This window comes from Oreochromis aureus, linkage group 23, assembly GCF_013358895.1.
Source record: "Oreochromis aureus strain Israel breed Guangdong linkage group 23, ZZ_aureus, whole genome shotgun sequence".
In the NCBI taxonomy this organism is placed as follows: Eukaryota; Metazoa; Chordata; class Actinopteri; order Cichliformes; family Cichlidae; genus Oreochromis; species Oreochromis aureus.
The window spans coordinates 24,654,982-24,726,733 of record NC_052963.1 but is presented as its reverse complement, the minus strand read 5'-3'; the positions used below and the strand labels follow the sequence as shown (position 1 = coordinate 24,726,733).

General features: G+C 41.9%; 4 protein-coding genes across 6 annotated transcripts; all 4 read right to left on the bottom strand.

The window, feature by feature from the left end:
• Window positions 1-23,242: 23,242 nt before the first annotated feature.
• Window positions 23,243-30,088, bottom strand: LOC116320507 (E3 ubiquitin-protein ligase TRIM21-like). 3 transcript variants are annotated; one of them, XM_039607560.1, is made up of 3 exons: window positions 27,151-30,088; window positions 26,850-26,952; window positions 23,243-25,225 (listed from the first exon to the last, which is right to left on the bottom strand). In XM_039607560.1, exon 3 carries the CDS (start codon window positions 25,214-25,216, stop codon window positions 23,426-23,428), a length of 1,791 nt encoding a protein of 596 aa, XP_039463494.1. In that variant the 5' UTR covers window positions 25,217-25,225; window positions 26,850-26,952; window positions 27,151-30,088; the 3' UTR covers window positions 23,243-23,425. The 3 variants fall into 3 exon arrangements, with proteins under 3 accessions (XP_039463494.1, XP_039463496.1, XP_039463495.1); XM_039607562.1 differs by having other exon boundaries at window positions 26,850-26,911; XM_039607561.1 differs by having other exon boundaries at window positions 26,850-30,088.
• A 9,492-nt stretch (window positions 30,089-39,580) lies between these two features.
• LOC116320540 (E3 ubiquitin-protein ligase TRIM21-like) lies at window positions 39,581-41,071 on the bottom strand. The gene has a single exon (XM_031740163.2). It carries the CDS (start codon window positions 41,069-41,071, stop codon window positions 39,581-39,583), a length of 1,491 nt encoding a protein of 496 aa, XP_031596023.2.
• A 6,070-nt stretch (window positions 41,072-47,141) lies between these two features.
• Window positions 47,142-47,898, bottom strand: LOC116320506 (E3 ubiquitin/ISG15 ligase TRIM25-like). Its single transcript, XM_039607037.1, has one exon. It carries the CDS (start codon window positions 47,896-47,898, stop codon window positions 47,281-47,283), a length of 618 nt encoding a protein of 205 aa, XP_039462971.1. The 3' UTR covers window positions 47,142-47,280.
• A 17,364-nt stretch (window positions 47,899-65,262) lies between these two features.
• Window positions 65,263-69,013, bottom strand: LOC116320505 (E3 ubiquitin-protein ligase TRIM39-like). The gene is made up of 2 exons (XM_039607461.1): window positions 68,921-69,013; window positions 65,263-67,211 (listed from the first exon to the last, which is right to left on the bottom strand). Exon 2 carries the CDS (start codon window positions 67,200-67,202, stop codon window positions 65,535-65,537), a length of 1,668 nt encoding a protein of 555 aa, XP_039463395.1. The 5' UTR covers window positions 67,203-67,211; window positions 68,921-69,013; the 3' UTR covers window positions 65,263-65,534.
• Window positions 69,014-71,752: the final 2,739 nt, after the last annotated feature.

Below are 71,752 nucleotides of genomic sequence, written 5' to 3'. Positions count from 1 at the left end.
CATACAACTGATTCTAATTAATCTAATGTTTCCAAGTTCTTTGTTTTCTAAGCTGCATAATCTGATCACTTTTGCAAGATGATGGCTCCATTTTAAATTCGTTAAAGTCGTTATTTTGCAATCTAATACGTACAGCTGTGGTCAGAGGTTTACATCCATTTATCATGGGCACAAAGGTCAAGGCAATTTTTGGCTTTTAATGCTTTTTTTGAATTCTTTTACAGGAGTTTAATGGTCGTACAGCAAACATCTTTAATGTCTTTAATAAACAATACCTGGGTTTGAATTTATTTTGAATTTTCTCTGATCTTTTTAGGTCAAAAGGCTTTACAAAATCTTTTAACCTGACAATGCCAAAGCCTATTAACTTCTCATTAGTCATTATGATTGACCACACTTGCTAGTTTCTCTTTGCAGCATAAGAAGGATTTATTTGACGGCACTCACTGGACAGATCAATACTTAGAACAATGAGAGAGTCCAAGAAAGTCAATGAAGATCTAATGTGGATCCAGTGTGGATTTACACAAGCTGGGAAGGTTGGGAAGCCATTTCTAAACAACTGCAGATTCCAAGATCATGAGTTCAAAACAACTGTACTTAAATACAAGTTATTCTGATGTGCCGTCACTTTGCCAAGGTCTGCAAGAAGACCCAAACAGTCACCCTGAGATGAGAGGAAATTGGTTAATATGTTCAGGAACAACCCAAGAAACACCAAGACTCAAGGCTGCCATTAACTGGAAAGTGCTGGAACACCAGCATCGCTGGGCTGTACGATCATCCCATTCTGGAAAAAGAACAGTTTGAAGAAATCATTAAAAGCCCCAAATTACCATGACAATCCTATATCTAAACTTCTGTTCACAACCATTGGTGCCTTGGACATAAAGTTGTGATTTCATTGACTTGTCACATTCTGTTGGTAAAGTTTAGTCAACTGTTGGAAGGTTTTAAGCTCTTTCTGAATAAAAGGAGAAAAGTACATAAAAAGCTTACAATTAAAGACAATTTAACTAATTGAAAGCCACATTATTTATGAAATAATTGTATTAGAAATGTTCCAAAAAGCTCCATCAGCACAAACACATTCAAGAGGCCTAGTTCAGGGACTCTGATTAGCTGCTACCTGTCAGTAAGAGAGGCCACATCCCCAATTTTAAGCCTTGAAAAATCCAAATGGGTTACTTTGTTTCCTTTTACAGTTGTTATGGAGGGTACTATCTATAGAGGCTAAAACTGTTTTTATATCAGGCTATAAATATGTTTATTTCTGTAAAGTTGGACATTTTAACATGGAAGTCTATAGGGACTGACTCACTTTTGAAGCCACCACTGCATCTCTAACAAAGTCATGCAACAACAGAAGTCTATGATTGGTTAATCTGACACACACTAGATATCCTATAGATACAGTTACTACAAAATTGGTAAAGATCAGAGAAATTCTAGATAATTCTCCACAAATTCCTCCAGTATTTCGCTGCTTTGCTACATTCATTACAGTCTTTGAGTCTCAATTTTAACTTGATCAGGTGTATCTGCAGTTTTCCCAGGATGAGGTCAATCACAGACTTATTTCCCTTCATGTGTCTGTTTTTTTAATCCATCTATCTAAAATATTATACTGCAGAAACACAAAGCTCGGACAAACACAGTTTGAGATTGGACAGAATGAAGAAGATTACATGAGTCTGGCAGGTTCACTTAAATCTGCCATTCAGAACTTCAGCAAAACTGTTGGAAATTCTTGAAGTGACATCTGCTCCTCCTCCCTCATAAAGAAACCCAGAATCTATGTATATGGGAGCATTTTTCATTTTTAAACTTTGGCTGCTGCATACCAGATGTCTCCTACATCACTGGACGTCCAGGCTCATGTTTCCACTTCACTTTGTGTGTGTGTGTGTGTGTGTGTGTGTGTGTGTGGCTGCTGAAGCAGGATGGACTTCAAACTACAGCTGTGAGGTCACAAATTCTGCTTCAGGTTTGTGCCTCAAACTCATATTTTAGGTGTTAGCAGAAACATGAACTTGCATCATTCTCCAGAGTGACGTTAACACTTCCATCCAACAACCAAAGTACATTGTTGTGCTTGAAGGTGGGTTAAAAAAAAAGCCAGAATAACTTCAAATGTATCTTTCAGAGATTGTAAGTAGAGCAAAAGCTGGAAAGAGATTTTGTCCAAACTACAGTGAGCCCCAAAAGTGCCCAAGTGTCACCTCCAATCAGCACCATCAGTGGGTGGACATTTTACAGCCCGAGCTCACGGCGGGGCGACAAACAGGCCTGTCTGCAGAGAGTTTAAAGACCTTCGGAGGAATGTTTTTACAGTGTATGCTACATTCTCAGGCGTCTCTCAGGGCTCCAAGTTTGACAGGCTCTTTATGACCAACAAGCTTTTGCAAACACTCAAACCTTAGCAAAGCTGCGTGCAGCTGAAGACGGAGCTGGCATCAGTAATTCCCAACCAGGGGTACAAAACCCCCACGTGGTACTAACCAAACTGATAATATGGAGAGAGTATGTCAAGTAACCTGAAAAAAAAGCTTTAATTTAAGAAATGAGAAGACCTGAAGACTTGAGCAAAGAGTTAGCAGCTAACTAAAAGTAATGGAAGTGGAGACAGCTAAAATCAATGTTGTACGGTGCATTTCACAGCAGAGTACAGCTCATTTTGAAATCTTACACAGGGCCTCAATTCATGCACTGTCTGAAAAAAGTCATTTTTAAATTGGTCGAAGTCCATTTACAGTTTAATGGCCAGTACAAACAGAGACATCCAAACAGCTTCTAGCCAGGCAAATCTTCAGCAAACCACTTCAGGTTTTAAATCGAGGGGTTCCCATGATGCTAGCTGAAAAATAGAATCTCTCCTGTCATGACCAAAGCACCTTACCTAACAGGTATTCAGTAGGACAAATCACCCCAGTACCATTCAGACCATATATTTTAAATAAATATTTAGATATGGTATAGTTTGAGTATTTTATTAAACATTGCAGGTTATTCTTAGGTTTGGAAACTGAGTTTTATTTTAAAAAAAACACAAAAAAAACAGAAAAAAACCCCTATATGTTGTATGTCATTGGTCTGTTAGTTAGTTAATTTGCTGATTTCTAGTTATTAATTTACGTTTGCTTTACTGTTGATTAGTTTGTTTTCAGTCTATTTGTTAATTTGTTTGCTTTTTATTGCTTGTTGTTGTTTTTTTTCTGTAGGTTTTCTGGTTGGTTATTTTTTAATTTAATTTGTTGCTTTATGATTGTTGGTAAGTTTGCTTGTTGTTGGTTAATTAATTAGGTTAATTAATTTGTTAGTTTGTTTTTTGGAATTTTTGTTTTTACTTTTTTGTTTTGTTATTGCTGCTTGTGTTGCTCTGTCATATGAGTTAATGGTAAGTTCATTCATTTAGTAAATTTGTTTCATAGTTTGTAGGTTGTTTTGTATGTCGCTTAGTTTATTTGTTGGTTCTGGTTGTTTTGTTTCTAGATTCAATAGTAGGTTTATTTGTTATTTTGTTGGTCGGATGGTGGGTTGGTAATGTTGGGTAATTCAGTTAGTTTGCTGGCTCTTTTATTATTATTTTTTGGCAAGTTTGTTTGTTTTATGAGATAGCTAGTTTACTGGTTTGTTGGTTGATTAACATTTTAGTTTGTAGGTTAGTTTGTTGGTTGATTTGTTGGCGATTCTGTTGTTATGTAGGTTGGCTTGTCTGTAAATTGGTTATGTTTTGGTTTATAGATAGTTTTTTGGGGTAGTCCTTGGTTAGTTTGGTTGTTGGCTCATTGATTTGTTGTTTAGTTGGTTGATGGGTTTGTCGGTATGATTTGTTGATCGTTTATTGGTTTGTAGGTTGGTTTATCTGTAAGTTGATCAGTTTACGTGTCTATTACAATAGTTGGGCAGTTTGTTTGGTTTATTTTTGGTTTTCGGGTTAATTTGTTGTTTGGTTGGTGGGTTTGTTAGCTTACTGATTGGTTGTTTTCTTAGTTGATTAAATTGATTTCATGGTTTGTTTATTGTTGGTTGATTTTTTTATTGTTTTGTCTTTGGTATGCCGATTGGTTTTTCTTGGTTTATTTTTCATTGGCTTGTTGGCTGATTAATTCATTTAAACTAACTTTTCTTAGTTTCCTCAAATCCTGAAAATCCTGCACAGGAAATTCTTTTAGCATGCACCACCAGTGACACCACCCACCATCATAAGAATGTGAGCGCCCCCGCATTCTGTGCGGTCAAACACTGAGTCAAAGTGATGATATTGTAAATGACTACCAGCTCCATCACAGTGGTGACAGTCATTCCAGCAGACTCACTCTGATGTGAAGGAGACTGTTCTTCTGCTCTGACCTCCACCGCCCCTCTTCTTGTCTTTTTCCTTGCGATGACACCACATCACATCTCCACAGCTCTGCATTATTTCGTTATTATTACACATGTGACAGTCTAACAAGGCCGACTCCCTCCTCCTGCGCCTGGTGTCAGAGCAGATGATGGATAGTGCTCTGCACTCACTGATGCCTCATTCATTTCTATTAGACTAATATGTAAATTCCCTCCAGATTTCAGTCTCTGCCTGCTGAGGCTGGAAGACAATATTAATTTACGAATCAATTTCAGAAGCTTGTGGTCAAACTGGCAGCTGAGGAGTCTGTCTGTCTCCATTTGTATCTGCCCACAGATGATCAGACGTCAGTAAGGAGTGAGCCACAAGCAGACACTTAGTAAAGTAAACACCAAAAAAAAGAACAAGCCTAGAAATGACCTACAGAGAGCCTTTTTCGACGGAAACTGCTTGCAGCTCACATAGAGGACAATAATTAGATACGGCTAATCCTTTACACTTGCTTCAAAATAGAAAAACCACAAATTTTAATTTACTGTTTGCAAATATAATACTAAGTTTTTGTTGTTGTTGTTGTTTTATACAAACAGACAACACTATTTTGTCTAATATATGCTAATCAATTAGTTAAGAGTTTACAACAATCCATCTTCTGTTCATGGTGACTGCTTCAATGAAAACTGCCACGTTTACCCCTGAAAATGTTTAAGCTACACCTCCATAGGGCCTTTATATTCTGAACTCTCCTGAGTGCCCTCTAAGAAACTGAGGGGCTTTTTCTGTTTTCCCAGAACCTCAAATATTGCAGTTTTCTCAAAGCCAATTTCTTGTCACATTTATGCACAAGGAGTTCTTCAGTGATGGAGATTTGTTTCAATAATAAAAACAACTAATTAATAAGTAACTAATTACTAATTAATAAGACTTTTGTAGTTAATAAGACTAATAACTAATCATAAAATTATCTATAATACTACAACCGTCATCAGCATTTCAACATGCAGTGTTAATAACAAGTTTCCATCAGGGCAGGACATAATGACATTTTATCAGATGTCTCCTGTGTTTGCCCATTACATACAGGTTGCACTTCACCATAATGCACTGAAGCCAATTACAGATAATGTTCACATTCTGGAGACCTACAAGTTTTTCAGAGGCTTGAGAGGTGACTGCAGCCCAAGTAAGCAAGTAAATAGCAAGGAGATGGTAGTTTGCCTCCAGTTTGGACCTTTGTCTTTCTATTCCATAGTTCTTCTCACTTTTTTTACCCACAAAATCAACAAACCTGCAAACTACTGAGTTATTTTCCTCTCAACTCTCAGCAGTTCAGTGCTTAATTGAACAAATAACGTGTTGAGAGATTTCATTATGTCAGAGCTGTCTCTCAGCTTTAATGCGTGAGGGTCTTAATGTGTTAACATTTATGAATTTGTGTTGCAGATCTTTTAATAAATCAAGATCGCAGACTCCTGGATGATAAGCCTGCAACTTAAAGATCTGCATTAAGGGTACCTAGACCCGGGGCTTAGAGTACGCTTGGGGAGTGTGATTGTGTGTACAGTGTCTCTCTATGTCTGTCTCCACGTTGGGTGAGTGTTGAGTAATTGTATATGAGAGCATGAGGGTGGGAATAGATGTTTGTATCTGTGTGTGCCTGTTTGTCTGTGTCTATATGTCAGGTTGGGTATCAGACGCCACCTCTCTGGGGACATCTCAGGCCCTCCAAGGTTTGGAGGCCCATCTCCCCCCACCACTTCCCCTGCCGGTGGCAGACGCCCTCAGACATCGGTGCGTTGGTGGTTCTTTGTGACCGGGGTGGCGCCCAGGTACCCACCGCTCACTCCTTGGCGGCTGCTTATCGGGGCCTGGAGCCTGGGGCTTGCTCGGGCCACTTCGGGATGGGATGCCCTTGGCCTCTCGGCCCGGGCTCGGTCACTCAGGCACAGCTGGCTGCCGGCGGAGCTCACGGGCACGTCACTGCAACCCCCGGCTTCTGCTCCGCGGCTGCTGAGTGACCCCTCATCTGGGACTCTCCTCAGCTCTTTCTGGGATAGCATGCTGGCTGCCCTCTGTTGGTCTTCCTTGGTCTCTTGTGTTCTGGGGGCCTCTGGATGTCTGGAGTTTTGATCTCCTCCATACCTGCTTCATGCCCTGGAGGACGGGCAGTGGCCCCCCACACCCTCTAGCAGATCATTACATGAAGGAACCTTTTAAAAACAAGCGCGTTCATGCTCACAGGTGCACACACGGGTGATCACACACACAAACTACACCCTTTTGGCTCCTACCTCAAAGCACACTGTGCGCTGTCGATCTCACGTGCTGCACAATAATGTTTAATATTTAGTATTTACTGTCATATTCCCATAGATCATTGTGATGTTGTTTATTACTCTCGCTTTTCTTCTGCTTGCTTTCTTTTTCTTTCTCAACAGGTGATCCAGGTGATCGATATATGTATTTTTTGTCTGCTTATTCTGTTGGTTTTGGTTTTGCCCTTTTCCCCGTCCCTCTTCTCAGCTGTTTTTCTTTCCTCTTTCTTTCTCCCTTTCTTTCCACCAGTCAAGTCTGTCCCGTATTCAGCAAGTGAAAATAAAATAAACAATAAAGGTGAATCAAATGGACCATTACGGCAAGGCTGGGATGGTCCATTTGGTAAAAAGTAAATCCGTTGGGCATCTTTCTTCACCTTTAGACAATAATTCTGATGGCAAAAGAACCAAACGGGACAGGTTAAAAAAAAAAAAAAAAAAAAAGAAAAAAAAAAGATCTGCATTAAAATGTAAGGGCTTCATTCTCGGGGAGAATGATATCTACCTTTTGTTTTATTGCTACTTGGACCATATTTGTTGTTGTCATGATATCCGTCTCTGGGCCAATGACTGGGAAGATCGATGATGCTAACAACTATGATAACAAAAAATTACTTTATAATTGCATCAAGCTATTTAGTTAGGCATCACCATTAGCAATTAACAGAACAATGGAATAATAAATTTGCCTTGCAATTTTTCATTTTTATTTGTCCTAAATTAAAGACTATTAAATAAAGATCACTTTGTTTTTAAATCTTGATTTTAAATACATTAAATTTTATTAGATGCTGGAAACTGGCTCAAATCAAGTAGCTCTTGTAAGTCAAATACTAAGTAAATATGAAAAAAAATCAAATCTGACTCTTGGACGGGGAATGAGCAATGTAAGTTCTGCCAGGTTGACTGGGTTTATGAAAAGACAGGAAAAGCACGGATGTATCCAGAGCAGCAGAGGCTCTCTCTGGTATCCCCACAAAGCTTCACCATAAACCAAGTCTAGGCGATTAAGAGTCAAGAGATGACCTTCCAGCCTCAGACCTGAACGTGTTGAGATTTGAAGCACCTTGCAGTTCCAGAAATGTCTTAGCATGGGTGGCCCCTGTGGGACAAATGTATTATTAAGGCGCGGCTCCTCATTTCAATAGGGCCACCTCCCTGCCGAGAGCGAGCACAGGGGCCCCCCGTGTCATCGCCTGCTTAATATTAACCAAGGCTGCGTGAATAATCCTCAGAAACTGAGGTCAGTGCCGCAATAAAGTCTGAAAGGACAAAAACACCGGTATGGTCCTTTAACGAGGCCTGTCTTAAAATTTTTATAGAGAAAGTGAAAGAATCTGCAGAACCAAACCAGCTCTGTGAGGGTTTCAGACACTTTTCTGGGTTTTCCTGATTGAAGTGACACGCTGACCTGCTGGAGCGCAGCGCTGTCTGGGAATGTTGCTGAGGTGTTTCCAAAGTAAAAGCCCCTTGAGCTTTTTTCTAAACTGAAAGCATTGAAACCCAACAGGAAAATTATAGTTGGTAATTTATGCAGCATTCCTGAGCTTGTTTTATTCCTTGGACTTCTTTCCAAGATTAAAGGTCAAATGTAAGAAATGGGATTTTGCTTCCAACAGTTCTAGACTTGAAAAGTCTCAGTGGCCCAACATGATTTTTGGTGATATCACAAAAATCACTTATTTGATATCTTTAACTTGAATGAAATCTGGAAAACAGAGCTTAAAGCAAGCAAAGAGATTAAAAAGAAACCCTGGTTATTACAAAAAGAGGCCAAAGTACTCTCAAATTAATTTGTCATAAATCAAAACATTGTACTGTCATTACAAACTGCCTGTATGGTCCAATAAAACAACTCTGGGTCGATAGACACCCTGATATTACTGTGAATGACTTCTTTTGAGTGTTGTGTGGAGTGTCCAAACTGCAAAGTCTGAGGCAGGCAGAGGTGAACTTAGTAGATAGTTTGCAATAGTAAAAAAAAGGTCAAACATAAGTCCAAAAAGGGGGAACACTGAAAACTGTGAAAAAATAAATCCTCTGCAGCCAAGAGAAAATCCACATTGACAATTAGAAACACTAGACCACTAGACACTCTAACAAAGGACCAGAGGTGACAGCACCTGTTTAGAAGGGCAATAAGGGAAAGTGGAGACAGTTGAGGAGAATGGCACAAAGCTGAACTAAATCACAGAAGACAAGAAAAGGGAAGCAAAACTAAAAGCAAAGCACAAGGAACTCTCAAAATAAGGCAGGAAGTGAGATAACTGAATGGGGACACATGAATAAACTTAACACAGGAGACTTGACCCAAGAGGGCAGAACACTTAGGGAAGAACTAAACTCTTAAACAACTGTACACTAAGAGGACAAATATACACGAAACAACAAAAACACTAAGGAAACCACAAAACACAAATAAAAAATTTAAGTAAACAAAATTTTAAGTCCAAAAAAAAAAATCAAAAAGGCTGAGCAAACTGACCCAGGATCATGATCCCAGCTGGCTTAGGGTAGTGTCTTAGGGTACTCCCTAACACACTGAAACAGACAACCGTTTGTACTCACATTCATACCCGCATTCACACCTATGGGCAATTTAGGGTTTCCAAATACCCTATCCCCACTAACTCCATTTAAATATTGCAACTGTAAGCTTTAAAATACCAGAATCAGGTAAGGAGAACCAGACGTCTTCGTGTTTTTACTCCACACCTTCTTCCTTCTGGCTCTAAAACACGATCGTAGCGCCATTATTCAACACTGTCATCAGAATGTGAGCTGATAAAAGTCAGGTAGGAACTGCTAACTTTTTAAATATGTGCAAACTTTGGAGCAGAATCTGTTGAAGACGTTTATCAAACTTCCAGATTTCTTTATACACAGACTGAACACCTGCAAAATCATCGGTCCTGTCTGGCACTCAGGTTGGTATTGCATATGGCTGCAGTGATGAGGTTACAACAAACCATGACCATTGTCAGTTTTTTTTAATCTCCCATGTCAGAGGTCAAAAGATGCTACAGTTAAAAGATTTCCTTTACTGCTAAGGAACAAAGAGCGGGCCAATCATCGGCGAGGCCTTCGGTGTCATGAACTAATACAGTATGCATATTCATGATATGTTGCTATGCAAAATAACATCTGTTTTCCAACAACGTGCCATCTGTCTGAGGCGCTCTGTGATATTAACGGCTCATCCTGACAACGAGAGCTTTCACACAAACAATTGTGGTGGTCATTACCTGGGGTACCTCATGCAGGCAGAGTCTCCACTGTCATTTACATGTAATGACACACACACACACACACACACACACACACACACACACACACACACACACACACACACACACACACTGCTGTGAGGACATCCGGCAGGAAGTTGGTGTTTCTGTACAGCTTAGGGTTTTGTTCAAGGACACTCTGCAACAGGAAGTCGGGTTTACTCGTCAATCATTATCGATCATCACACCTTTTTAGAAAAAACTTGCAAAACTTCCAGAATCATCAGCTGGCATGAGATTTGTCTCTGACTTAAATAAAAAGAAAATTAGTCATGAGGAACACTCCAGGTATTTACATTTACTTTAAACACAAAGGTTTGAAGTAACCAGAGAGCCCCAGATAAGGGTTGAGCGCCTTCTTTGCATTGGGAATGAGTTGATGCCTCAAGTGGATGACTTTAAGGATCCCAGGTTCTTGAGACTAAGGGCAAAATGTACTAACACGCTGTGCCAGTATAAACTGAGTTTGGCTTGAAAACCGTACTGGTGTGTAGTGTAGTGATTGCTTGTAAGAGGTGGGAATGCTTGTGAGTGATGCTTTTGAGTCCTTATATGTCTTATATGCATTTCTGGGAGTTCATTTTTCAAGGAGCAATATAGGGTGGGAGATGCTGGGTGGCAGACCCAGAATATGCTGGACAGATGAAGTATCTCAGCTTATTTTTTGGAACTGCTGATATAAATGATGAATAGAAAACCAGTAAATGCTAAATATTATATTTTATAATGAGAGATAATGTTTTTATTTACCATTTTTCAGCCTCTCATTTCACACCATTAATGACTGTGAATGAAATCTATGACGACCTGATGTATTGCCATAACATGAGACGCAAGGTTTAAAAATGCACATTTTGTTGTGTAAAGTTGCTCAACTTTTCTGTGAATGGATGGCTCAAACTCTCCAGGAAGTGGTGGATGGCAGAGGCAGCTGAGGGAGGTCAGCGCCGCCACCTCACAGCCAGCGGGGCCCTTCAGGTCTTGGCTCTCTGGAGGTTTAAGGATGGAGGTCCTCATTAAAACCTCCTATCACTGTGCCCTCTCCCCCTCCTCCTCACCCAGTCCACCCACTCTGAGGATTCACAGCGCTAAACGTATGCTGGGCCCATCCAGGTGTCATCCAGCAGGTGTGTGCTGACAGCTGGAGGATCCTGATGAGAACACACAGAAAGATTGAAAAGCTCAGTGCTTGCTGGAAAGTCCCAAAAGTCCTAAAGGTTATTTAACATTCGCCTAATATCAAAATGTTTCCCACTTTAGTCAGGTTTGAAGAAACTTTGGTAACACTTTATAAACAGGGCCCATGACTAAAGGTGTTATTCCCCTGTAATTACATTGAATTTCATGAAATTTATTTGAAATTACAAAGTAATTATGTTTACTTACAAATACTTAATGGCAACCAAACTAGAATAAAGGGGTAACAAGTCAGGTTTTTACAGGGAAGAAACAATATTCCCCTATCTTACATCATAAGCATGCTGTACTTTAAAAGGCACAGGCCATATTATGGAGTGGCTTAAGCTAATTATTTCTTTGTCTCCTAAATGGTTGAAAGGTGGGCTGAACGAAACGGACAGTGGAGTTCAACCAGGAATGAGAGAACTGCAAGAAAATCAGCAAATATCTAAAATACAGCATGAAAAGCACAGACAGTGGCTTCAGTGGACAATCAGTTTCACTTCAGCGCTTTTTATGTCAGAACTTCGCTCTTCTCCACAGCTGATAATCCAACAACAACAGCACAAACAAGAATGGTCCACAGACCAGTTACACCACTTGTTTTGCATGCCTCCTCTATCAGCAGCGGACACTGTCTGCAGGTAGACACACTGCTAGTGCACAACCACTGCTGAATCATAATTTCAGCTTAACACTGAGAAATATCCCAGTTTGAGACTGGAAGGAGGCACAGATCCCTGGTAGGGCTGCTGCAGGAAGAGCATGTGGCAATAAAATCTTTCAGATCAAATATTTGGATCCATCTCCTGTTGTGGATGGTTGTAAATAAGGGAGCAGCTGAAAGAACCTTATGGACGTTACTCTCATGTCCACCTGAGTTTGACTCCAAAGTTAAAATGTGCAGCTTTAAAGCAGTAATAAAGACATTTAGACCTGGACATAAAAAACTGTTTTGGTCTCTAATGCTAATTTCCTCCTTCATAACAACCGTACGGTGGGTGAAGTGCAACTTTTGGCACTTCCTGGCAGTTCTGGAGGCCAACTGAGCCACTCCCAAACTGCATATTTTGCTTGCTTGCTCATTGTAGCCGGTCATATTCTCTCGCAGAAAGGCCGAACTTACCTGTAGGTCATAGGTGTGCAAGGAAGCAACTCTCAGGTCAGACGAGTGGAGAGAAAAGAAAATTGTGAATCTGTCCTAAAAAACAAACCAACTTTAGCTCAAATCAGCTCTCACGCCCACTAAAGTTTGCCTCGTTCACTTTTGTTGTGCCTCTCAGCTGTCCCCCTGTCATATGACATGTGTGTCATCATGACATGACGGCACGCTGAGGATCCGTGGGGGGGGGTGCCAAGGGCAGAGGGAGCTTTTGAAGGTGGACTCTCTAACAAGCTAGAGCTGGGCTTCTGTCAAACATCCCAACCCCATCACCACCACCACCACCACCACCCCTCTGCATCCCTGCGGCCGGCATTAATGCAAATTATAGTCTGATAATTTAATAACTCTGCCGGCTTGATCTGTCCTTTTTATTACAATTATCATCAGGCAGGGGGTTGCGTTCCATCATCAGAAAATAAACACCATCGATCATCCTTGTAATGATTAGCCGCTGACAGGCCGAGCTACGCTTTGCATAAATGGGCTCTAATGTGGAGCTGGAAGAAGAGGAAGAGGTCGTTTTTAGATGTTCTCCGCTAACTTTGGCCTGGCGTCGGGGTTATTAACCGCGCTGATAGTCACAGCAAGCCTCCCTTTTATGCGAGGAGAGCCGTTTCTTAAAGGATTACGTCAGGGAAGGCCGACTCCAGCTCAAATCTCCGAGCCAAGACATGCAGCCGGGGCCTGTTAAGTCTTTCCAGAAAAAGGCTGGAAGGTGCCAGAGCCATACACAGAGCTGGCACCTCAGCATCAGGGCCTCCCTGTTAATTGCAGTGGAAAATGATGCTGCATTTCCCGCCGGTTGAAGCAGCTTGTAAAGAAAACAAGGCCCCTACCCCCTCCGTCCGAGGAGAAAAGCTTGATTTATAAACTCAGAGTCTTAAATACAAGAAAGAATAATCAGGCTTTGGAGGGTTCTTGGCACCAAGTGAGCTCATTTTCACCACGGGGAGAAAAACATTAACCAACTTAAATCACCGTTGCATCAGGTGCTGAATGTTTTATGCCGCCTGTGTTCTCTTTGTGTGCTCTTCTTGGCAAAGCCCCGCAGCGTGAAAATAATAAAGAATAAGCCTTTCTGAACAAGGTGTATCACATTGCTCCTGCTCTGATTACTCTTCTGACAGGTCTGAGGAGAAATCAGGTATTTATGATTTGTGGTTAAAATTTACGCGCGCTTCGTTTCTCCGTTTTCACGGGCTATGAAATAATAGCTCCCCGCCAAAGCCTCGTCTTTGCCAGCGATGAAGGAGGAGGAGGAGGAGGAAGAGGTGGGGGTAAAAATTGAGACACAAACACTCGATGAGCAGCCGGCCTAAACACACAGAGCTGCTTTGTTCTCTGCCTTTTGCTGTTTTGGCTTTGAAACGGCGAGAAAGGATGAACTCCCCTCTAGGATAACGTGTTTTTTTTTACTGCCTGACCACAACGGGATAACATCCTACAAAAAAAAAAAAAAAAAAAATCCCCCCCAAAAAACAACACCTTTCATGTGAAGACTCAGAGAAGAAATTTTCAAAATACACTCCACCGTTACACTGTCGACCGGATCAAACGTGGCTGTGCCTCAGGTCGGGGACTCCAGAGTGAGGGTAACACGGCGTCGCGGGGGCTCGAGGGCCACGAAACATTCGTGTTGGCAGGATCTCATCTCCCCATGTGGGGCTTTAGTTGTCTCTGGAGCGCAAGACAATATTTAAAAGTTTTAAAACCTTCAGCAAGCACAAAACCAAAGGTCACTGTGTTAATGCAAGTGAAACAAAGCAACTTTATTTAGAGCTGCAGCCTGAAAGTTTGAGCAGATTTAACAGTTTTTATTTAAATTTCTGTTTTTCTACAGATTGCATATCAAATATGGCTGCAGCCACCTTTTCAAAGTTATGACATTAGTGTTTTGCATACCGCCATTTGTTTAAGCCAGACGTTACCACATTTGGATGACAGGAGACGTTATCAGCTAATGCTAGCTATCTTAGTTGTGCAAACTGCTAAATAATGCTAGGCAACAGCCATAAAGTTATATTATAAAATTGCGCCACAACTAGTGCAGAGATTTCTTGGGTTGGCTGCAATTAACCACACAGCAACCATATCCGGCTGATAATGTCATTAAAGATGCTTCACAAGGCAGCAACACCACAAACTCAGTCCAGAGGTTCACTTCAGAGACCCCCAACTAGCTGAGGTGAAGCCTAGTAGACTGCTAGCATCTACACCTGCCTGTGGGGTGTAAGAAGCCTGCCTGTCAGTGAAAGAAGTCAAGCCACTAATAATGCAAACTTTAAGGCTTCAAAAGGTTTAAACAGGTGAGTTGTAAATCAATTTCCCTCCTGTTAAAGTTGTTTTGTGAAAATTAAAAATGTGTATTCTTCAACCAAAAACCTTGACCCTTTAGTTGCTAGCATATTCTTGTGGTTGTGAGTGCAAGTGACAGATTTGTCTTCAAACAATATCCTTCTACTCTCCAAACTGTAGATAAACTGTGCAAAGTGTCACTTTCTGAAGCGTGCTGAGACACAACTTTTGCTTTTAAGGTGAACCTTCTCCATTTCTGGTTTGTGCAGCACTATTTAAGTTTTACTATCAAAAACCTGCAGGCAACCATTGAAGTCTGCTATAGCAACCAAAGCAATTACTGGAGCTTTTTGATGCAGCACTAAACATGATTTCACCCAGTGAGAGCTAGAAACATCCAGAAAATGCTTGCCAACCAGTTGGAGAATACACTTGGTTGTATCATGTCCAATATGGCGGACAACTCTTGAGCAATGTGTCCATAACGTAACATGAGAAACCTCAATAGAGAAAAGAGCTGTTTGTGTACCAGGCTGTAAACCTGTTTGCTTCAGCTGTAAAGCTGGACAGTTGTACATGGAGTCTATGGGCACTGACTGACTTTTGGAGCCACCTGACATAGAGGAAGTGTGGAGTTGGCTATTTTTTTTATTTTGCAGGCCTTGTTGTTTCTGTTTCCTACACATTTATACCAAAAAGCTTGCATCATCACAAATTGCTGGGCATAAGGTTTGAACCACTGTCACTGGTTGTGGGAGGGGCAAAAATTCACCAGTAACTGGAAAATTCATCCTAAACATTTGGTCAGCTAGGACTTTCGTTCTCACTGAAAAGCAGTGCACCATAATCCATGGCCATCAAACCTGTCAAAAGAGGGCATTATTTTTGAATCTATTTCAGTTACAAAGTTAAATCCTCAAGATCCACATATTTTTTTTTCTCACAGATGTGTAGAACTGTCTGATTTCCCTCAGTGACCAACACTAGTACTTACATTTCATTCATTTTTCTGTTATTTGTTTTTTCTTTGAAAATAAGATGTTGTTTTTGGTCATACAGAAATTTCTTGCAGATGTATTTGCGCAAATATATGGACTTGAGTGAACAGACTGAAAATCCAAACCGAGGACAATTTAATATGCACCTTTTTCCTCCACAGTCTTTGTACACATTGGGATCTCCACATGGCTTTCTTGGTATCCAGATGATGTTCAAGAAGAGGATGTTGAGTTAAAGTCACGTGTTGTGCTCGAACACGCTCCTCTGCCACTCGCTCACACATGTAAGTCACCGTCTGAAGCCTCTCTGTGTTGTTTGGTTTTGAAGTCCTTCTGCTGTGATTTGGGGGGAAACGGGGAATTCTCTACATTCATCTATTCCTCTGGCACGTTGCACTTAAAAGCAGCAGAGCCCCATTAGCTGCTGCCCTCTTTTCTTTATTTTCCTTTCCCCCCTCTGCTGGATCTTTTCCGTCCAGCTGGCTCCCAACCAGAAGCTCCCGTTCCCTCCGAGACCTGTTTCAAACACTTTAAAAAAACAAAGATAGAAAGAGGGAAAGGACAACAGACAGAACAGAATTGAAGTCCTCAGCCTGCTTAATGATCACTCGCCTGTGATGGTTCAAGGGCCCGTCTGGACTCGACTTCTGGTCTAAGAGTGTTTTTCAGTCAGATGCTGGAGTGTATTTGGGTAATCGGCCCTTTATGTTTCATTCACATTTTATCTTTGCATAGATTCTGATCGAGATATATGACTTTTCTTGAGGATGGATTTTGGCTGTTTCTGCAGTTCTTACTGATGTTCCTGCTGAAATTACATGTAATTGATTTATTTGGATACTTTGATGTGAAATTCTTCAAAACTATTTGAACTTTTTTTTTTTAAATTTTGTGCATTACAAAAACCTCTCAGAAGTTATGTTGCCTCTGAAATCAGAAATGTAGTTCTTTGACTAGTTAAATTGCTAGTTAATTACTGAATAAAGCAACAAATACAGTTTGTGCACATCTGACATTTTTTACTTAATGATTATAGTTTGAACAACAAAAGCAATGAGAGAAAGAATGAGGAGTCTTCTTTTAGGTTTAGTTGAATTTAGTGTTTTGTGGACTCAGTGGCTGTGTATATCAACAAACACAACATTTTTTAAATAATTCATCCGTGGCAGCATAGGGGCATGGAGGCTAGCAGAGTCCTGGGTTAGAATCCATCATCTAGGTGGGGCCTTTCTGTGTGGAGTTCACATGTTCTCCTCGTATTTGCGTGGGTTCTATCTGGGTCCTTGACTTCCCCCACAGTCCAAAATCAGGCACTTAGTGAGGTTAGATTTATTGGTGTTTCTAAATTGACCTAGGCGTGAATGTGAGTGTGAATGGTTCTGCATCTTTCTGTGTTGGCACAGTGACAGGCTGGCGACCTGTCCAGGGAGTAAGCCCTTAGTAGCTGGGATAGCCCCCTTGTGACCCTGAACTGGATAAATGGAAGAAAATGGATAATTCACCTGTTTAGATTGTATTGAAGCTTTGCTCTATTAGGAGTCTTTTGACTGTCAGGTGGATGGTGACACAGGCAACTCTAGCTGTTTGCATTGATTTGTAATGAATTTAAACACATCATCATCATAGAGTAATTGTGTATAATCTATCAATTTTAATATTTTTATCAATTTTGATGCAAGTTATAAATGCGTCACACTGTGATATGATTCCTAGAACAACAACTTATGCTTTGTGCACTGGATATAATGCTATTAATGTTACTACTATTGAACTATAATGTTGCTGCTTTGAATAGATTCAAACGTTTGAATTAGGAAGTGTGTCATCAATCACAGCAGCTAATTGGAAAAAGAAGGATAGAAGAAGAAAAATCAAGAAAATGCCCTTTTACAAACATTGATAAAGTGTTGTTAAGTTTTTTTTTCTATATTGCCGTAACTATCCATCCATAAACTCTGGACAGTTCACCAGACTGTCATGTCATAAATATTATCACAAATTTTCTTGAAATACTGTGATATAATTTGGAGGCTCTATCGGTCACATTGTTGGTCTGTTTTTGTTTGTTTTGTTTTGTGTGTGTGTGTGTGTGTGTGTGTGTGTGTGTGTGTGTGTGTGTGTGTTTGTTTTAACAAGAATCTGTCAGAATCTGACCTTTAAAACAGATTGTTGACAAAGTGAATCATGGTGTCAGACATCGGAGGACTCTGGAAAAAGACTAATATGTGTTTCAGACTGGAAAAGTTTCCAGCGTCTGGACTTTAATTTTTTCAATATTCACAAGTTTTCTAACTTGTGCATTTACAATGACAAGTGAATTTACTGTTAAGTAGGTCTGTTAAGTTTTGACTTGGACATTTGTATTTTCAGTGAAATCTTTCTAAAGTGTTTTCTTTTTTATTGTTTATAACAAGTAACACTCGACATGCCAACTGTTTTTGTGTGCCTCTCAGCAACATCACACACACTATAACCAGTTAATGTAACAAAGTGATCTCTATATAAAATCCTGTAGTCATGACTGAATCTCATAATCTGAGAGCTTGCTGCTATATCAGTGGTACAAACCCACCCACCAGAAAAACAGTGGCAGGTTGCTTGAAGTGCTTCTGACTCCCCTCACAGTCCCTGAAAAAAGCTTCAAAACTTACGCAAACCTAAACCATCCATTTCAGAATGGGTCAGGACATAAACCTGCAAAATGCATGTTTTTATCGAGCTTTGAGCTTCATATTATATATCCAGAAGAAAGATCCAAACTGTAGGTTACTTTAATGAGCATGAAGTTGTTGATAAAAAGCAAAAACACACCTCTGGTGTGCCTTTGTATAAAGTCAGAAACCCTTAAATCGTGCAGAAAAGCCTAACAAGCCATTCCCCTCCTGTCTTTGAGAAAACACTGAGATTCAGAAAAACAAACTCCCCAAACACACAGGCAGAAAAAATACCAAGATCACGCCCTCAATTATCGCATGAAGAAATTCAGACCAGATGCACGCTGGGATTTGATCCACATCCAAACAACACGGCTGCTTTGGGTTGCAGAATCCTACAGGGGCCCATCAGAGGTCTCTGAAGACCCTAAGGTCTGACCTGAGGGCCGACTGAGACAACCCCATAAATTCCAAACTCACATCTCAGAGGAACTGATCAGACTGAGTGGAGATCAAACTGCTTCCTGCACAGAGAAGAAACACTGCAGTATCGACTAAGTTCAGGGGCCACATACAACCTAGTTTGACCTCAAGGAGACAGCTCCAGTAAAAGCAGTGAAATATACCCCATTAACTCTGATTTTCATTCACCCCAGCTCTATGATTTTATTTCTGGGCTCTACTTTAGGAGCTTCCAAATATTCAGCTCATACTAGGCCTTTGGTTGCAGCTATTTAGTTCAATTCATTTCAGTTCAGTTCTTTGTTTTAGCTCCTTTAGCTCCTCCCTCTTCAAGGCAGCTTTCTTTTCTTATTGGCAGCCCCTCATGAGCTTTGTGGAGCATAATTGGATTTCAACATCAGTAACTTGATGTAACTTTGGTTTTAAAGGTTTAAATGTTTTAAAGTTTAAAAAACACAAAAACTTTTAAAAGTCTTAAATACACATTTGTTAATATAATGTCTTAAAAAGCATTAAAATGTCTTAAATTCAATTTTGATGAGTATTAAGTCACCAGTAATGATAGCTTTGCTCCATGTCTGTGCTCTGTTTTCTTTTTCTAACTTGAAAGGCAACTTCTAATTCATATTTCAGTGTATTCATTCAAATAAATTGACTGATTAAATGTTGAGCTAACGTTAGCTTGAATAATGTTGGATGCGACGGTGACTCACTACTCCATCTGGTGGTTCAAAGTGATATTACATGATAGTGCATCACAGCTCTGTTTGAACAAAACAAGTGTCCACACATAAAATTCGCTTGTTTCACGATGGTTGATTTCACTGATGGTCAGTCGCTATTGGACATTCTGGTTGCCTAGGTAATCCTATATTATATTTACCATATGTTATATGTTAGTCATCACTATCCTTCACTTTCATTGGTACTGGCTTCAGTCACTTGCCTCATAGTTGGAAAGATACTTTGTTTTGCCAAAAGTTATTTCGCCTATTGTTATTTCACCAAGTATCTTTCACTTTTCACGATCTGCTGCTGTGATTTACTTCTTGCGTGGACGCCCCTTTTGCTGACATAACTAAATTAACACTTCAGAATTAACAACTTACCTCAGGGGGGTCAAAAATGTGGCCCAGGGTCCTGCTAAACAGTCCAACTTTGCTCGTGGGATGCCATTTCTACAACATTTATTGTTAGTCTTTTTTTGTGTGCATTTTAGTAAATTAACACAAAAATTCAGTTTTTTAATTTGATGACAAAGCCCAGATATTGAGCTGCCAGAGTTTTTTCTGTAAATTTACACAGTTATTTCTTGAAGTTTAGGCCTGAACAGCCATCCTAATAGGCTTCTTTCATTTACTGCAACAGTATTTCTGTATACTGTAGAAATAAAATGTGAAGTTTGATATCTTTGCACTGAAAAAAAGGAGAATTGTAAGGAGTTCATCTGTTTCTTTGCATGTGTTATACAGGCTAAATTTACTTGTTAAGGTCAAATTGGGCTGCATGTGCCCCACAGTGTGAATGTCACAGCTGTTGTTGTTTCACACTCTGTTGACAGTTTTAAATTGTTCGCTAGAAGCAGAAAAAGTAGACTTTCCTACTCTTGCGTATGAACACGTGAAATGTAGAAGGTGCTAAAGGCGAGTGTTGCAGCAGAGTCGGGCTGCAGTGGATCCTGCTCTGTTAAATAATCATGATGAATAATGAAGGTGTGAGTCGGCCCTCCTGGGCGGACATTTAGTGTCAACTTGACAGCTCTCTGAGCAGCTCGGGGACGAGGGGGAGATGAAGTTGTCTCCATATTAAGCAGGCAGATTAGACCCGTTAAATGGAGGGCAGCGTGATGAGGGGCGGGACCAAGACCTCCGGGGTCTGCATCTCATCAGGTGAGACAGGGTGGTGGGGGGAGGCTCTGGCCCGCCTCCACCGCACCTCACGTCTTCCGCAAACTGGAACTGACCCCGCGCTTCTGCTAGCCTCCGCCGCAGCTCGGCCCGGCCCTTCCCATCATGCACAGGGGCTGCGTCGAGCTCCCATGAGCCTCGGCTCGCTCCCTGCCATCTGCCGTGATTTATAGAAAACGGCCGATGATTTATGGGCCAGTCATCTCACAATGAAGTTGTTCTCTTTCATTTGCACGACCTCCCGACCCAGCCGCCACTCCCAGCCAGGTTGGGGAAATGTGCGCTAATCATACACTATGAGGGCTTTTAAACAGGAGGAGCCGGGCGGGTGGAGGTGCAAACAGAGGGCCTTTAATCAAATTAATTTCCAGCAGCATGTGCATACTGATGAAACAGGCGGGCCTGAGAGATGCCAGCGCAGCCGCTTCAAGGTCTGATGGCGGAAAGAAGACTCGGGTAGTCTCATCCCCACGCCTCGCTTTGATCCGTGTATGAAATGCTCCGTTAGGAGCCAGTGATCCACGGGATCTGTTTAAACATTTATGCTGTGTCACCGTGGAGCTTGTAAACTAAAGAGTAAGGCCCCATAGATCAGCTGTAACCACCAATATGACCCATTAGATCCAAAAACATCCACCTCAGAGGGGTTTCCATCTAAAGAAGGAGCTCAGATGCAAAAAATCTGTCTGTTTCTTTACCACTCTGACTTTTCAGTGCTCGAGGAGATGCCACATACGGTGACTACACAACAAGCTGTGCTGGAGGGAATCTAGAGGCAGGTACCTTCTTAAACCCACTGGAGGAAAGGCTTAAAAAATCTTTACCAGACAGATCAAATTTAGAAACAGGAGTATTGAAAGTTTAGCCTGGCACTGACAGGAGGAGTCACTGGAGTAGGATATGTTGGCTACCTCCTCAAAGTTGATGGTAGCCTCAGGTCTGTACTCTGAAAACTTAGGATTAAACCTAAAGTTAGCTCACTAAGGCTCAAATCCTGCTTCAGAGCTATGAAGACACAGACCTAACCTGCTGCAGAGCAGAAGAGCACACCTATTGACAAATCAGATCACTGGAAAATAGCATCACTGTCACTGGAAGATCCTTCAGAGTACAGGAGACCATTTGAAGCAGAAGTGTGAAACATGTTTTACCTTGAAGGCTACAAACAACAATGAGAAGTTCATTCTAAACATGATTTTAAAAAGTTGAAGCACAAAGTCAAAGCAAACCTTTAAAAATATACCTCACAGTACAAAGTCTTATTTAATGATCATGTCACAAAACAGATGAAGAACAGCCTGAGATATCTTCAGATGAACAGTACATCTTACTTTTTACACACCTGAGTCTGCTGCCATTACATGTTTTTTTTTTTACAGTTCATAACTACAATATTTTTATGTTTTCATGATTCCAACTGCTCATTGACATCTAGAAATATCTAAAACCTCCCAAACATTTTCAGTGCAAAAGGAACAGAGATCGATTTCATTGAAATATTGGATGGATTTGATGAATTCCTCTGATCTTTCTCTGATGAGCATCAATAAGAAATAAAGATCCATGGGAGCAATTTTATTTTTGTTTTTATTTCTTCTGGCTGCAAAATAATTTCCAAACATTTTCATTGTTCTGTGAGCTTTAAAGCAGACTTCAGTCTAAAACAGCACCTGAGCCTTGAACGTGTTATAAAACCAGCATGTAGGCCTCCTTGAATTTGACTGTTTAGTTCTGCAGGATTTGGAGCTAGAAGAACACGACTCAAACTGTGTAGCACGCCATAAGAAAACATCGCAGCAACACCTGAATTTAACTGAATAAAAAATTATTTCATCTGAACACACTCAGAGTTATTATAGATTTGAGAAGCTTTGACACCATGAGGGAGGTGGTTTGCTGGACTCACGAGGATCCTGCCTCATTTCACAAACACCTTACTGAAACAGAGAGCTGCTAAACTCACCACTCCTTATACCAATCATGCTTCACACAACTTCCAACGCAGAATAAAACCAGATAGACAACAAGGTGAGTATCAGCTGATCTCAATGAAGCTGTCAGTCCCTAACAATACAGACTAACAAAAGTGAAAAGTCTGAAACCTGAGCTGAGGGATCCTCAGGGGATTAATCCTGTGACTCCTACTGTGGGAGAAAATGAAGCTGAGCTCCACAGTGGCCTCACAAACAGCAACATGGGGATTTTTATTTAAAGAGTGAGAAAAGGGGAGCAAAGAAAATAATTCCAAAATGAAGCCAACATGTGCTGCACAGTGAAGCTGAAATAAACTCTTAGAGTGAAACACTGAAGCAGCTCTGATGAGCTGAATAATCAGTAATCAAAGACACACACGAGTTTAATGGTTCAAATAAAGCACAGCAGCAGAGACTGAGCTGTCCTGGCTCAGAGCGCCCTCTGTTGGATTTTCACTCAAAGTGCTGTATTTACATTTACAGCTGTCTTAATGCAGGCTGAACATCAGAGAGGAAAAATAATGAAAAATAATGAATCAAAACTTAAGTACCAAACTTTACATGTGCACCATGAACGAGTCACAGAGATGAGAAGGAAAAAGGACGAGTCAAAGGTGTTAGTGGGATAGAAACGATCAAACAAGATGATGAAAGTTCCAATCTTTATTCATTTCATTGTGAACAAGTGTGTTGTACATGTTAGAACAACAGAACAGTTTCTCCATCCTGTTTTTGATATTTCACACCAGGTGAATGAAAATGATTAAATTTTAACATTTGTACTCATGTCCATGGACGGTAAATTTTCTGAAACTTGGGAATAGTTTAAAAACAGGAATCAACTAAAGGTCAGCTTGTTCTGCAGCTTCTGACTGAATCTCATGGTCTTCATCAGGTGCATTTTGCTGGGTTCTATTTTTAGGACTTCTTCTCTGGCTTGGCTTAAACTTTGATTGATCCACATTCTCCATGGAAAAAGATTGGACTGACTGATTGACAGGACAGATGATCAGAGGTGCAGAGTTATCATCGTCATCATTGACCCCGGGACAGAAGAATGGGTAGAGTTTCCCGGTGAAGGAGCAGCCAGTAAAGGAGTAGATAAGAACTGCACAATCTACATCATAAAAGGAGACCAGACCCTCCTCATAATCCACAAACACCCCCACCTTCTCAGGATAAGACTGAAGCAGGAGACGGACTTCAGGATCCTCAAGAGCCACACAAATGTTTTCATATACTCCTACAGTCCAGTAACCTTTCTCGGGACTCGGTGTGATTTCTTGTTTCCTGTTGACTGACTCTCTGACTACTCCTAAAGCCCATTCAGTCTTTTCTTTAACCTGAACTTCAAAATAAAATCTGCCTGAAGAGAAACTCTGCTTTCCTAAAGCGACAAGCTCTTCAGAAAATCTCTTTGGGTTGTCTGGAAGATCATTCTCCTCTTCACCACAGTGTACTTGCTTTCCATCATCAGACAAGATGAGATGATGATTTACTGTATCAGGATCAAGAGTCACATCCACTGCATACTGCTGGACCCTCTTCAACTCAGCATCAAACAGATTCTTCATGTCTTTACTGAGTGTCTCCTTCAGCTGATCCACAGCTCTCACCACAGCTCTCACCACAGTCCCCTCATATGATGGTGGATGGATACTGACCTCTGTCCAGTCTTTGGTGGTTGGAGCAGCTTTCAGAGAGGAGAATCTTTGGAGGAGGTGGAGGTGGTCTTTAGAGCGTGAGAGCTGCTCCACCTCAGAGCTTCTCTTCATCAGCTCAGAGATTTCCTGTTCCAGATCTTTGATGAAACCTTCAGCCTGTTTCTCTGTTGTTTCCTGTTTGTCTTCAATCTCCTTTATGAGCTCGTTCAGACGTCTGTCAACAGACTCCTTCAGAGCAGTGAAGACCTGAACACCTTCTGCTTTCTCTCTGTCTGCAGCATCTTTACTCGTCTTCACTGACTCTTTGATCTCCTGAATCTTCAGTCGTCTCTTCTGGATCATCTGTTGAATTTCAGTCTCAGTCTTCCCCAGTTCTGCCTTATTTCCTTCATATTCTTCTCTCAGAGGAACAAACTCATGAGTCTTGTGGTCTATGACAGAGCAGAGCACGCAGACACATGTCTGATCGGTCTTACAGAACAGCTCCAGAGGTTTATTGTGCTTCATACACATCCTGCTTTCCAGGTTCTCCTCAGGATCGATCAGCTGATGTCTTTTCAGACGTGAAGCTGTCAGATGAGGCTGCAGGTGAGTCTGACAGTAGGAGGCCAGACACACCAGGCAGGACTTCAGGGCCTTCAGTTTGGTTCCAGTGCAGATGTCACAGGGAACTTCTCCTGGTTTGGCAGCTTGTTGCTCTGAGCTGCTGCTGTTGACTTTATGCTGAGCTTCATGTCTGAACTGAGAAACCATCTCAGACATTAAAGTCTTGATATGCGGTTCAGGTCTGGTCTCAAACACCTTTTTACACATGGGACACTGACACCTGTCACTGATATCCCAGTGATGACTGATGCAGTTTTTGCAGAAGTTGTGTCCACATGGTGTGGAGACTGGATCAGTGAAGACATCCAGACAGATGGAGCACAGAAACTGATCTTCAGATAGAAGACAGCTGGCAGCAGACATGTCTGCACTCTGAGTGAGGAAGAAGAGAAAATTTGTTTATTTTAAAATTTATTAATTCATCTTATTTTCTGTTTACATAGGATCTAGACTTTAATATGGCTGGTAATCCACAACACACACACACACACACACACACACACACACACACACACACACACACACACACACACACACACACACACACACACACACTGTTGTCAGGGTGTTTTTGTTCAGCTCCAGCCTTGAGACCACAGCTGCGATGGTGGTTTTTACTTTAGTGTGAACAACTCATGTGAATTTCAAAGCTGCTCTAGCAGTCCAACACTGGTCTCTCAATCTCCCGTTGGAGAGCCGTGAGCTTCTCCATGATGTTATCAATCTTGTGCTCAAAGAGCAAATTCTGAGAACTCACGACTCGTCCCATCGTTTCAATCCCAGCGGGCAGCCTTGTGGGGTTTTGAACAGCCGATTCCGCTTTCTTTAATCTTTGATAAGCCAGGGCAAAGCCAGCTCCGATCTGCAAGAACCCTGTTATTATGGTTCAGAAAAGGTAGATATCTTCAATGTCCTCAATCGACAGTCCCGCCAGGCACACAACCCTCCAGTTATGCCACCCGTCCATCGTGTATCCGGCAGGGAAAGTAGCTCCAGGACACTCAGGCTCACCCGAGCCCAGGCTTCTCGTTGAGAAGAGGGTGTCAATTGCATTCAGGGACCAGTTGATCAAATCCATAATTCCTCTTTTAGGTTTTAGAGAACAGACTGTGAGAGAGTGTTCCAGGGAAAGAGTAAAAAAATAGACGAGACTAGACAAGGACACAAGAAGCTAAGCAGGGAAGATAAGGGAAGGGAGAGGAGTAAAGTGCGACCGCCTTCACCAAGAGCCAGAAGAGAAGAGCCTAGAGTAACATTGCATCTCGGTCAATCACAGTGGAGTTTGGGTCAGGTTAGTGTTTGGGGACTACAATCTGATCATCGTTAGGGTCTGGCACGTGGTGTGATGCTGTTTCCACATCTCAAAACTATGACATTACAAATTTAAGCCCAGATCAAATAAAGGATCATTTTAAACTGTGAATCATGCAGAGCTACTCTAGGTGACTCCAAGAATAAAAATATGGAGCTGGATCATAAGTCCACGTTAACAAGAAAAACGTGATTATCAGTTATTTGGAATCCTACGTGCTATCATGGGGGTTGGATTCTAGTAAAAAGCAGAGTGAGGAGCAGGTGAAACAGGTTCAACTTCTGCTGATAAAATAACACAAATGGTTGTTGTTGTTGAAAATGTTCTGTTCTGTAGATTTGTACTGAAGAAGAGCTCTGCTAAAAAAGCTCTGCTCACTGAGTAGCAAACACACTGTACTTCCTCTCACTCCTTCACAATAAAAGGAATCCGCTGCTTTGCTTTTATTGCGAAACAGCTAAAGCAAATAGAAACAATGAGTACAGGAAGTGATGAGTACGCAGTAATAAAGCAGGCAGACTGAAGTCCAAATGTAATTCACTTCCAAAGTCCAAAGAAGTGACAGAGCTAAATGTTTGCACAGTCGATCTGCGGATGAATGATCACGTTTCTATTGGAACCAGTGTGGCTGTGACGAGTCAGCATGAATTGAACAGAGCGTTGAATGTGATCAGCTATACTCACTGCTGTTTGTAGAGACTCTGCTGTGTTGTTGAGGAAAATCTGATAGACTCAGTTGAATCTCCCTGCAGGGGTGTCAGGCACAAAGTGGGGAGCTTATCAGACCCTGAAATTAGAGATTTTAACTCTAAACGTCTTTTCTCTGTCCAACAAATGTAATCTGATCAGTGCTGCTATTAAATCAACTCTTATTTCATCATTTAGAAAAATGTGAAAACACCATCTTCAGCAGCGTTGCAGTCATATTTCCTGACACAGAGAGAGTTTAAGTTTTAAACAGCGTGATCATGATATCTGTACTCACCAGTGCTGGACAGAAGCTCTGCTGTGCTGTTGAAAAAGGCTGGATGAGCTTAGTTTAAGGTTCCTTTGAGGAGAAACAGATTTGCTGAGGTGCAGCTCTCGCTTTAACTTTCAGGTCTCGCCTCTGACACTGAAGCCCTCGTCTTTCAGGTGTTGCTCCACCTCTGACAGGTGGTGGGTAAGGGAACACTTTATAATACGCTCAATGACAAAGGGTTTAATTTCCCTAGAATCAAGTGGAATTTCCATGTATTTTACTTGAAACTACAATGTACTTGTTTGTACCTAGAAAAACTTAGTGGTTTATACACTGAAAATAGGGGCTAATAATTACTTAAACTGTATAATCCTGACTCTCTGTGTTCTGTCCATTAGAAGGAGTGAATAAGCAATTTGAAGTTGTACGTAACTTCTGAGTATTTTACAGGAAAGCAAACAGAAATGATACTATTAGTCATTTTATGTAGGGCCTGAGTAATTTTTAAGTAGTGTTTAAATAATTTATTAATTAATTTTAAGTTTCAGTGGAAACAACAACAACAACAACAAACAAACAGAAATTCTCCATCTTATGTTGTAAATACACTGTAATTGTACGGGAACAGGTTATATTGTGTAATGTGTTTTTATATTTGTGTTATGGGCTGTATTGGTGTGCATCAGGAATGTTACACTATTCAGTTTCCTCTTACATACATAAAAACGTGATTTGAACTGTGTCCCTTTTTCCAACTTAGAAAAGCAAACAAACACTAGAAAATATTACTTTTCAATTCAGTTTCAAATATACAGCGCCAAATCACAACAAACGTTGCCTCAGCGTGCTTTATGTCGTAATATAAAGACCCTACAATAAAACAAAGAAAACAGGGAAAACCCCAACAATCATATGACCCCCTATGAGCAAGTGTTTTGGCAACAAGGGGATGGAAAAACTCCCTTTCAACAGGAAGAAACCTCCAGCAGAACCAGGCTGAGGGTGGTGCGGTCATGTGCCGTGACCAGTTGAGGGTGAGGGGAGGAAGACTGGACAAAGACATGCTGAGGAAGAGAGCCAGAGATTTATAATAACTAAAAGGTGACTGAAGAAGAAACCTTTCACACATCATGGGAATCCCCCAGCAGCATAGACCTATTACAGCGTAATTAAGGGATTCAGGGTCACCTGGTCCAGCCGTAACTATATGCTTTATCAAAAAGGAAAGTTTTAAGCCTAATCTTAAAAGTAGAGATAGTGTCTGTCTCCTGACTTCAAACTGGAAGCTGGTTCCATATAAGAAATCAGACTTTTGAGTTTTCTAGATAGGGTGGTCAAGGCTGGGTGTCAGGCTTTCAAATAAATTTAAACTCTGTCTGGGTCTCGTGGTTGATTAATATGTTAGAGTGGAAGATTGCTGCCACACCCCCTCCTCGGCCTGCACTTCGAGGATTCTGAGAATTAGTATGACTCAGGGGTACTGATTCATTTAAGCTAACATAATTATCCTGCTGTACCCAGGTTTCTGTCAGGCAGAGTAAATCACTTTGTTAATTACTTATTAATTCATGTACTAACAGACACTTAGAAGAGGGAGACCTAATGTTTACTGTTTTAGTCTTTGGTGCAAATATATTGTTTTTTTTGAGATTTTTATGTTTAAATCATTTATTGATGATTTTTGTTTTTTTTCTTTTTCTTTTTTGAGCATACATAGTCTCTAAGGGGATGAGTGGATAACAGGAGGAGACAAGCTGCAGTGAGGCATGTAAAACTGCAACTCTGCTTCCTGGTCCCAACTCTGGATAGTCACATTTTGGGGGGTTTAATAAATACGAACTGCTGCACCCAAAGTGGGACAGATACTGTCTCTCCTAACAAGACCAGGTTTCCTCCAGAAAGTTTGCTAATTATCTATAAAGCCCACACAGTTTTCTGGACACCACTTAGACAGCCAGCAAGGAGACCATGTCACTCTGGGAAGGGGACCAGGAAAACCAACCAAATCCAACATTGTTTTGGCAAAATTACACACGATTCAATATTAATTTTTAGCGATTGTTGTAACCAGGTGTCGTTACTGCTGATGTGAACCGTCATTTCAGAGTGAACCACTGCAACAGCTCTGATGACCTGAATAATCGTTAATCAAACACAGGCATGAGTTTAATGGTTTAAATAAAGCACAGCAGCAGCGACACTGCTGCCCTGGCTCAGAGCGCCCTCTGCTGGATTTTCACTCCAACTGCTGCATTTACATTTACATTAAGGCTGAACACCAGAGAGGAAGAATGATTTAAGACTTAGCTAGCTAAATGTTTAAGTACCAATACCACAACTTTACATCTGCACCATGAACGAATGACAGGTTTGAGAAGGTAAAAGGACGAGTTGAAGGTGTTAGTGGGCCGTGTGTCATTATGTTCTGATCAAGTATCTCAGTCTTGAAACTAAACATAAAAATCATGGTACAAATGCATTTATGACTTGTATGATAGTTAAAATAATATTATTGATTCAAAACAGCAGCTCATTCTCCTGTCACTCCAGAGGTAAGATGACTAAAGTTCAGCAGCTGATGATCATCAAAGGAGGATAAAAGTTCAGATTTATATTTATGTGATTATGAACAAGTGTGTTGCAGTAGAACAGGAGAACAGTGTCTCCATCCTGACTTTGATAATGATATAAAACCAGGTGAATTAAAATAATAAAATGTTAATATTTGTACTCATATGTGTGCCTTTAAATATTGAAAGAAAAGAAAAGGAGAGTTTCTATTTACTCACACTGGACTTCCTCAAATGGATCATTTTCTTCAACTTGTAAACAGATTAAAAAATAAAGAGAAATCAACTAACGTTCAGCAGTTTGCCAAGTTCTGTTTATAGGACTTCTTCTTTGTGTTAGTTAAAATAATGAGCTTAACCTATAATTGATCCAATTTCCTCATGTAAAAAGATCAGACTGGCTGATAGACAGGACAGATGATCAGCGGTGCAAAGTTTTTACCGTCATCATTATTACCGGGACAGAAGAATGGGTAGAGTTTCTCGGTAAAGGAGCAGCCAGTAAAGGAGTAGATAAGAGCTGCATGATCTATGTCATAAAAAGAGACCAGACCCTCCTCATAATCCACAAACACCCCCACCTTCTCAGGGTCTGACTGAAGCAGGAGACAGACTGGAGGGTTGTCAAGAGCTATAAAGTTATTTTGACCTAAAATTACTGTCCAGTAACCATTCGCAGGACTCGGATTGGGGTCTTCCTTCCTGTTGACTGACTCTCTGACCACTCCTAAAAACCATTTGGTCTTTTCTTTAACCTGAATTTCAAAGTAAAATCTGCCTGAAGAGAGACTCTGCTTTGCTAAAACACAAACACCTTTAGAAAATCTCTGTGGGTTGTCTGGATGTTGCTTCCTTCTATCACCACAGTGTACTTGTTTCCCATCATCAGACAGGATGAGTTTAGGATGTGCTGTATCAGGATCAAGAGTCATATCCACTGCATACTGCTGGACCCTCTTCAGCTCAGCCTCAAACAGCTCATATGATAGTGGATGGATACTGACCTCTCTCCAGTCATTGCTGGTTGGAGCAACTTTTAGGCATGAGAAGCTTTGAATGAGGTGGAGGTGATCTTTAGAGCGTGAGATCTGCTCCACCTCAGAGCTTCTCTTCATCAGCTCAGAGATTTCCCCCAGCTCATGTCTGGTCTCAAACATGTTTTTACACACAGGACACTGACACCTGTAGCTGATATCCCAGTGATGACTGATGCAGTTTTTGCAGAAGTTGTGTCCACATGGTGTGGAGACTGGATCAGTGAAGACATCCAGACAGATGGAGCACAGAAACTGCGCTTCAGATAGGAGACAGCTGGCAGCAGACATGTCTGAAAGAAAGAAAAGGAAATGATTTCATGCATAATTCAGTCTTACTCATATTTAAAGAGGACTTGTTCTGCTTTTACTTCCTTCTGTCTCATGTCTCCTCTTCCAGTGGTGAATTTTTTTACTCTTAGATCCATTTGAGGACAATACCAGCCATTTGTGTTAGACAGGATCATGAGTTTGAAACAAGAAATCAAATGGGTGATGTTGAATGTTGTCAGCGCGAGTGCCCCGCAGGTTCAATGTCAGTTAGAGACATTCTGGAGTAACTTGGATGAAGTGGCAGAGAGTCCTCAGTGGGGAGGAGAGTGGTGTTTAGAGCAGACTTTAATTGACATGTAGGTGAAGGAGGCAGAGGTTATCAGGAGGTGTTGGGCAGGTATGGTGTTAATGAGAGAAACGAAGAAGGACAGATGGTGGAGGATTTTGCCAAAAGGATGGAAATGGCTGTGGTGACCATGTACAAGAAGAAGTTTGGAGAAGATGGCTCTAACAAAAAGAGTCAGCATGACATGAACAGAGCATTGAAACATGAATGTGATCAGCTGCACTCACTGCTGTTTATTGTGTTGTTGAGGAAAACCTGATAGACTCAGTTGAATCTCCGCCTCTCCCTGCAGGTGTGTCAGGCACAAAGCAGCGAGCTCTTCAGACCCTGAAATTAGAGACGAAAGGTTTTAAATGTAAACTTCTTTTTCTCTGTACAACAAATGTAATCTGATCAGTGCTGCTATTAAATCAGCTCTTATGTCATCCTTTTGAAAATGTGAAACACACCAGCTGCAGCAGTGTTACACTTATTTTTCTTGACACAGAGAGCGTTTAAGTTTAAAACAGTGTGATCGTGATCGTCTGTACTCACCAGTGTTGGACAGAAGCTCTGCTGTGCTGCTCAGAAAGGCTGGATGAGCTCAGTTTAAGGTTCCTTTGAGGAGAAACAGATTTTCCGCACTGAAACTGCTGTGAAACAAAAATTTACTTTCATTTACTGTCTTTATATTTGTTTGTTTTTACTCCTTGTCTGTGATCCAGTGTTGATGCAGAAGTATTCTAAGTCATAAAGAGATGAGACCGAACATCTGGATTTTAAACCAGTGTGATCGTGATTGTCTGTACTCACCAATGTTGGACAGAATCTCTACTGTGCTGCTGAGAACGGCTGGATGAGCTCAGTTTGATTCTTGTTTAAAGAGAAACAGATTTTAAAGTTCTTTCAGTTTCACTTTTCGAATTCTGATCCTGAAGTTCTGGTTTTTCAGGTGATGTTCCACCTCTGTCAGCAGGTGAGAGCTGGTGGCCAAGCAGAGATTTTTTTAAGTGATTATCAGCCAGGAAACATTCAGATGTATTCTTAAGCATGTGAGTTTCTGTTGTTCTGCTCTTCTCAAATGTTGTTCTGCTCTAAAGCTGCACCATCGTGTCAAGAAACCAAACAGATTCTCTCATGATTTGTGCAACTAATCATTTCCTCAAATCTTTACACAAGATGTTGGAGAGCACAAAGACCTTAGAAGCACTAAACCTGGAATTTTTTTTATAGCAAAATTTGTCTCAAAAGTGTTACAAATAAGTATGAGTGTAGACTAAGACAAATGAGTGCAGTGAACTTTAGAAGACTCTCAAACATGCTTAAATCCACACATAAATGCAGAGCAATTTGAGCACATGCAAAGCTTTTACAAATGTGTACATCCAAACCCAAATAAACACTGATCAGTTACACACAATTTATTAAGTTCATCTTCACGAATCTGATAATTGTCTCTTTCAATAAACTTTGTGTACCAATGTCTAAAACTACACATAACATCCCTTCTGCACACTTACAGACAACTTTTCAAATGTTTGTGTCACTACTGCCTCAAATGTAAGAAGACCAAACGTACACAGAGCATCCTCACAGAGAAGCAGCACTGCCTGCATAGCATAAGTTGACCATATGTTACTGCTAGATGTCTTAAGTTATACATGTTTGGTTTTTTTTGCAATAACAGGATTCAATGATGGAGACATTTCGGCCTTTATTTAAAAAGTCAGAGCCTTTAAATACTGCTAAAGAGGTTTGATGAAGTCATGTCCCTGTGATAGCTCAGAAGCACCTCAGATATATATGCTGACTCTTTGTAATATATTTTTACAGGAAAGCAAAACAGAAATTATACTATTAGTCATTTTATGTAAGACCTGAGTAATTTTAAGTAGTGTTTAAATAATTTATTAATTAATTTTAAGTTTTATCAAAAAGGAAAATTTTAAGCCTAATCTTAAAAGTAGAGATAGTGTCTGTCTCCTGATTTCAAACTGGAAGCTGGTTCCATATAAGAAATCAGACTTTTGAGTTTTCTAGATAGGGTGGTCAAGGCTGGGTGTCAGGCTTTCAAATAAATTTAAACTCTGTCTGGGTCTCGTGGTTGATTAATACCTTAATAAGTAATTAACAAAGTGATTTACTCTGCCTGACAGAAACCTGGGTACAGCAGGATAATTATGTTAGCTTAAATGAATCAATACCCCTGAGTCATACTAATTCTCAGAATCCTTGAAGTGCAGGCCGAGGAGGGGGTGTGGCAGCAATCTTCCACTTTAATTCATGCACTAACGGACACTTAGAAGAGGGAGACCTAATGTTTAATAATCCCATTTCACTGTTTTAGTCTTTGGTGCAAATATATTGTTCTTTGAGATTTTTATGTTTAAATCATTTATTGATGATTTTTTTTTTTTTTCTTTTTTGAGCATACATAGTCTCTAAGGGGATGAGTGGATAACAGGAGGAGACAAGCTGCAGTGAGGCGTGTAAAACTGCAACTCTGCTTCCTGGTCCCAACTCTGGATAGTAATCAAAGACACACACGAGTTTAATGGTTCAAATAAAGCGCAGCAGCAGCGACACTGCTGCCCTGGCTCAGAGCGCCCTCTGCTGGATTTTCACTCAAAGTGCTGCATTTACATTTACAACTGTGATCTTAATGCAGGCTGAACATCTGAGAAGAAAAATAATGAATCAAGACTTAGCTAGCTAAATGCTTAAGTACCAGAAACACAACTTTTCATTTCCACCATGAACGAGTCACAGGGATGAGAAGGTAAAAGGACGAGTTGAAGGTGTTAGTGGGCTGTGGGGTGTCATTATTTTCTGGTCAAATATCTCAGTGTTGAAACTAAACATAAAAATCATCGTACTAATGTATTTATGACTTGTATGATAGTTAAAATAATATTATTGATGCAAAAGGGGGTCTTTACAGCAGCCCATTCTCCTATCAGCTCAGAGGTAACATGACTAAAGTGTCACGGTTCTGGGTCCGTTGGACCCAGTATTTTGAGTTTATTATGTTTTGGTTTACTTTTGCGTCATGGATTATTCTTTATGGTTCTCTGGTACGGTGTTTCAGTTATCTTGGTGTGATGGTGATGATGATTATTGTTATTAGAGTTCCATGTTTCTGTTTAGGATTGTGTTCTCATGTTTTGTGTGAGTTCAGGTTCCATGTGTCATTCTGTCTGTCTCTCGGTGTCAGGTCTGCGTCTGGGTGTAGTGTGCTGGTTTCCTGTTTTATTGTGAAAGTCTGCGTCTCATGTGAGTGTGTTCAGGTTTACCTCTTGTCTCGTCTCTTGATTACTCCCAGCTGTGTCCACCACCTGTGTGCAATCTCCTTGTGTTTCTCTGTGTATTTAAGTCATGTCTTTAGTCATGGTAGTTGCTGGTCCGTCTGTGTATCTCTGTGAATCCTCCATGTCCTACTTGTGTGTTCTCCCTGCTGTCACCATCTTGTACCGTCGTCCACCTTGCTTTATGTTCAGGTTCGTGTTCTTGTTCATGCTCCGTAGTTTAGTTTACCCAGTATAGGTCAGTTCTCCGGTTGCTGTTTTGTCCATCCCTTGTTTTGTGTTTAATAAACCGCCCTCTCACCTGTACGAGTGCCTGCGTTTGGATCCTCCTTTAATTTCCACACGGCCCCTCTCACTCGCCGTGACAGTACGGACCAGCCACAAATGGATCCAGCGGCATTCGCCCCTCCCAAGGAGCTCCAGGAGGCAATAATTGACGCAGCCTCCAGGTTAGTTAACCTATGGCTGGAGCATGAGGGAGAGGGATTTCTCAGCTCTGTGGAGGCTAAGCTACAGCACCTTATTTCCGGTCACCCCTGGCTATTGGACTCACTACACCCGCTCGTTCAAAACTTCATTCTCCATGAACTACACCTTCACCCCCCCGCCGTCACTGCTCGCCCACTCGCTTCAACGGAGGACGTGCCATCCGTACCGCCGGATGAGGAGTTACCCGGCCCGTCGGAGCCGTCTCCACGGAGGAAGCGACGTTCACGCCGCCGGCGCGGCACCCCACAGCCGGAGTTCAGAATGACAGAGCAGCCGGCTGTGGTGAGTGAAAGGGACACCTTTTCTGCTGTGTCAGATTCAGAGACTGTGTTTTCTGGAGCTATTTTTTGTGTGCCTTCTGAAATCAACAGTGATTTTTCTGTCTCACCCATGGCCAGTGCGCCACAGACTGCCTTTGTTGAGCCCACATTCAGGGTTAATGACTGTGTTCACACTGTTTCTGAGCCTGGAGTTACTGAGTTTAGCATTATGAGTTTAGAGAATGAAGATGTTAGGGACTCTTTCTCATCTGCACTGGTCAATTCAGGGGAAGCTGTAGACCTCACTGGAACAGTGCTTCCTGACCATATTTCCCCATCCACACCTTCACCACAATTCAATGTGGGGTCTGTAACACAGTTAACAGTACAGTTAGCAGTTCAGTCAGCAGGCCAGCTGCCCTCAGTTCAGTCAGCAGGCCAGCTGCCCTCAGTTCAGTCAGCAGGCCAGCTGCCCTCAGTTCAGTCAGCAGGCCAGCTGCCCTCAGTTCAGTCAGCAGGCCAGCTGCCCTCAGTTCAGTCAGCAGGCCAGCTGCCCTCAGTTCAGTCAGCAGGCCAGCTGCCCTCAGTTCAGTTAGCCTCTCCACCACCTATTACGCCTCCACTACAGTCGTCTCCACTACCTGTAGGTCAGTCTGCAGCCGCTCCGCTGCCTATAGCTCAGCTGCCACTTGTTCATCTGTCTGCTCACTCACCCATTCAGCCACTATCCTCACTGTTTCATTCTAAGCAGGGAACACACTTCACCACAACATCTGCTGGTTCTCTTAAGCTGGTCACCTCAGAGACAGTAACTCCCTCTAGGGCCTCCCCAGAGGCTGGGTGTCAGTCACCAGCCAACTCTGGACCCCTAGAGGTCAAGACGCCAGCGCCAGCAGTTTCACCGGGGAACTCACCAGAACAGTCTCAGCCCTCAGCACCCCCTGAGAGCTCAAGTGAGTTCACCCGTCCGCCTCCGTCCTCTGCTGAGTGGATTGGGGAACACTTTCAGCCCTCTGAGGACTGCATCCCACTGTTGCTGCCTGAGCTTAGCCACTGTGCTGCTCAGTCCCAGCCAGTGTCCACACTGACAGAGGTCGGCGTACCTGCTGTTTCAGTGTCTGTTTCCACTGGAGGGCCCGAGGAGCCCGTCCAGTCTCAAGCCACGTTAGCTGGGGGTTCAGGTGAACCCAGCCAGCATCCTGCCTCGTCGGCTGGAGGGCCTGAGGAGCCCAGCCAGCCTCAAGTCACGTCTGCTGGAGGGCCCGAGTCGCCCATCCAGCTTCAAGTGTCGTCTGCTGGGGGTTCAGGAGAACCCAGCCAGCATCCTGCCTCGTCTGCTGGAGGGCCCGAGTCGCCCGTCCAGCCTCAAGCCACGTCTGCTGGTGGGTCCGAGGAGCCCGTCCAGCCTCAAGCCACGTCTGCTGGTGGGTCCGAGGAGCCCGTCCAGCCTCAAGCCACGTCTGCTGGTGGGTCCGAGGAGCCCACCCAGCACCACACCTCGTTAGCTGAGGGTCCTGGAGGACCCAGCCAGCACCTCCTCACATCTGCTGACGGTCCTGGAGGACCCAGCCAGCACCTCCTCACATCTGCTGACGGTTCTGGGAGGACCGTTCAGCCACCACCTGTTTCGCCGCCTGCAGCTTCATCCCCTGCAGCATCTGCATCGCCCCCTGCAGCATCCGCATCGCCGCCTGCAGCTTCATCTCCTGCAGCACCCGCATCGCCGCCTGCAGCTTCATCTCCTGCAGCACCCGCATCGCCGCCTGCAGCTTCATCTCCTGCAGCACCCGCGCCGCCGCCTGCAGCTTCATCTCCTGCAGCACCCGCGCCGCCGCCTGCAGCTTCATCTCCTGCAGCACCCGCGCCGCCGCCTGCAGCTTCATCTCCTGCAGCACCCGCGCGCCGCCTGCAGCTTCATCTCCTGCAGCACCCGCACGCCGCCTGCAGCTTCATCTCCTGCAGCACCCGCCGCCGCCTGCAGCTTCATCTCCTGCAGCACCCGCATCGCCGCCTGCAGCTTCATCTCCTGCAGCACCCGCATCGCCGCCTGCAGCTTCATCTCCTGCAGCACCCGCATCGCCGCCTGCAGCTTCATCTCCTGCAGCACCCGCATCGCCGCCTGCAGCTTCATCTCCTGCAGCACCCGCATCGCCGCCTGCAGCTTCATCTCCTGCAGCACCCGCATCGCCGCCTGCAGCCGTCTCGCTGCCGTCAGGTTCCGCAGCCGTCTCGCTGCCGTCAGGTCCGGCCCCCGTGTCTTCATCCACGCCTGCAGCGTCATCCACGCCTGCAGCGTCATCCACGCCTGCAGCGTCATCCACGCCTGCAGGTTCGGCCCCCGTGTCTTCAGCCACGCCTGGTCCGGCTTCTGCTCCGCCTTCGCCTGGTCCAGCTTCTGCTTCGCCTGGCCCTGCCTCGTCAGCGCCTGGCCCTGCCTCGTCTGGTCCCGCCTGGTCCTCATCTGGTCCCGCCTCGTCCACGCCTGGCCCGGCCTCTGTGTCTTCGTCCACGCCTGATCCTGCGGTTGCCACGCCGTCATGGAACCCGACCCGTCCTGTTCCGCCTCGCCTCTGCCGGCCGCTTTCCAGGCCTCTACTTGGGCATCATGGCCGTCGAGGCCGGCCTCCTGAGAGGGATCGTCGCCGCTGCTGGCATCGCAGCCGACCTCCAGATCTGCTCAGTGGCCGCCACTGTCTTCCACGTGGCCGGCCTCCCGAATGGTTTCACCTGCACCACCGCCGCTGCCGTGTGCACGGTCGGCCCCCTGAACCGTTTGCCCGTCGCCGCCGCTGCCGTGTGCACGGTCGGCCTCCGGAAGTGTTTGCCCGTCGCCGCCGTTGCTGTGTGCATGGCCGGCCCCCTGACCTGTTTTGGCCCCTGTATGGCCGACCTCCGGGTCGACCCCCTGAACTGTTTGTGGACTCTTATTGAGCTCTGGTTTGGTTTTGGTTTTGATGTATTTTCCTGTGTTCCTGAACTGTTTTCTTGTATTGTTTGGACTCTCGTGCTCCTTGGTTTTTTTTTTTTTTTTTTTTTGTTTCGGACCCTCCGTCCTTGACCCCCTCCGCCCGCCCTGGTCTGGTGCTCTGTTTTTGTTGTTTGTTTGGGGCTGTCAGGGGCCAGCCCTTGGAGGGGGGGTACTGTCACGGTTCTGGGTCCGTTGGACCCAGTATTTTGAGTTTATTATGTTTTGGTTTACTTTTGCGTCATGGATTATTCTTTATGGTTCTCTGGTACGGTGTTTCAGTTATCTTGGTGTGATGGTGATGATGATTATTGTTATTAGAGTTCCATGTTTCTGTTTAGGATTGTGTTCTCATGTTTTGTGTGAGTTCAGGTTCCATGTGTCATTCTGTCTGTCTCTCGGTGTCAGGTCTGCGTCTGGGTGTAGTGTGCTGGTTTCCTGTTTTATTGTGAAAGTCTGCGTCTCATGTGAGTGTGTTCAGGTTTACCTCTTGTCTCGTCTCTTGATTACTCCCAGCTGTGTCCACCACCTGTGTGCAATCTCCTTGTGTTTCTCTGTGTATTTAAGTCATGTCTTTAGTCATGGTAGTTGCTGGTCCGTCTGTGTATCTCTGTGAATCCTCCATGTCCTACTTGTGTGTTCTCCCTGCTGTCACCATCTTGTACCGTCATCCACCTTGCTTTATGTTCAGGTTCTTGTTCATGCTCCGTAGTTTAGTTTACCCAGTATAGGTCAGTTCTCCGGTTGCTGTTTTGTCCATCCCTTGTTTTGTGTTTAATAAACCGCCCTCTCACCTGTACGAGTGCCTGCGTTTGGATCCTCCTTTAATTTCCACACGGCCCCTCTCACTCGCCGTGACATAAAGTTCAGCAGCTGATTAACATCAAAAGACAGGATAAAAGTTCAGATTTATTTATACACCAGGTCGATTAAAATAACAAAATGTTAACATTTTTACCCATATCCGTGCCTTTAAACATTCGAAGAAAAGAAGAGTTTTTATTTACTCACACTGGACTCCTGCAAATGGATGATTTTCTTCAACTTGTAAACAGATTAATAAAGAAGAAGAAAGAAAGAAATCAACTAAAGTTCAACTGCAGCTTCTGAGTGACTCTCATAATCTTCAGCAGGTGCAGTTTGCTCAGTTCTGTTTATTGGACTTTTTCTTTGTGTTAAAACAATTAGATTATCCTGTAATTGATCCAATTTCCTCATGGAAAAAGATGAGACTCATTGGTTGACAGGACAAATGATCAGAGGTGCTGAGTTTACACCACTATCATCATTATCACAGGGACAGAAGAATGGGTAGAGTTTCTCAGTGAAGGAGCAGCCAGTAAAGGAGTAGATAAGAGCTGCATCATCTACATCATGAAAGGAGACCAGACCCTCCTCATAATCCACAAACACCCCCACCTTCTCAGGGTCTGACTGAAGCAGGAGACGGACTGGAAAATCCTGAAGCGCTACATAAATATTTTTATCTAGTTCTGCTACAGTCCAGTAACCTTTCTCAGGACTCAGTGTGATTTCTTCCTTTCTGTTGACTGACTCTCTGCACACTCCTAAAAACCATTTAGTCTTATCTGTAAGTTGAACCTCAAAGTAAAATCTGCCTGAAGAGAAACTCTGCTTTCCTAAAACACAAAGAAACAGAGAAAATCTCTCTGGGTTGTCTGGAAGATCATTCTCCTCTTCACCACAGTGTACTTGTTTTCCATCATCAGACAGGATGAGATAAGGATGTGCTGTATCAGGATCAAGAGTCACATCCACTGCATACTGCTGGACCCTCTTCAACTCAGCCTCAAACAGCTTCTTCATGTCTTTACTGAGTGTTGCCTTCAGCTGATCCACAGCTCTCACCACAGTCCCCTCATATGATGGTGGATGGATACTGACCTCTGTCCAGTCTTTGGTGGTTGGAGCAGCTTTCAGAGAGGAGAAGCTTTGTAGGAGGTGGAGGTGATCTTTAGCGTGTGAGAGCTGCTCCACCTCAGAGCTTCTCTTCATCAGCTCAGAGATTTCCTGTTCCAGATCTTTGATGAAACCTTCAGCCTGTTTCTCTGTTGATTCTTGTTTGTCTTCAATCTCCTTTATGAGCTCATTCAGGCGTCTGTCAACAGACTCCTTCAGAGCAGTGAAGACCTGAACACCTTCTGCTTTCTCTCTGTCTGCAGCATCTTTACTCATCTTCACTGACTTTTTGATCTCCTGAATCTTCAGTCGTCTCTTCTGGATCATTTGTTGAATTTCAGCCTCAGTCTTCCCCAGTTCTGCCTTCTTTCCTTCATATTCTTCTCTCATAGGAACAAACTCATGAGTCTTGTGGTCAACAACAGAGCAGAGCACGTAGACACATGTCTGATCGGTCTTACAGAACAGCTCCAGAGGTTTATTGTGCTTCATACACATCCTGCCTTCCAGGTTCTCCTCAGGATCAATCAGCTGATGTCTTTTCTGGCTGACTTTCTGCTGAGCTTTACGTCTGAACTGAGAAACCATCTCAGAAAATAAAGTGTTGATGTGCAGCTCAGGTCTGGTCTCAAACAACTTATTACACATGGGACACTGACACCTCTCACTGATATCCCAGTGATGACTGATGCAGTTTTTGCAGAAGTTGTGTCCACATGGTGTGGAGACTGGATCAGTGAAGACATCCAGACAGATGGAGCACAGAAACTGATCTTCAGATAGAAGACAGCTGGCAGCAGACATGTCTGCACTCTGAGTGAGGAAACAGAGAAACAGATTCAATTCATAATTCTGTTTTAATCATGTTTAAAAAGGATCTATTCTGGTCTTTCAATTTTTTTTTTAGCCTTTTTATAGCTATTACTGCAAGAGGTGGTAAGAAATCCAGAGAATCACTGAAGCAGGCAGTAGAACGGTAGGGATGGGACGCTCTATACCACAGGTGTTGAACTCCAGGCCCCGTGGGCCGGTGTCCTGCAGGTTTTAGATGTGTCCTTGATCCAACACAGCTGACTTAAATGGCTAAATTACCTCCTCAACATGTCTTGGGGTTCTCTAGAAGCCTGTTAATGAACTAATCATTTGATTCAGGTGTGTTGACACCCCTGCTCTATACTGATGTGTCTACACTGTGCCAAGCTTCCGAAGCACATATGTTTTGAAAGACTGCTCCGAAGCGTGGTTTAAAACAGCCAGGTCATGTGATCATGACAATACCGAGGTTTTGGCTTGCTTCACCCCAGTTTCGACTGTGTAAATAATATATAATTATCTCATTTGAATAATTAATAACATATAGATGAGAGTCAGTGAGCAAGACAGAGACTGGTGGGTGTGCTCCATTCACTCATATCAGCAGAGACAGAGAGAGGCACACTGTGCATTAACTTCATTAAAGTATCTCAAAAAGAAGCAAACAAAAAACGTCTTTGCTTTCAAGGAGACAAATTAAAGAGGCTCTGACTCAGTCTGTTCTCTACTTTTTTCTCCATTCAATAAAAAACTTTATTTGCATTGTGCATCAGGAGATTCATCCTCACTATAAGCCATTACTCACATACTGCGCTGCCATAAGGAATATAATTATACTGTGAAAAGAAATGTTGGAAAAACATATTCACAGATAAACTATTTCTCAACAATTTTGATGACAGATGAGTTTTTTCCTTTTTTTCTTCTCATGAGAATATGTCATAAACAACAAGATGCAGGTTCATTACCAAAACTCCAGACTCAGACTCAATTAAACATCAAGCCCGTGTTAGAAGATACACAGCATTCACAGCACTATAAAGTTAAGGAAAGTTTCTTCATGGTTCAGTACGAATCTGTACAAAAGTATAAAAATGGACTATTGGGATTGTTGGTCAGAATTGGCCTTTGACAATATAATGAATGTTATCATTTTATGAAAAAGAAAAACAGATTTAATTGCTTTTCATTTAAATATATTTTTAAATGAATTAAGAATAAAAGCTAATGCTATGCCAGCTTCAGAAGGAACCTGATGATATTAACACTTAGAAAGCTTAAAAAGGAAAAAACGCAAAGCTGTCTGTGTCACTGTTTCACAGAACAGCATCCTTTAGTTGTAGTGATAGACAAATTGGCCAGCAGATGTCACTGGGGAGACTGTTTCAAAGTGCACAAAATGCTTCATGAGGCCTCGCTTCGCCCTCCAAAGACAGACAATATAACGATGTAAGTGAAGACACCTGAGTCAGCACAGGTGTAGACAATCAACACAATGATTACAAGGAGGAAATAAAGCTAAACACAATAAACAAGAAACAAACTGGTACTAGGATGAAACAGGAAATGAAATGCAACAATTAAACAGGGAAACAGAGAGGGTCTATCTAATATCTTCTTGTTGGTGTTGTTCCTGAATCAACATGATCATCTTTGTCAAGGATCAACATTGCATCTGACCAGTCACGCTGTTATGATGTCATATCTTTGTGAAATGAAAAAAACAAAACAAATCAAAACAAAAAAACGCAACAAAAAACAAAAACATGCCAACATCCACTCAGGAAAAGATTTTAAAAAATCAATCATGTTTAGGGTTATGGGGCAATCGTTAGGGATGGGGTTAGGGCAGGAGTCTCCAACTCCAGTCTTTGAGAGCTACTGTCCTGCAGCTTTTAGATGCATTCTTGTTCCAACACACCTGAATCAAATGAATGGCTTGTTACCAGGCCTTTAATGGCCTGTGTCGATAGCATGGTGAAGAGGTAATTCAACCATTTGATTCAGCTGTGTTGGAGTAGGGATGCATCTAAAAGCTGCAGGAAAGTAGCTCTCGAGGACTGGAGTTGGAGACCCCTGGGTTAGGGTTAGGATTTCGTGTGTGGTGTGATGCTGTTTTCACATCTCAGAACTATAACATCACTACAGTGTGATTGGTCACTTGCAGTGTTGAACCTAGACCAACATTAACTGATCCAGGAACAACACCAACACAACAATATCAGTTTGAGCAATGCAGAAACAGAATTAAACTAAATGCAGTGGAACAGACACAGCAGGAAAAGGCTGTGAAAATGAAGGAATACACAAAGGTGAAACCTGAACCTTAAGCAAGCTGAGAAGAAAAGAGAAAATATTTAGCAATGAACAGAACTTTATAGTTCAAAACATAAAACACTGTGTCAAAGACATGGGACCATGACAAGGCTGAGGTGGTTTGGACATGTGCAGAGGAGGAATAGTGAAAATAGGACAATGTATGTTGAATATTACGCTGCCAGACAGGAGGAAGAGAAAGACCTCAAAAAGGATTCATGGATGTAGTGAAGGAGGACATGCAGAGGCTTGGTGAGACTGAATCCTCTCTTTAAGATGTCTTAAAGCTGGTTTCAGACAGACGATGAACTGAGGAGCCGCAGTTCAGATTAAAGCCCAGATCAGATAAAGAATCATTTTAAACTATGACTCACACAAAGCTACTCTAGGAGAGTTCAAGAATCAATCCTCTGTGTTGCTTTTATTATGAAGAGCTAAAGGAAATAGCAACAGTGAGTACAGGAAGTGATGGGTAAACAGTAATAAAAGCAAGCAGACTGAAGTCCAAACCATGTCATCTACTTCCAAAGTCCAAAGATGTGACAGAGCTAAATGTTTAGGCAGTGGATCTGTGGATGAATGACCATATTTCCATTGGATCCAGTGTGACTGTGACGAGTCAGCAGGAAATGAACAGTGTTGAAACATGAATGTGATCAGCTGCACTCACTGATCTTTGTAGAGACTCTGCTGTGTTGTTGGGGCAAACCTGATAGACTCAGTTGAATCTCAGCCTCTCCCTGCAGGTGTGTCAGGCACAAGGCAGTGAGCTCTTCAGACCCTGACATAAGAGATGAAAGATTTTAACTCTAAACTTATTTTTCTCTGTCCAACAAATGTAGTCTGCTGCTATTAAATAAAAAAAATGTTACAATCATATTTCCTGACACAACGAGAGTTTAAGTTTAAAACAGTGTGATCGTGATCATCTGTACTCACCAGTGTTGGACAGAAGCTCTGCTCTGCTGTTGAGAAAGGCTGGATGAGCTCAGTTTAAGGTACCAGAGAAACAGATTTGCTGAGCAGCAGCTGTCATTTGAAGTTTAACTTCTGGACTCTGACACTGAAGCCCTCGTCTGTCAGGTGCTCATCCACCTCTGACAGGCGGTGGCTAAGGTGAGCAGGCTGTATTGTGTAATGTGTTTTTATATATTTGTTATGCTCTATATTCATGTCCATCATGAATGATTTACTATTCAACTGTCCTCTTATGTTACATAAACATTTGATAAGGAGCGTTCTCCCTTTCCTACTTAGAAGAAGAAACAAACACTAGAAAACATTACAGGCATAGAACCAGGTGGTCTTAAAATGATGGAGGCAAATCAAGCTTGATGTTAATTTTCACAAAAGTTTCAAAAGGACCGTGAAAAAACTGAGGAGGAAGAGGAAATTTTTATGGCCCTTTAACTTGAGCCTTTTTCAAAATGTTCATGCATAAAATTAGTTTCAGGATTTTAACTCTTTAAATTCCAGATTAAACAGTGGAATTATTAATTATTTATTGAGAAAACTCACAAAAAAACTAAATATTTTCTATATAACTGACCTCCCAGCCCACTGTTCATTCAGTGGGCTGGTTTCAGTCATAATGCAAATGTACTCTTTATAAGGTTGGGGAAACCTGCAGCCAGCTGAGACTGAAGAAGTCACTTTGGATGAGTGATGAAATGTTTCTTCCACTGAAAATGCTACGTCCAGATAAACAGAATCAACCTTTTGGCATTTTCCATATAATAAACAGTATAAGGATGGGACATTGGTGGTGACTGGAGTCTTGGAAATGTCAAAGATCAGCAAAAAACTGATTTGACTGCTTTTTTTTGTGTAGTGCCTCTCAACAGCTTAGTGGACAAAAATGCACCATTCAGTTCCACTGAAACCACATTCTTTAATCTCTATGCCATTGCAATATAAAACCATGCGATCTGTAATGTCAGCATTTCATTTTAAAGAGAAAAGTAGTGCAATTTACCTGATTTCTACCTGATTAAGCCATTTTGCCATTGTAGGCCAATGCATGAAATTCTTGTATTTTTCAGTTATATTAATTAAATAATTTGTATGGATATGTGTATGAAACAATTTCCAAATCAACTTCTGATCATTGCAAACATTTATTATGCAAACTACACCAACACTGAAAACTTCAATTGTGTTTGTGTTTGTGTGTGTGTGTGTGTGCCCATTTGGTCTGGGCTCATTTTTAACTATTTAAATAGCAGAAATTGTGATAAATTATTTGCAAAAATAAAGCACAGCAGCAGAGACAGAGCTGGCCTTATTTTGAGCGCCCTCTGCTGTGTTTTCACTCAAACTGCTGCATTTACATTTACAGCTGTCATCTTAAATCAGGCTGAACATCAAAGAGGAAAAATAATGAATTAAAAATTAGCTAGCTAATGTTTAAGTACCATGACCACAACTTTACATTTGCACCATGAACAAATCATAGGAATGAGAAGGAAAAAGAACAAGATGAGATGAAGGTGTTAGTGGGCCATGTGGTATCATTATTTTCAGTATTTCAGTGTTCCAAATAATCCAAAACCTTCATCTTGCAGACATATTTCTAACTTTCATGAGGGAAAAACACTCAAGCTCACCAGAAACCACCAAAGGTGACGATATAAATTCAGATTTTTATTCATGTCATTCTTAACACGGGTAATAAACATGTTTTTAACAGCAGGTGATTGAAAATAATTCAAATTTAACATTATACTCATATCTTTGTACATTATATCCTTTAATGTCTATGCCTTTAAACACTGAAAGAAGGAGAGTTTTTTCTTTCCCAGGCTGGACTTCCTCAAATGAATAATTTTCTTCAAATTCATAAAACTTAAAAAAAATCATTGCTTGTTCTGCAGCTTCTGGGCGTATATCATGATCTTCATCAGCAGCTGCAGTTTGCTCAGTTCTGTGTTTTAGTGTATGATCTCAAATGTTGAGATTAATCTGTATTTGATCAAATTTCCCCATGGAAAAAGATCAGACTGACTGATGGACAGGACAGATGATCAGCGGTTTAACTTTTTTACCACCACGTTCATGATCTTTATCATTAGTAACGTTAACTTTAGGACAGAACAATGGGTAGAGTTTCTCAGTGAAGGAGCAGCCAGTAAAGGAGTAGATAAGAGCTGCATCATCTACATCATGAAAGGACACCAGACCCTCCTCATAATCCAGAAACACCCCCACCTTCTGAAGGGAGAGATGGACTGCAGGATCCTCAAGACCTATACGAATATTTTCATATACTCCTAAAGTGCAGAGACCTTTTTCAGGACTCGGTGTGATGAGTTCCTTCCTGTTGACTGACTCTCTGGCCACTCCTAAAACCCACCCAGTCTTTCCTTTGACCTGTAACTCAAAGTAAAATCTGCCTGAAGAGAAACTCTGCTTTCCTAAAACAAGGAGCTCTTCAGAAAATCTCTCTGGGTTGTCTGGAAGATCCTTCTCCTCTTCACCACAGTGTACTTGTTTTCCATCATCAGACAGGATGAGATGAGGATGTGCTGTATCAGGATCAAGAGTCACATCCACTGCATACTGCTGGACCCTCTTCAACTCAGCCTCAAACAGCTTCTTCATGTCTTTACTGAGTGTCTCCTTCAGCCGACATACAGTTCTCACCACAGTCCCCTCATATGATGGTGGATGGATACTGACCTCTGTCCAGTCTTTGATGGTTGCAGCAGGTTTCAGGGATGAGAAGCTTTGGAGGAGGTGGAGGTGATCTTTAGAGCGTGAGAGCTGCTCCACCTCAGAGCTTCTCTTCATCAGCTCAGAGATTTCCTGTTTCAGATCTTTGATGAAACCTTCAGCCTGTTTCTCTGCTGATTCCTGTTTGTCTTCAATCTCCTTTATGAGCTCGTTCAGACGTCAGTCTTCCCCAGTTCTGCCTTCTTTCCTTCACATTCTTCTCTCAGAGGAACAAACTCATGAGTCTTGTGGTCTATAACAGAGCAGAGCACGCAGACACATGTCTGATCGGTCTTACAGAACAGCTCCAGAGGATTATCATGCTTCATACACATCCTGCCTTCCAGGTTCTCCTCAGGATCGATCAGCTGATGTCTTTTCAGACCTTTCATTGTCAGATGAGGCTCCAGGTGAGTCTGACAGTAGGAGGCCAGACACACCAGGCAGGACTTCAGGGCCTTCAGTTTGGTTCCAGTGCAGATGTCACAGGGAACTTCTCCTGGTTTGGCAGCTTGTTGCTCTGCGCTGCTGCTGCTGACTTTCTGCTGAGCTTCATGTCTGAACTGAGAAACCATCTCAGAGATGAAAGTGTTGATGTGCAGCTCAGGTGTGGTCTCAAACACCTTTTTACACAAAGGACATTGACACCTGTAGCTGATATCCCAGTGATGACTGATGCAGTTTTTGCAGAAGTTGTGTCCACATGGTGTGGAGACTGGATCAGTGAAGACATCCAGACAGATGGAGCACAGAAACTGATCTTTCGATAGAAGACAGCTGGCAGCAGACATGTCTGCACTCTGAGTGAGGAAGAAAAGAAACTGAGTTTGTTAATTCCACTGGTGGATGTTCATGTTTAGTTTTAAATACTGAGGTCAAAGTTCAGACAGCTCTAAACACAGTTTATGACCATTTTTCCCAAATGACATTAGGCTGTAAAGACTTTTTTAAAATACTAACTTTTTAAATTAATCCTTTTTTATTATTAGTCAGCCTTATCTTGCCTGCGAGAAAAAAATTAGCACAAGCAAATAATTTCATTTCATGGGTGAAGGTATTTTGGCCAAAAGTATAATTGACAAGTCCTGATGCACACTTCCTTTCCTGATCCTCGTTAGTGGATTGAAGTTTTTGATTCGTTGCTCTTTTTAATTGAATGATTGAATGCACCTGCTGTGGATAGTGGAACCACACAATGTGCGTGGACTTCCCTTGTGCAGAAGGCGATTACAGATGTTACACATTTTAAATAAACAGAAATAAATGATCCTTGTTGTTGTTGTTTGCTTAATGACTGATTTTAGTCTTGAAAATCCATCTTTGAACATGATGTTTGTGGGTCGACTTAAATGCTTCAGGTGTGAATGCAGCCACTCAGCTTCTACTCAATGTGCTGATAGAGCCAGGTGCAGATGTGTCACAAGTTAATCTGGTTGTAGGCTATGGCACTTGGACACATGTGGCAGTAGTGGACTGGACTCTGTTTGAGTGCAGACAGGCAACAACGAAGCAATCACATGGGATTAATAAAATATGGTAAGAATTATAAAGAAAACAACAAGATTCTTGTTAACTTTCGGGGTATCTTGAACAGCATCTGTGTGGTTTTTGTTTGCAGTTTTCACAGTCACCTCGTACATGGGAATATCACCAGATAAACTTGAGAAAATTTTAAATATTTTTTTTGGTCAAGAGCAACAAGAATGACAGACTATAGCTGTATCCCAATTCAGAGTCTGCAGCCTTAAAGGCCGCATTTTAAGGCCGATTACATCACAGCGACGCGACGAAGGCGAAGGTCCCAATTTGAAGGCTGCGGCCCACAAATGCGGCCTTTATTTCCACAAATTTTAAGGATGGGTCTGTGTATCCTTCGTGGCCCAACATATCCCAGAATGCATAGCGCGGCAGTGGGTGTGGATAATTTTGCAGAAAAAAAATGGTGAATGGCTGAAGCGGGGCGGCCAAAGAGTAAACTTTTAAAAGTAAGTACTGAATATTATGTCACTTATTTATGTGCGAATGTTTAATAATGAAGAACATTAAAACATGACTGTTGGCCACATGTTGGCAAAGTTACTAACATTAGTGATGTTTGTACTTTCAGCGTTAACTTGGTGGTAAAGCCGTTACTTTAAAATATACGCCGTTTAATAGTTGACCTTAATCTTACAGAGAATGTGATGATATTATTGATAATTAAAGTCAGTCATATATCCACAAACACAAAAGCTGAAAGTCAGTGAATGCTGCTCGGTTTGCAGTCCTGAATATGATGGCACAAGCAGGATTCACTGCACTGTTAATGTTAGCTATGTTATATTGCTACCTCTGTTTGGTGGTGTCGAGCCAAACGGACTTTAACGTGTGTTTGAACGAGCTGACGGTTCACTCGTTAAGCTGAAAGAAAGATGCTTTAATCACAGGAGTTAGTGATGGGATTTCCGGCTCTTTTTAGAGAACCAGCTCTTTCGGCTCGGCTCCCTAAAAAGAGCCGGCTCTTTCGGCTCCCAACCGGCTCTTCAGGTTGTTTTGTCGCTTTAATTAATTTATTATTAACAATAATATAAAATTATGCAGAAAAGGAATTACTAATGTAAAAAAAACGTGAGATCGACAGACGGATTGGTGCTGCGGTGTAAAAGCGAGTGTAAAAGCGAAGCTCTCAATTTACCGGTCGATCTACGTCCCTACCCTCACCTATGGCCACGAGCTGTGGGTAGTGACCGAAAGAACGAGATCGCGGATACAAGCGGCAGAAATGAGCTTCCTCCGAAGGGTGGCTGGCCTCTCCCTTAGAGATAGGGTGAGAAGTTCGGCCATCCGGGAGGGGCTCAGAGTAGAGCCGCTGCTCCTCCACATCGAAAGGAGCCAGTTGAGGTGGTTCGGGCATCTGACAAGGATGCCTCCTGGGCGCCTCCTGGGTGAGGTGTTCCGGGCATGTCCCACCGGGAGGAGGCCCAGGGCAGACCCAGGACACGCTGGAGAGATTATATCTCTCGGCTGGCCTGGGAACGCATGGTGTGTTCCCCGGATAAGCTGGAGGAGGTGGCTGGGGAGAGAGAGGTCTGGGCTTCTCTGCTTAGGCTGCTGCCCCCGTGACCCGGCCTCGGATAAAGCGGATGAAGATGGATGGATGGATGGATGGAAAAAAAACGTGGTTTTATTTATATATGTTTATATATAAATATATACATTGGTCCCTAGAGACAAAGCACGTACAAACTCCAAAACACGTACAAACTCCAAAACACATTTCTAGCGACAGTGGCGGTCCTAGCCTGTTTGGCGCCTGGGCAACACCCCTCTTGCGCCCCCACACACACACACACACATACACACACGAAGAGAGAGAGAAAGTATGCATTGTATGCAAACGGCTACTAAACAGACATCATTATTCGTCATAAAATGAGAACAGGTCAAATCAACAATTGACACTGACTAATTAATATTATATTATTGTATATATTGTTTGGAGTTTAGTCTGTTACTGTTACTATTTTTACCATTTCTTCTTGGAGGAACTGTAACCCACATAATTTCCTTAGGGATTAAGAAAGTATTCTGATTCTTAATGTTTTAGGATACATGACCTGCCATTATCCAATGACACATCTGCTTACCTGTATCTTTCTCCTTGTAGGAGCCATAATTAAATGTATTGAATTTTAATGATCACTGGGTTCATTTGTTTGGTTGCTATGGTGATGTGTAACGGGAGTCACGTGGGTGCTAGCGGCGACATTAAGAGGGCGTTGTCAGTCTGTCATTCACTGGTTTGATTTTGACAGAGCAGGGCTGGGTAGCCATAGTTTTTGTTGACCGCAGCACAACGAGTTTCCCCTTGTTTCATTAGAGCCTGTGATGTTTTAAGAGTTTGAATCGCGAGCCGATCACATTGCTCTGTAAACTTTTCAAGCACTTTAATAAACAAGCAAGCAATTCCACCTCTCGCATTATTGCCTAAAGTTGACAGCGCGTCAGGCAAATAGGCAGGCTCAGTCCCCGGCCTCTAGCGACTGTGGAAGTCGCTACACTCCTCCTCTTCTTTCTCTTTTTTTAAACTTTAAAAACGGGTTGTGTGTGAGACTTTAAATCAACAAAATATAAAATATAAATTTTAAATTGTTTTTGATCCCTTTACCCCGAGTCCTAAAGTGTATATTTATTTTTTTTAATCTTAAATATTTATTGTTCGTTTACTTGCACTGCTGTAACTGGAGCTTTGTCGTCTCGTCTCTCTATATACTGGACTGTATGTAGCGGAGATGACAATAAAGTTTACTTTGACTTCAGCAGCGAGCAGGCGCACTGAGGGCTCTCGCGCTCACTTTTAGCGTATAGAATTTTGAAAAAACATCGGTGCGAATTATAAGTCTGTATCATAATGTCTGATGTTTTTGTGTTTGTTGGTTTGCTTTTATTTTGTTTTATTTTGCGAGTTGGATATTAGATGCTGCTCCAGCCAGCCACAGAATCCCCCACCGCCCCGCCCTCTCCTCCCTGTGCCACAAGCAGCAGGCGCACCTTGCAAACGGAGGGCGCCCTTACTCCCAGCAGATGGGCGATAGAAAACCGATCGGTGCCTATGCCATTCCCAATATGCGCTGGCATGATGTCGGGGCAGCATGAGTACGAGCATTTTTTTTTTGCCGATGCCCGATCTCCAGATATCACTTGGTGTGCTCCAGACATTTTCATTCCGGTAAGTTCTAAATACGTTCATATCACACTTTATAGCTGAATAATATTATCGTTGGTGGTCTCGGAAGTTATAGAAAATGCGATCAAACATCGAATGGAGTGACTTTGCAGACATATGTGCCATGTGAAGATTCGCTAATTCTTTCGCACAACTGTAGGGAAGCCTGCCTATGAAATGGATCAAACAAATCCAGACTGGGTACCAACGCTACACATGGGGTACTCCGAAATCCGAACATCACATTCAGACCGTCACAGGAGGCGAACACAACGGCAACAAAAAAAAGCACTAGTAGGAGGTAAACAACAACCGCACCCCCAACCTCAATCTCTTATTTTAAAAGTTGATCTTAGTGTCCGTCAATCAACACATACAATTTTGAGTATTCATACGGCCTTAATGTATAAACCACTTAAAAATTCCCTTGTGTATTTGCACTCTTTGTATTGGACAGGCTTTCACAATGGAGCAGCAGAGTGTGAAGGTGAAGCCTCAGCAGAAGTTACCACAGAAGAGCAGCCAGAGATGGACACCACAGAAGAGCAACACCATAACAACCTTGTTATTTTGGCTGAGGGCCAGATTTGTGTTGGACAAGTAGAAGCAGAGGTAACGGGTGCAGATGCAGAAAACGGTGATCTCAGAGAGAGACAGACAGATCAAAGACCGACAAATGATTGTGTGCGCTGTGTACAGAGCAGAGCAGAAATAAACCGGCTGCTGGAGGAGAACAGAAAGCTTAAATCACTGTTGGACAAGACAGAGCTGAATGAAAACTTTTTAAAGGGTGACATGGAAAAAGTGAAATATTACACTGGTCTTACTTGTTTTGCTATTTTTATGTCCGTGCTAGACAATGTAAAAGCTTTCCTACCAACATCAAAGAAACTGTCGCATTTCCAAATGCTTTTACTCACACTTATGCGACTTAGACTTGATCTTCCTGTTCAGCATCTTAGTTATCTATTCAATGTCTCCCACAAAACTCTTTCTTCTGTCTTTGCTGATACAATTGACGTTTTGTATGCCCGCTTAGGAATACTTGTACACTGGCCAGAGAGGCACTGTCTGCAAGCAACAATGCCTCCACAATTTACGGAAACTTTTGGAAATCAGGTAGCCATCATTGTTGACTGTTTTGAAATTCGTACAGAACGACCATCTAATTTAAAGGCTCGTGCTCAAACGTACTCGCACTACAAGGGTACACACACCATGAAATACCTGATTGGGATTACTCCACAAGGTGCAATTTCATTCATTTCTAAGGGGTGGGGGGGCCGTGCATCAGATAAACACATCACAGAGCAATGTGGCATACTTAACAAGCTGTTACCAGGGGATGTAGTTTTGGCTGACAGAGACTTTGACATCAGCGATGCGGTGGGAATGATGTGTGCGGAGGTTAAGATCCCAGCATTTACAAGGGGCTTCTGTCAACTAGATGCCAAGGACATTGAAAATACACGAGCCATTGCACACCTAAGAATCCATGTCGAGCGAGTAATCGTTTTGCGCAATAAGTTCAAAATGCTACATACCACCATGCCAATCCGTTCTCTTCTTCCATGTGAGGGTGAAGACGTTACCTTTCTTGATAAAATTATGCGGATGTGTTGTGTTTTGGTTAACATGTGCCCCAGTGTGGTAGTGAAACCAGACACACATGAGACTTGTTCTTGTTAATTAATGATTGTGAAAACTTTGAGTATGTCTCTGAAGACATAGTACTAGGAAAACCTTTTTTTTAATGTGTAATTGTATGAACACACTGACATTACGTTATGTAACCATTTCTGTATCTGTATACTATAATCGACAGTTTATCATCGCTTTGAACTCTTTGTTTCACTAAAATGACGTTATAATAATAGCCAGATAACGACAAAGAACTGCATTTGACTCTTTATTTTACACTTTGACAATTGTTACATGGTAAGTGCTGCAGTGTTGAAATCAAGTTATACATATTTCAATGCACTTCTGACAAAAAACTAGACACCAGAAAGAAAAACGTTGTGACCACTCGGGGCTGCATTTCGCATAGAGAAATGTTTTCCTACTAGTTCAGGAAGGCACACCTTCTGAAAGAACTCCTGAGCTTTCTTTAAACGCGATTCCCAGAAGTGCACATCAGGGAAGATGCGTACAACTGCCATGTCTTTTTGTGTCCATACCACGAGGTCACAGTGCTTTGCGTTGGCCACAAAGACCTGTGTTTGCACTTGTGAGTAAAAGTGGTGTGTCTTCTTCAAGTTAAGTCCATCTGCTGTCAACTCGAGGCAGAAGTCTTTGTCATGCGCATCCAATGCTTGCTGAATGCTGTCAGATCTGTATTTAAATGGACATTTAATTTCCAGGCACCCCTTCCCACAACATTCACACGACCGTCAGGAGATGCACCTACTTCAGGAAAAGCCGTGTTAACAAGAAAACCACACATACGGACCTGTAGGTTTTTGTGACACGCTGACATTCTCTGGGTGTAGGCGTGTCGAGCGTCCTGTTCGTGCTCCAGTCCCCAAGTTGTTTGCACATTATAGACAGAGTTAACAGGGTAGCAAACACGATTAACCACAGTAATGGCGGGTTTTTCTACAGTGGTGGCAAACACAGCGTGCATCATTGAAGCTGTGATTCTCCCAGCATGCCAAACATACCATTCTGGGCTCTTGTGTTGTAGTCTTGTGCGTACCTCAATAGCTTCTGCCTGTTCTTCAGTAACTTTTGCTTTTACGTACTTTACACAGTGCAGTTGTAGCTCGGTAAGGCCAAGGGACTGTGCTCCTGTGTTGTGCAAACACGCCAGAGACAGTGGTAATGTGGATGACTTGACAGTGTGTGATGTGTAGTATTTCTCCAATCCAGACAAACACACTGCTTTATTGTGTTTTTGAAGTGTGTCTTTCTTTTTGAAGGACGGCTTCTTCTGGCTTTCACCACAGACGGTCTGTTTATATTTTCATCAAGAGTCTTTTTTTGTGCTGCTGAAGATGTAAAGTCAATGTTATGGCCAATCTCTGCCAGTATCTTCGTTGTGTTCCCAGGCAAAACCCAGTAGGCTGGTTCATCTGTGACAGTCTTTGTGCCACAGATCCTCACTGTTGCCTCCACTTTAAACAGAGGTGCAACGACATGGGTGCAGGTCTCTGCAACTCCGGCCATACAGGTGCAGTGTGCGGCTTCGACCTTCCCCGTGGTGCTTACAATTACCCATGGCCGTAATGCAGGTTCATTCAATCTTTGGGAGTGCAGTACCTGGAACATACAAGGGCAAGGTTGATGTAAAGACAATAAATGAAATGAGACAGGGAGGACACAAATTGGCGTTAAGTAATAATTTGCCCGATTATCAATGTGTTTGTTTGCATCTACTTTACAATTATGGGCACATAATATGATAACGATATTTTAGCAGTTCAATGATAAATGTATAATATTAATTATGGTCGGGGGTGGACAATGGCTATTTCACTCGATGCACTCCAGCTGACTTACCTTGGTATGAATGACGACGTACTCAGAGTTTGGCGGCTTGAAAATAGCCAAATCTTGCACCCAGCCGTTTGTAAATTGGATGTGCACCTCCAGTGACTTGTAATTACGAAACTGGTTTGCAGTGTAAGCGCTTACTCCACAAACAAGATACGTGAAGATATCGGGGTAGGACGGTGGCGGTAAGTCGTCTGGGTCTTTACTCCACTGCCGTATTTCATATGGGTCCAGATTTGCGATGCACTCTATTTTTTTCAACTACCGCTGCTTCGCCTCTGGACGCTATCGGTCTCTATACCGTCCGTTTTCTTTTGAGCGGCTTTTAAGCATGTTTCTTGTTGTCGTCGTTCCAACACAGTGTGTCTGTTTTGATTCGTAGACCCCGAAAATGGCGCCGCGCTCCCACAATGCATTGCGGCGTGACGTCAACTCCAAAGCCCTATGTGCTCAAATTGTGTTCATAAATATTTTGTACTTGTAAATCAGGATTTGTATGTGTAAAAAGAATTTGTGTGTGCATAAAAAAGATTTGTGTGTGGACTTAGCCAAAAAATACGTGTGAAACTCTGCACTCAAGTTTCAAGTTACAAGTACGAATTTTGACCCTATTTTTCTTCCTTTCATCTGATTGGCCAATGTCATGTCAATCACAAATTTAACTATCCAATCAGAGAACAGATGGGTTTGGTTATTGGAGGGGTGCTTTATGGAGCTTGAGGTCCTGAGGGAATAAATGCCCTTTTACATGCCAGACCAGCGTTTTCCTTCATCACCACGAAGGAAAACAGTCTGTGCTGGTCCGAGTTTGGTGATTTTTGTGTCACAGGTTTACATGCTTAATACAGGGACCTCCAGAGCCTTTTCAACAGCGCTGCAGACCTCGGGGGGGGGGGGCAGTGTTGTGGAAATGACACAGTCTTCACTAGTGGGGATAGTTACAAAGGTTTCTTCGTTATGAATTAGCGTACATGTTTTTATTGAACATTTGAAGATAAAAAAACAGAAACTCTTGTAGAGGACATAAAGTCAGAGATAGAAACGACAAGGAGCAGGTGCATCTAGTACAGGTAGAGCTGCTGCAAAAACCCACAGAGCTCAGCAGCCAGCGCAACAAATTCTGGATCCTTGGCTTTTAGTTAGCATTAGCAGCACATGCTGCATCCAGTGTGAAAGGACCTTTATGCTGCGCACTGTGACTCACAGCCATGGTCCCGGGTCAGCCCTGACTTTGTGTTAAACTAATCATAAAGTAATAATGGTATTTCTAACCACTGATATACCACAACTTTATCCTTTCAACAGCTACTGAAAATTAGGGGACCTAGCTTCTATCGGATATTTATATAGAGATCCTCCAGCTTCAAACTGTATTACCCTTCAACAGTGTTGGGACTAACGCGTTATTAAGTAACGCGTTACAGTAACTACGTTATTATTGTGGTAACGAGCACGGTAACTAGTTATTATGCCAAAATCAGGAACGCGTTAGCCGTTACTGGGATTTAGATAGGGTCGTTACTCGTTACTTCGTGTGGTGGCTATCGCGGAGCTTCCACAGATTCAGTAACATTAGCAAGTGGTGGAGGCCAGCAGGTGGATGAGAGAAAGGGGACGCAGAAGGAAGAGAGAGCTGAGGCGGCCGCCGGTCCGAGTGTGAACTGAAATTCAGGTAAGAAGTTATGACCTGCAGTCTATCTGCGTCAGATATAAACCAAGTTTAGGTGGAGTTTATTTTTGTTATGCTGACTTTTTCGTACTGCGTACTAGCTAGCATGACGGAGTTTCTATACAGCTGGGTGGGTGCTATGATGTTAATGATGTTTAACTTTATTTTGTTCATAAGGTTAATTATTAGAGTTGCCAACCATCCCGTAAAAAACGGAGTCGTCTGGTATTCAGAGAAAATATCACGCATTTCGTATTGAGCTGAAAAGGAACGCAGTTTGTCCGGTACTTCAGCTACAATGAAAAAGACACAAAGCTGGAGCTGCACAGCTGCCTCTTCTTCTCTCATTCTTTCCCCCTCCCTCTCCTGTTTCTACTTCAGTCATGAAAACTGATCAATGATCAGCTGATCGGCTTTTCTCTCTTGTTTGTTTATTGCTCACTTTGCGCCAGAAAGAGGAAACCAGCGGATGTCGCGTTAAACAACAGCAGCACGTTTAAGCTTGATAAGCTGTTGTTAGAATTTATTTAATATTAATTTCTAGTATCAGCTGATGTTTGCTGGAGCCACAGCTGTAAAGCTGCTGGTCATGATGTCGGTTTGGATACGTGGTGAGAGGGAAACATGAAGCTGAAACCAGGAGATGTCCTTACTGAATCATCAGAGCTGAACAGGTGATGGAGAAACAAGTTTACCTTTTAGGTGACATGGATGAGTTGAAGGGAAGTTATGAACTGTTTCTGAGAGACAAATAACACCAGGATCCTTTTTTACTTAGCTGACAGCTGGTAACTGTGCAGGGGTGGATCTAGCAAAGTTTTGCCAGGGGGGCCAGGTAGGGCATTAACAGGGAGAGGGGGGCATAAGGAAATACTTTTCTTTCTTATTCTCATTTAAAATGTCTCGCTTTTAAAAAAATAATTATCTGAATCTTACAACAAACGATTGATAGATTGATACATATATACCATCAAAACAGTGTACATCACTGTCACAACAGCGTTTGTTTTCATTCAACGGCTTTATGATTTTTCCTATAATGGTGGGCCGGTCTCTAGTCAAAATGCCTGGGCCGATTTTTTGTCCCAAACCAGCCCTGTATACAGCTCATCTGCAGTCTGGTGTTACCTACATCTTCCTATTCGGAAGGCAGAATTTCCGAGTTCTGAGTACAATCGAAAGCACCACGACTGCAGTTTTTGTGTTGGATGTAAAAAGCACACATGACGCTGTGACGTAGGCTAGAATCATGGCAGCGGTCAATGACGGTCCAGGCGTGGGATTTCTCTCGTGGAAATATGCACATTATTTTTTTCTTTCTATTGGTAGGTGGCACAGTGCACTTGTGGCAAGCAGTAGCGGTTTTAGATACGGGCGACACGGGCGGTTGCCCGGGGCGGCATCGTGATGGGGGGCGGCATCACGGGCATCGGCAAAAAAGAAAAAAAAAGCCGTACTCATGCTGCCCCTCGGCAGCCAGTGCATATTGGGAATGGCACAGGCATCGATCGGTTTTCTATCGCCCATTTGCTGGAAGTAAGGCGCCCTCCGTTCGCGTGGTGCGCCTGCTGCTGCGGCGCAGAGAGGAGAGGGCGGGCGGTGGGGGGATTCTCTGGCTGACTGGAGCGGCATCTAATAACCAACTAGCAAAATAAACAAAATAACAAACACGAAAACACCAGACATCATGATACAGACTTATAATTTGCACCGATGTTTTTTCAAAATTCTATACACGAAAAGTGAGCGCGAGAGCCCTCGGTGCGCCTGCTCGCTGCTGAAGTCAAAGTAAACTTTATTGTCATCTCCGCTACATACAGTCCAGTATATAGAGAGAGGAGACGAGGGCTCCAGTTACAGCAGTGCAAGTAAACAAACAATAAATATAAGAAGAGTAAGAAAATAAATATACACTTTAGGACTCGGGGTAAAGGGATCAATGACAATTCAAAATTTACAGTCTGATGATTTAAAGTCTCACACACAACCAGTCGAAAGGGAGGAGCCCGGCTGCTTCCAAATCGAGCACATTTCATTCCTAATGTTGTAAATCCAAGTCTGTTATGTATTCATGATTTGAATCCTGGGTTGTGTGAAATCTCAGAAATGCACCCTAGGCAAAGTGAATCTGTGAACTAAGGTGTAGGTCTGTTAGGATATGTTGTGGTGATCCTCGGGTTGAAGGATGGGTGTTCATTCTGGAGTGCAAAATTAAAACCAATGGAAGATGGACAAGAAAAGTTCAAAGCCATCAGGTGCTCAGTTTAGAAAAAATAGAAAAGAAGAGGAGGAGAAACGAGCAAAAGATACAGGTAAGCAGATGTGTCATTGGATAATGGCAGGTCATCCTGAAACAGTCAGAATCAGAATACTTTATTAATTCCTAAGGAAATTACGTGTGTTACAGCTGCTCCAAGAAGAAATGGTAAAAATAGTAACACTAACAAATTAAACTCCAAACAATACATTATGTTACAGATTTTAATATTAATTAGTCATTGTCAGTTGTTGATTTGTCCTGTTCTCATTGTATGAAGAATTATGATGGCTGTTTGGTAGCCGTTTGCATACTATGCATACTCACTCTGTCTTCATATGTGTATGTGGACAACAGTTTTATGTTAATGTACGATCCTTAATATGTTTTGTGTGTGTGTGTGTGTGTGTGTGTGTGTGCGTGTGTGTGTGTGTGTGTGTGTGGTGGAGGGGGGGCGCCAGAGGGAGTGTTCGCCCAGGGCGCCAAACAGGCTAGGACCGCCACTGGTGGCAAGTAAGCAAGCTAGAAGACTGGCAAAGTAATGGAAGCAACACATTAACAAGAGAATTCTGAGTAAAAACAAAGTTACTTTCCCTAGTAACTAGTTACTTTGAAAGTAACGAGTAACTTGAAGTAACTGAGTTACTTTTGATAGAAGTAACTAGTAATGTAACTAAGTTACTAATTTAAAGTAACTTACCCAACACTGCCCTTCAAGGACCTGCAGTTCAAAAAAGCGCCCCTCCGACAGCCAAACCCATCTGTTCTCTGATTGGATAGTTAAATTTGTGATTGACATGACATTGACCAATCAGATGAAAGGAAGAAAAATAGGGTCAAAATTCGTACTTGTAACTTGAAACTTGAGTTCAGAGTCCACACAAAAATCTTTTTTATGCACACACAAATTCTTTTTACACATACAAATCTTTTTTACACACACAAATTCTTTTTACACATACAAATCCTGATTTACAAAATATTTATGACCACAATTTGAACCCATACACGTCGACGGGATTTCTTTTTAAAATGAAAACGGAAAATCTCAGTTTTCAAAAATACCCTGTGGACATAGCCTTAAATAACAGAAAAACAAACCATCTGTGTAATTATAATTAGGTGTGGTTGTCTTTTTTACTGTCTAAGGATATTCAACATTGTTATCAATACATTTTACAAGAAATGCCTCTCTGTGCAAAATGGGTTTAAAAACGTAAACAAATCTGGGATACTGTTTGTCCATGATTTGGACAGGGGGAATAAATTGCGCCAGGATCAGCCTGATATTGTTTGTATCCCACTCTAACTTTACTGTATAAAGAGCTAACATCTCCAGTAGTTAATCACTATAAGAAGTAGTGATGGTAAATTTGATTCTTTTTACTGAATCGAGTTTTAATGAGTCACTCACCAAAGTGAATCGGGTTTTTTGAGTCATTTGAGTCACTGAGTCAGTTGACCAGAGAGTGCAAAAAATGTACATTTTCACTCAAACTTAATTTCTTTTCTCTTTTCATGTATATCCTACTGCTAAGATGAGTGATTCTAAAAGAAAACAACTATTTTATAGAGCAAAAAAGAGCAAAAAAAATTCCTAAAGGGAACATTTATTTTGTTTATTTTTATTTTATTAGTATTTTCCTTAAATGTGTCAAATATATATTTTCTCATCTAAATGTCCACTGAGCTGTGAGCCAGGGGGCGGTAATGCGCCTTAACATTGGTTGCCAACCAAGAAGAAGAAGAAGAAGAAGAAGAAGCTGTGAGCCAGGAGGGAGGGGGTGAGTGAGTGAGTGAGTGATTCGTTTGCTCTATGATTCAGCACAGGAGGGAGGGGGTGAGCGAGTCCTGAGTGATTCGCTTTCGCTTACGATTCAGCACAGGAGGGAGGGGGTTAGTGAGTCCTGAGTGATTCGCTCGCTCTATGATTCAGCACAGGAGGGAGGGGGTGAGTGAGTGAGTGAGTGAGTGATTCGTTCGCTCTATGATTCAGCACAAGAGGGAGGGGGTGAGCAAGTCCTGAGTGATTTGCTTACCCTACGATTCAGCACAGGAAAGGAGGGGGTGAGTAGCTCAAATGTGCTGTTAGCATGTTAGCAGAGCGATGCTACTGTGAACCGAGGAGCTATTGTCTTGATGTGAGCTTCTACTCAGGGTTTTTTCTTCCAGTTCAGAGCAGAAATGTTTTTGTTAAGATACTGGATGTTGTGTTTTTCTCCACAATTTTAATTATAAGCTAGATATATTGCTGCTAACAGCAACAGGGATGAGTCAGTGAGTCAGTTGGGCTTGTGAATCATGATTCATGAGTCAGTAAAGTGATTCTCGAGTATTGAACGATTCGTGCATGATTCGCGCATCACTAATAAGAAGTGTTTGTGAACTAAAAATCAAGAATGTGGGATACTGTTTGTCTGTGATTTGGAGAGCCCAGTGCGTGCTCCTGATGCAAGGGAAACAAATTCTGTATACCTCTCTTGGCACCACCGTTGTGGAGGTGAAGCCAAAGGCAAGATAGGCTTCATCATCACAGTTCAATAATACAGTCTCTCAACTGTGCTGCAGGTCTGAAAAATCACTTTAAAAAGTTGGGTCTGGTCAACAGGTCTTTTCAGCTTTTTGTGGAGGTCAGGTGACTTCCAAAAGCACTGAATTCAGCTGCAACTGATCACACACTTAATTAAATATACTGGCCTCCAGTACAACTGGAAAGTACTTGTTTTACTTCAGAACCAGGATTACAGAGTTCTACTACAGTAACAGTAGAGTTACAAAAGTTGGACTAGGATTAAAGATATTTTGGAAATTGAGACAACAGAGAAGTTTATTTCAAGTTCTGTGAAGTATATCACAAGTGAAAAAGAACCAAACATCTAAGTATATACAGTCATACACAGGGAAATAATGAATATAAAGAATGTGTAGCATGAAAGTAAACTAACCAACTAAAGGAGCAAACTGGAACCATGCACCATACGTGGTTTGAACAAGAAAAAAGGAAGAAGTTTGAAGCATATTTACAGCCTGATTAAAAGATTTTGTTCCTGCTTTCACAAGCCTTTGCTTTTTACTTAAGAGTCGGATGTATGTGCAGAAATATTAAGCAAGAAGGCTTCAAAAAAAGAACTAGCACCATAAGACATTGGTGGTGATCGCATTTTAGAATAAGAGAAAGCATTTTGACTTCTACATGCACATGACAGTACACTACTTCTGTATATGAAACCACAGACTTCACTTTGGCTTCATTTTTCAGCCACAGAGGCTGAAAATAAAGCCAGTGCTGAAACTACAGCGTATCTAATGCCCAATAGAGCCTGGCTCCAAAAATGAGTCAATCCCCATAGACTACTGTGTTAAAATGTCCAAATTTATAGCAGAAGTACTGATGGGATTTCCGGCTCTTTTTAGAGAACCGGCTCTTTCGGCTCGGCTCACTAAAAAGAGCCGGCTCTTTCGGCTCCGAACCGGCTCTTCAGGTTTTTTTGTTGCTTTAATTAATTTATTATTAACAATAATATAAAATTATGCACAAAAGGAATTACTAATGTAAAAAAAAAAGTGGTTTTATTTATATATGTTTATATATAAATATATACGGTGGCCCCTCAGACAAAGCACGTACAAACTCCAAAACACATTTCTAGCGTTAACTGAACTTCCAAACCAGAGCTACCTAGATCACTTAAATTACACAATTGAAAGCATATGTGTATTGTTTGTGTATTTATACACAAGCACTTACATATATATTCAAATAATTTAAAAAAATGTTCATTTACCTGTTACTACCACACACCAAATCCGGTTGTTGGTACTTGCTGGCTTGTGTAGCCACTAAGTAACAAAAGCTCAACACTGTGCATAGCATTCTGGAGCACTTCTTTTGTCTTTTGTATGTGTTTTGGAGTTTTTACGTGTTTTGGAGTTTTTACGTATTTTGGAGTTTGTACGTGCTTCAGGGTTTGTACGTGCTTCAGAGTTCGTATGTGTTTTGAAGTTTGTACGTGCTTTGTCTCTAGGAGCCACCGTAAATATACTTTTATTTATTCACTCCACATAAAATGTAATAAATAAATCATATAATACAAAAACCAACTATTCACATTTCAACTTTTAACTATTTAAATTTTCAGCTTTTTCCTTTTAAACAAATTTAAAGTGAAACAACACAAAACACTGCAAACCACAACACAATTAAATATAAATTAAAATATGAAAACAAAAAGAAGATGCACATTCTCTGTCATATGGGCCTGCATGAATACACTTTCCGAATCCTTTATCATCTGCAACTGAAAATAGTTGTGGATGATTACTATACCTTTCTAATGTGACGTTGTTGTCCCTGGCTCTCTTTCTTTGTCTCTCCCTCCTGCTCCTGTGCTACTGCGAGTGTAACTACCACCACTCCCCCCTCTTCCCAGCGCAAAGCACAAGGCTCGCGTGCGGAGTGAAGCGAAAAAAAGTGCGAGAGAGAGGGTGAGAGAAAGAAAGAAACAAACAAACCCACGGCTCGCGATAAGGAGTCGGCTCGCGTCGTTCACTTCAAAGATTCGGCTCTAAGAGTCGTTTCGTTTGCGACCAACACATCACTAACCAGAAGTAAACATGTTTGTAGCCTGGTACAAAACAGCTTTGGTTCCTAAAGCTAACTTCTCCCTGTATAGCACTTATACAGGGAACTAATCTTTTTACAACTCGTCTGTTTGTATTTAATCAAAGGCTTAAAGTTGGGTAGTGGACACTTTAATTAACAGGTGCTGACCTTTGGGATTATGAACTGAATATTTTGGGGATTTGGACATTTGAAGATGCTGGTCTGTTGGAAACTGTACCATTTTGTTGTTGTTTTGTTGTTGTTGTTTTCTGACAGTTTACATTAAAAACAAGAAAGAAAATCTTCAAATGAATCGATAACAGGAACAGGATCATTTTATTTACAATGACATTTTCCTGTATTCCTGTGATATGATTTCATCTCAACTTCTTAGCTGTATCTTGGCTCAAAATAATTGCTTTCAAGGTTCATTCTGTTACAAGTAGCACTTAGAAGAAATAATAATTAGCTGCTTTATTAATTCCAGAGGAACAGATGCAAGTGTTCGTGTGTATTGTAGTTTTAGGGCAACCAAACTGACAAAAACAGATTTCTCAGAGAAATTACACAAATTAATAGTAGAAACCATGCTAACGTGGGACCACCTCTTTCAAATGTAGTAAGGGTTTGTAATATAAAGAGTGTGGACTCTCTGACTGACAGGCAGCTGTAGCTGTTAGCTGTCTGCTAGACGTTGTCTGAGGTATTTGGAATTTTTAAACTGCGGTACTGTGGTTTTGGTGATATGTGGAATTTGGTAATAAACAGATTCATATCATCAGCATATAGTGATAGTTTATGCTCAGTTTGTCCCTTTTGGAGTATTTTCCATGAAGTTATCTGACAAATAATATGACTTACTATGCTTTTAATTGTCCGAGCAGACCGTTCAAGAAGTTTTAGTTTTGATGACTAAAGATTCTAGGATTTCAGAATAATGTACTAATATCACCTGCTAAAACCTGAACTCACAGTTAGAAGCACTTTAAAAAAAATTACTTCTGTTTTTTAAATTAAAGTCAAACTGAACCACTCCATCCCTGATGATGTGGAGTTTAACATAAAATATTGCCATTTTTAATCATTCTCGCACACAATATATGCTTTAATATCTATGCCTTTAAAAACTGAACGAAAAGAAAAGAAAGTTTCTACTTTCTAAGATTGGACTTGCCACAATGGATATTTTTTTTAACTTGAAACTATCCACCGATTTTTTTTTACACTTATCCAGTTAAGGGTTGCAGTTGGGCTGGAGCCTATACCTGCTGTCACAGGGTAACAAACACAGTAGATACTTTGACAGTTCACCAATATGCAACAGGGCTCACAGAGAGAAAGCCAGACAACCATCCACATCCACAGTCAATGTAGGATCACCAATGCCTGCGTACCATGGTAGGAAGCCTAAGTTCCCAGAAAGAAGCCAAGCAAATACAGGAAAAACATGCAAACTCCACAAAGAAAGGCCCAAGACTGGATTTTAATCCTTGCTGTGTAGTGACAATGCTACAGACCACACAACTGTGCCACCCATTGTGAAAACAGTTGAATAAAATTATCAACTAAAGATCAGCTTACTGATTTGTTCTGCAGCTTCTGACCATATCTCATGGTTGTCATCAGTGGGGACAGATTACTGTATTGTTTTTAGGGCTTCTTCTCTGTGTCGGTTTAAATTTCATGATAAATATATGATTACTTCAATTTCCCTATTGAAACAGGTGAAACAGACTGATTGACAGGACAGATGATCAGAGGTGCAGAGTTTTCACCATCAACATTAACACCGGAATAGAGCAGTGGGTAGAGTTTCTCAGTAAAGTAGAAGCCAGTAAAGGAGTAGATAGGAGCTGCATTATCTACATCATAAAAAGAAACTAGTCCTTCCTCATAATCCACAAACACCCCCACCTTCTCAAGATCAGACTGAAGAAAGAGAGGGACTTGGGGGTCATCAAGAGCTAAACAAATATTTTTATGTACAACTACAGTCCAGTAACCTTTCTCAGGGCTCAGTGTGATGACTTCCTTCCTGTTGACTGACTGTCTGGCCATTCCTAAAATCCAGTTGGTCTTGTCTTTAACCTGAACCTCAAAGTAAAATCTGCCTGAAGATAAACTCTGCTTTCCTAAAACACAACCACTATTAGAAAATCTCTCTGGGTTGTCTGGAATATTCCTCTTCTTTTCACCATAGTGTACTTGTTTTCCAGCATTAGACAGGATGAGATGAGGATGTGCTGTATCAGGATCAAGAGTCACATCCACTGCATACTGCTGGACCCTCTTCAGCTCAGCCTCAAACACTTCTTCAAACTCTTCATCCAGTGTCTCTTTCAGCTGATCCACAGCTCTCACCACAGTCCCCTCATATGATGGTGGATGGATACTGACCTCTGTCCAGTCTTTGGTGGTTGGAGCAGGTTTCAGGGATGAGAAGCTTTGGAGGAGGTGGAGGTGATCTTTAGAACGTGAGAGCTGCTCCACCTCAGAGCTTCTCTTCATCAGCTCAGAGATTTCCTGTTCCAGATCTTTGATGAAACCTTCAGCCTGTTTCTCTGTTGTTTCCTGTTTGCCTTCAATCTCCTCTATGAGCTCGTTCAGGCGTCTGTCAACAGACTCCTTCAGAGCAGTGAAGACCTGAACACCTTCTGCTTTCTGTCTGTCTGCAGCATCTTTACTCATCTTCACTGATTTTTTGATCTCCTGAATCTTCAGTCGTCTCTTCGTGATCATCTGTTGAATTTCAGCCTCAGTCTTCCCCAGTTCTGCCTTCTTTCCTTCATATTCTTCTCTCATAGGAACAAACTCATGAGTCTTGTGGTCTAAAACAGAGCAGAGCATGCAGACACATGTCTGATCGGTCTTACAGAACAGCTCCAGAGGTTTATCGTGCTTCATACACATCCTGCCTTCCAGGTTCTCCTCAGGATCAATCAGCTGATGTCTTTTCAGACCTTTCATTGTCAGATGAGGCTCCAGGTGAGTCTGACAGTAGGAGGCCAGACACACCAGGCAGGACTTCAGGGCCTTCAGTTTGGTTCCAGTGCAGATGTCACAGGGAACTTCTCCTGGTTTGGCAGCTTGTTGCTCTGAGCTGCTGCTGCTGACTTTCTGCTGAAGTTCACATTTGAACTGAGCAACCATCTCAGAAATGAAAGTGTTGATGTACAGCCGAGGTCTTCTCTTGAACAACTTTATACATATGGGACAGTGACACCGCTCACGGATATCCCAGTGTTGACTGATGCAGTTTTTGCAGAAGTTGTGTCCACATGGTGTGGTGACTGGATCGGTGAAGACATCCAGACAGATGGAGCACAGAAACTGTGCTTCAGATAGAAGACAGCTGGCAGCAGACATGTCTGCACTCTGAGTGAGGAAGAAAATAAAATTATTTTATTTTAAATTCAATTTAAAGTGGACCTGCTTTTCATTCTTTCCTGTCACATATCTTCTGTTCAAGTGGTGGATGTTCATGTTAATTAGGTTAAATAGGACCAACATTTCAATTAATGAGGTCCTTAGTGGAAGTAATCCCCATAAGCCTTAAGTTCAGACTTCAGACTGCTCCAAACACTAGGTTACACAGAGTGGGTTTTTTTTGTAACTCTTCCATCTGTTTGATGACAAACCAGCCACAGTGAGAGGGGGCATTTTCATCCCATATCAGTTGGACCCGGAGTCAACAGTGACCTCCTCCGGTGATATTGATCAATAGGGTTCCAATGTTGTGCTACTGCTAGCCGATGACAAAGAAAGAAGAAAGGAATAAGGCAGAAGGAGGCAGTGAGAGGGAAAACAAAGACAAGACTGTGAAGGTGAGAGTAGGGACTTAAATTATAGGCACTATTAGTCATAAAGAAAAAGAGAGAAAGGAGGACTGAAAGTTAGTAGAAGCAAGAGAAAATAGATGTGTCTAAATAAGAGGGACAAAGGTGTAACATTCTATTGTTTAGCCAGTCTCTTTTACTGATTTAATTTCACTTATTCTGTATTGTAACTTGGTTTTGCGTTGTTTTATTGCATTTTGTTTTCTTATTTACTTTACTCTGTTTTGTGCACAGTGCTTTGTGACAACTTATGTGTGAATAGTGCTTTATAAACACATACTTAACTTCAGAAAAGTTGGGATGTCCTTTAAATTAAAAAAAACCCCTGAAAACTAAAAGACTTTCAAATCATATGAACCAATATTTTATTCGCAACAGAACATAAATAACTTTGGAAATGTTTAAAGTGATAAATTTAACAATTTCATGCACTGTTTCCATTCACTGTTTGCAATGTTTTCATTTACAGGCACTGCTCTATCTCATTTACTGCTGCCTACATGAGTCTCTGACCGTCACTGAGTCACATGACCACACAATAACATAAACATCAGAGTGAGGAGGACGGCAGGGAGAAATGTGCACTTGCATCAGAGGAGTGATGTTCGCACCAACATTTCTACTGTTTGATTAAACAGGAGAAAATTGTTGAACTTAGAGAAAAGACACAAACTAAAGTATCTATCTTATTACACCAGTATTGATCTGATACCAGCATGAATTTTATTTACTGTATTTACTATCGATATTTCAATTTATTTGCCCATCCCTAGTCCAAACAACAGAGATTTATTTAATAAGAAGTGACACACCTTAATGTTTCCACATTTCTATTAAAACCAGTGTGACTGTAATGAGTCATCATGAAAGGATCTGAGTGAACTGAAGATTTGTGTTGAAACATGAATAGACTCAGCTGAATGCCTGCCTCTCCCTGCAGGTGTGTCAAGCACAGACCCTGTCAGACCCTGACATTAGAGATGAAAGGTTTTAACTGTAAACATCTTTTTCTCTGTGCAACAAATGTAGTCTGACCAGTGCTGCTATTAAATCAACTCTTATTGCATCCTTTCAAAAAAGGTGAAAACACACCAGCTTCAGCAGCATTACTGTAATATTTCCTGGAATGGATGGAAATGGCTGTGGTGACCATGTACAAGAAGAAGTTTGGAGAAGATGGCTCTAACAAAAAGAGTCAGCATGACATGAACAGAGCATTGAAACATGAATGTGATCAGCTGCACTCACTGCTGTTTGTTGTGTTGTTGAGGAAAACCTGATAGACTCAGTTGAATCTCCGCCTCTCCCTGCAGGTGTATCAGGCACAAAGCAGCGAGCTCTTCAGACCCTGAAATTAGAGACGAAAGGTTTTAAATGTAAACTTCTTTTTCTCTGTACAACAAATGTAATCTGATCAGTGCTGCTATTAAATCATCTCTTACTTCATCCTTTTGAAAATGTGAAACACACCAGCTGCAGCAGTGTTACAGTTGTTTTTTTCTTGACACAGAGAGAGTTTAAGTTTAAAACAGTGTGATCGTAATCATCTGTACTCACCAGTGTTGGACAGAAGCTCTTCTGTGCTGCTCAGAAAGGCTGGATGAGCTCAGTTTAAGGTTCCTTTGAAGAGAAACAGATTTGCTGAACTGCAGCTTTCATTTTAAGTTTCAGTTCTGGAATCTGATCGTAAAGCTCTCGTCTTTCAGTTGTTGCTCCACCTCTGACAGGCAGTGGCTAAGGTAACACTTTATAATACGCTACATGAGAAAGGGTTCAATTTCCCCAGAATTAAATTGAATTTCCATTTCCCAAGCTTTGGGGAATGTTGCTAGTGTTTGTGGCTTGCTCTCTGTGTTATGGTACCTGGGTTGTTGACCCAGTGTTTTCAGTCTTGCACTTTTGTGTTCTCTTGGTTTATGACTGTGAGGGTTTTGTTTTCTGTTTTTCATTTCTATTTCTCCAGTTCTTCTTGGTTTTTGATTTTGTAGTTCTTAAGTTTTGGTTTCCATAGTCCCTCTGTTCTGTGTCCAGTCTGTGTCTCTGTGTCTGCCCTGGTCCAACAACTCTGTGTTCCCTCTGTTCTAGTGTCTGTGATGTCATAGTGTCTGCTTGTGAGTCTGCGTCTGTAAGTTCAGCTGGTGTTTCCTGTTTTACTTTGAAGGTCTGTGTCTTATGTTAATGTGTCTGGTTTTGCTTCCCTTGTCTCGTTAGGCCTGATATGTCCCAGCTGTGTTTCCCTTCTGTCTCCCATTCCCTGATTGCTCCTCTGTGTATTTAAGCCCTGTGTTTTCCTTTGTCTGTGTTGCAGTCTCCATCTTACCATGCTGTGTGGTCTCCTTGTCAGCACGTTTATGTAGTTTATATTTCCAGTTTATTTAGTTTTCTGTTCTTTTGTTATCTAGCAATAAAAGAATGCACTTTGGGTCCACCATTCCTGCATGCCCGCACACAGTACCTGACACTCTGCCCCTGTCAGCGCTGTATGTGTTTGTGCTCTTCTTAGTGCTTGTCAATCAGAGTGCTAACTACTGGTGTATGATTGTCATATTGCAGGGGTAGGCAACCTTTCTGATGACAAGTGCCATCTAAAATTTCCTCAGAAGTCAATGTGCCATATGATTGCATTAGCAATAAATTTAATAACGCTCTATATTAACAGTTACACACTATATAGAACCACTTTAAAGAATTATATTTGTTCGCAGATGTTGGCAGCTATTAGCAAATAGTTATCAGCTATTTTGAAACAAAAAAAGACACTTTTTATCCATAACAGCAAATGAACTGTACAACAGAAAATGCAAATGCTATTTATGGTCTCCTCACAACAATAATAAGAAAAATAAACTGGGCCAATATGGCATGTTTGTTAATACAGAGATACACATGTTAATGTGATCTCTGGTCTCCCACTCAGAGACACAGGTCTCCGAGTGTCCAGCATTCAGACGGCTACCTGAGGACACTCTTCATGTGAGAGAAAATCTGCTCACACAGATATGTAGAGCCAAATACTGTCAATAAGGCCTCTGCAATTATTATTATTTTTAGCCAATTACAAGTTGAATCTGATAGTTGGGGTTGTTAGCTAAGATACCGTCATTAAGAAGCGGCACAACTAATGTGTATGCGAGCTAATTTGCGATGTGTATCGCTGGCCCGGCCATTTATTTTTTAATGCACCTTCTCAGATTAATTCATTGCGTGTCGTGCCCAGGGCTGGACTGGGACAAAAAAATCAGCCCGGCATATTGACTAGAGACCAGCCCACCAGGTATTATAGGAAAAGCCATAAAGCCTTTGAATGAAAACAAATGCTGTTGTGACAGTGATGTACACTGTCTTGTTGGTATATGTATGATTTCTATACATTTTACGTCAGATAAAAACTTTGGTTGTAAGCTTCAGATAATTATTTAATAAAAGCGAGACATTTTAAATGAGAATAAGAAAGAAAAGTATTTCTTTGTGCCCCCCTTTCCCTGTGAATGCCCTACCTGCCCCCTGGCAAAACTTTGCTAGATCCGCCCCTGCACAGTTACCAGCTGTCAGCTACACAGAAAAGGATCCTGGTGTTATTTGTCTCTCAGAAACAGTTCATAACTTCCCTTCAACTCATTCATGTCACCTAAAAGGTAAACCTGTTTCTCCTTCACCTGTTCAGCTCTGATTCAGTAAGGACATCTCCTGGTTTCATCTTCATGTTTCCCTCTCACCAGATATCCAAACTGATATCATGACCAGCAGCTTTTACGGCTGTGGCTCCAGCAAACATCAGCTGATACTAGAAATTAATATTAAATAAATTCTAACAACAGCTGATCAAGCTTAAACATGCTGCTGTTGTTTAGCGCTGGTTTCCTCTTTCTGGCGCAAAGTGAGCGATAAACAAGCAAGAGAGAAGCCGATCAGCTGATCATTGATCAGTTTCATGATTGAAGTAGCAACAGGAGAGAGAGGGGGAGAGAATGAGAGAAGAAGAGGCAGCTGTGCAGCATAAAGACACAGAATAACTCCAGCTTTGTGTCTTTTCCCATTCTAGCTGAAGTACGGGACAAACTGTGTTCCTTTTCAGCTCAA

Excerpts from the sequence above, each read along its gene's own strand:
- LOC116320507 (XM_039607561.1), bottom strand. The coding sequence starts at position 25,216 with ATGTCTGCTGCCAGCTGTCTTCTATCTGAAGATCAGTTTCTGTGCTCC.
- LOC116320505 (XM_039607461.1), bottom strand. The coding sequence starts at position 67,202 with ATGTCTGCTGCCAGCTGTCTTCTATCTGAAGCACAGTTTCTGTGCTCC.
- LOC116320540 (XM_031740163.2), bottom strand. The coding sequence starts at position 41,071 with ATGTCTGCTGCCAGCTGTCTTCTATCTGAAGATCAGTTTCTGTGCTCC.
- LOC116320506 (XM_039607037.1), bottom strand. The coding sequence starts at position 47,898 with ATGTCTGCTGCCAGCTGTCTTCTATCGAAAGATCAGTTTCTGTGCTCC.